The 72089-nt window shown below is 38.1% G+C and overlaps 1 protein-coding gene across 4 annotated transcripts; it reads right to left on the bottom strand.

Annotated features, from left to right (window-relative positions):
* Nucleotides 1-18251: 18251 nt before the first annotated feature.
* On the bottom strand, nt 18252-49567 carry LOC149005038 (diphthamide synthesis DPH2 family protein). Of its 4 annotated transcripts, none has more exons than XM_089168658.1 (12): nt 49427-49567; nt 48512-49326; nt 46017-46158; nt 45560-45777; nt 36040-36148; nt 32541-32916; nt 30170-30239; nt 29981-30048; nt 26701-26816; nt 26500-26606; nt 21055-21191; nt 18252-18637 (listed from the first exon to the last, which is right to left on the bottom strand). In XM_089168658.1, the coding sequence occupies exons 3-12, from the start codon at nt 46095-46097 to the stop codon at nt 18378-18380; spliced, it is 1542 nt and encodes a 513-aa protein (XP_089024784.1). In that variant the 5' UTR covers nt 46098-46158; nt 48512-49326; nt 49427-49567; the 3' UTR covers nt 18252-18377. The 4 variants fall into 4 exon arrangements, with proteins under 4 accessions (XP_089024784.1, XP_089024785.1, XP_089024783.1 ...); XM_089168659.1 differs by having other exon boundaries at nt 48785-49326; XM_089168657.1 differs by having other exon boundaries at nt 46017-49326.
* Between the last annotated feature and the right edge of the window lie 22522 nt (nt 49568-72089).

Below are 72089 nucleotides of genomic sequence, written 5' to 3'. Positions count from 1 at the left end.
AGCCCATTTCATTCCTATGAAGATCACTTACACCTTGGATAAGCTAGCTAGGCTTTATGTGGACAATGTAGTTCGTCTACACAGAGTGCCGGTGAGTATTGTTTCTGACCGTGATCCTAGGTTCACCTCAAGGTTTTGGAATGGTTTGCAAAAAGCCTTGGGAACCCAATTGAATCTGAGTACAGCTCATCACCCACAGTCTGATGGACAATCTGAGCGGACAATTCATATACTAGAAGACATGCTTAGATCTTGTGTGGTTGACATGGGTGGAAATTGTGATGAACACTTAGCCTTAGTTGAGTTTGCCAATAACAACAGTTATCAAGCAACAATAGGCATGGCTCCATTTAAGGCTTTGTATGGTAACACTTGTAGAACGCCTTTGTATTGGACTGAGACTGGTGAAAGAAAAGTCTTAGGTCCATAGATGATAGAAGCTACAAGTGATATGGTTGATATGATTAGGGAAAGGATCAAGTCTACTCAATCTAGACAGAAATCTTATGCCGACAAGAGAAGAACCGACTTAGAATTTCCAATCGGAGAGAAAGTTTTCCTTAAAGTATCACCTATGAAAGGGGTGACGAGATTCAATGTGAAAGGAAAGCTTAGCCCCCGCTTCATTGGACCTTTTGAGATTTTGGAAAAGGTTGGACCTGTAGCATACCGCTTAGCCTTGCCTCCATCTCTTGCTGGAGTTCACAATGTGTTCCATGTTTCAATGCTTCCAAAGTACATAGAGAACCCGGAGCACATACTACAGCAATCACCCGAAGGACTTAGTGCCGATCTTTCTTACGATGAAGGACCAGCCGAGATCGTAGATAGAAAGGATAAGCAGTTGCGGAATCACACCATCCCTTTGGTGAAGATTCGATGGAAGAACCATACCCCCGAAGAAGCTTCATGGGAGAAAGAAGAAGGCATGAAGGAGAAGTTTCCTCATCTTTTTGGAAGCACAGGTAAGCTTTCAATTTCAAGGACGAAATTTCTTTTAAGGGGGGGAGAATGTAATATCCAGCCCTATTCTAACCCTGACCTTAACCCGCATCCATTGTTGTATTTAGGTCCGAAGACCCGAAGCGGTGGTAGAAGAGACTTATGGACCATTCTGATTGATGATCATGATTCGGTGTAAAACCCAGCCCTAACCTTGACCCGGAAACCTTGTTATTTGTAGGTCCAGTGACCCGAAGTAAAGTAAGAAGTCAGCTTTGGGCCATCCCAGTGGAGGACTTGTTGTCTGGCTTTGAATCCATGAGAGTTGATGATGAAGTTCTATTTATGGAAACTGAATCTTGATGAAGATCGGATTAGTTGATGGACTTGGAGTGCTCTCTATCATGGTTTGAAGGCATTTCTACCTATTAGGTAAGTCACTTGATATGTGTGCAAAACCCCTTTAGGATTGGATTTGATCTGGGCCTTCAATTCCCTGTTTTGGAATTGTTGTCTGCATTGGTCGGTCGATTGGTCGATGGACCTCGACCATCTCGACCAATGGGTGCTGTCTTTGGCAATTAGGTCTTGCTTGCTCTATTTAAATCCAATCTCGAGTCTACTTCGTATTTGCTGCCTCCAAACTCTTTGGAACGAACCAAAGACCTCTGCAAGTCATCTCCCTTGCATCCTTGGTGATTTTCTTGACGGATCTTCGTCAAAACTCTTCCTTTTGCATCAAAGGTATGTCTACACTCTCTTCTTCTCCTCCATCTCTGTTTTTCTTTCCTTTTTGAGTTGAGACAGTAGGGGAGATGCTGCATTCTCTGTTGCAAACATCTTTGGACTTGTCTCTCATGATCTTCCTAAGGATTAATGGCTAAAACAATGATCTTAACCATGATCATTGCAAGCTTTTGAAGGAATCATGATCAAATCATGATCTAGTCTTCGTTTAACTTTTGATTTGAATTCTAATCTCCTTGGATCTTCTATATTGATCATGTTAGTAGTCAATTGCTGTGTTTTCTTTTCATGATCCATGATCTATCAATCTCTAGTTGTTTCTCTTCTACCATACCATGTTTTCTTCATGAATCATGATAGTTACATATATGGTAGGTTTTGTTTCCTTATTTAGATTTATGCTCTTAGGTCTATTTTCTTGAAGATCTAAGTATGCTTTTCATGATACCCTTACCTGAAGCAATGATCCATTCTCCTATTGTTCTTGTCTTTGATTTCTATCTTGAATTCTTCAAGATCCATGATTGATCTAATTATGGTAACTTTTTGTTTCCTAATTTGGATCTTGATGACTTGATTTGATTAGTGTTTTGAGACCCCCTATATGTTAGGATACTACTAATCTAGTTTACCCCTTGATTAGTACCCTTTTGAACCACCAAATTCGGATTTTATATCTTAAAACTCTGTTTTTTTAGGCTTATGTCTGCATTGGTCGACTGATTGGTCAATTGGACCAGTCGACCAATCCACTCGACCAATGAGTACAGCAACTCCAGAATTGGTCTGTGTTGGATGTTTTGGTATCTTTTCTGTTAGGGATCTTTCCTAATATGTTGTATACACTTGTTTAGGACCTTCTTCTCAAGTTTGTCAAGATCTTACTTGATTTCTTAGGATTCCTTTGCAAGTTATAAAAGGTAAGGATGGTTATTTCCTTAATTACATAGATAGCATGAATCTAGTTTCTATATTTGAATATCATTGATTTGTTTCCTTAATCAGATTCTTACAATGATATACTACTGTTGCATAACCTTGATTACAGTAGCATTACTTGTTTATGATTAATTGATTCATGTATGATTTACTTACCAATTATATACAAGTTGATTGTAATTATTGATTCCTTTCCATATATGAAGTTACCATATATGTGATGATATGAATTGATGCATGTGTATGCTTAAGTATGGTTTGGAAAGGAGAGGTGTCCTTTTGACACTTCTGTCCTTGGACTACTACGGGAATATTATGGGATGTTTCCGGAGATGCCCTCTGGACACCTTCCTAAACTGTTGGATGACATATCTAGGATTGTCTAGTAGTGTTTGGCTAGGATGTCCCGTTATGTCAGACCCTAATCGGAGGGGTATTGAGACCGAACGACCCGTGGTAGCAATGGGGATTCATGGGCGCTCAAGACCGGTAACCAACCCGTGAGAGGACAGGAATCACATTGTGGGGGCCATTTATTGGTAGGGTTGCATATGGATAGACTTGGGCTCACGGGCGCTTAAGACCGGTAACCAACCCGTGAGAGGATGTGAGAGCTTCCCGTTTACCATATGTGGATGACCAGTAGGGTTGATGAGTCCGTAGTCAGGGACTATGAGGACTCTAGTGTGAAGGATACCGGAAAGGATCGTCAGGGACGAGGAATGGACGTATCTGGATCTGACTTGATGTAACTAAGTAGAAGACTTGCATTTGGCTAGGCTTTACCCTGACATGCGCCGTTACTTAGACCAATGGTGATGTGAGAGAGTGGTGACCTATACCCCCAGCCATGGAATGTCCCGAGGGATGCCGGACCCATTACCAACTGATGATGAGTGATTGAGACCTTCCTAAAGAAGTACGGTGCTATGACTTAAAGCATGTCTGCCAATAGAGACCAGCATACATAGAGTTAGATTCATTCATTCATTGTTTGTCTCATACCATATTGCATTTATGTTTGTTCTGAAATCCTGCCATTTATGTTATTATGGATTTAATCGCCTTCTTGAGTTTCTTTGAAACTCATTCCTTTATTGTACAATGTTTGTTAGACTATTCTACTGAGTACTTGAATATTATGACGGCCCCTATGAAGAAGCGCAAGGAGAAGAGGCATATCTCCGGGGAAGGTGATTGCGGTTACAACAATTACCTTTGAAGATTCCGCAGTGGTTATGCTCCGTACGATGCTTAGTCCGACCATTGAGTGGAAGCGTCCTTGTGCTGTTTATGAGATTTATACTTATAGGGATGTTGTCTATAAAGTTGAGAACAATTTAGTTACCCATTGTATCTGCTACTGGGATTAGATTATGTCTTGCTTATTCTCTTTTAGAACTACTTTTCCGCTGGTTGTAGAGTGGGATTTTGCCTCACTTTACTTATCTGTCTTAGACACTGATTTTATCTAGTACTCTGATTTATATATGATTCATTCTTTCCTTATTTGGATCTATGGTTTATCTTCCACACTTTTATTATTATTGTTCATGATTGTGTTATTGTTTATGTGGGAGGTTGATTACTCGATACCTGATCTTCGGGCTGTGGATCACACTCTCGGGTATGCCAGATAGGGTACCGGCTGTGAGGATGTGACATTCGGAGACCGAGCCTATGGACATTGATGATGATACCCCTTGTTTAAATGCATTGTCAGTGTTTAAGGAAAGTCTGCGCATCGGAGAAGATTAATCTAGTTGATGTACCTAATTACCTCCTGTGCACAATCCGAAGGTATTCCCCGAAACTAGACTTCTTGATTGAATTGTGGAAGAAAACCTCACTCAAATTGACCTAGTATAGCCTTTCAAATCCCTACTTGAAGTTGCTAAACTAAACCTGTTTTTCTGCTGAGAAATATTTTGGTCGATCCTTTTGGTCGATGCCATCGACCAAAATCATCGACAAAAGTTTCCTAGTATGCCAAGTTAATGATTCCATGGAATATTCTCATTCTATTTATTATAACCTCGAGCCTTGAGCCCTATTGCAATCATTTTCTCACCTGAAATCGTGGGGAGTGCTTCCCAAAGCAACTCCTTGGCTAATGTGAAGGGCACCTCATCAAAAACTCATTGTTTACTATTGATTCTTGTCTACATCTTCCACACCAAGGTATGAATCACCATTCCACTCTCTATCCTACCATTTTCTATTCTTTTATATTCCTATCTTGCTGGTGAGACATTGGAAATGGTGCTGCAACCTTGCAACCACCACTCCAAGTGTCTACCCATGATTAACCTATGATCTTCTTAACCATCCATTGATGCTATGCCTCCATCTCATGCCTAGCATATGTATTCCTTAATTTTTCTATTAACATCATGTCATTTTGTACCAAACTGAGTTATAGGGCATGCTATGTTCATGTTTATCACTACTATGTGATTTCAATCAAAATTCTATTAGTTCCCCTAGCTACTACATGCCATTTCCATGCCAATGCAATCAATCCCAACTCATGCCATGATGTTTATCACTTGAACTTGTTAGCTCAATTTGGGGCTTTTTGTTTGGACCATTGGATTGGGTAAGTTTCTTGACTTATAGTGTCCTACTACTGTTGTTAAGCATTCCTCCAAGTTTCAGATTGATCCGAACACCGGAAAACCAATTTCGGATGAAAACCCCCAAAATCCACTATTCTGTCCCGAAGGAAATTTTGGTCGATCCTTTTGGTCGATACCATCGACCAAAGTTGTTTCTGACAGCAACCTTGGCCAGTTTTGATCCAATTAATATCCAATCTTCCCAATTTCTTCTCTAACTTATTATTGATGTTTGTTTAGGGCCTTAACAATTATTTTGGACTATTTCTTAGTATTCTCAATTCATCATCAATTCAACCCAAGGGAAGGATGGTTATCTCCATAAACATATAGATCACCAACTTATGATTGATGTTCTTGTTTATGAATAGAATATCTTGATTACTTTTAAATCTTTATAAGACTGTTATATATGTTAGAACAGTAGTGTTGAAATCTTTATACTCTTGTCATGTTACATTACTATTCTTGTTTACTTATGTCTATGATGATTCATTTCAATATCATGATTTAACTTTTATGATAAGATGTATTGGATGCATGAAAGATGATGAACTTGAATATGTGATTGTTTAAGTACAACTTGGGATTGAAGAGTGTTCTAGTGACACTTATGTCCTTAGGCATCGGAGGAAATAGTATGGGATGTTCTTCGATGGTGCCTATCGACACTCTCCCGGGTTATTGGATGACATACATAGGACTGTCTAGTTGGTTGGCTAGGTTTATGCTTATTGTGTCAGACCCGAATTGGAAGGGCATTGAGACCGAACAACCCATGGTAGTGTATGGTTGGATGGGCGCTCTAGGCCGATAACCAATTTGGTAGAGGACATAAACCATACTACGGATACCCAAAAGGGGCCATTTATTGGTAGGGTAGCAAATGGCTAGACTTGGGCTCACGGGCGCTCAAGACCGGTAACCAATCCGTGAGAGGACGTGAGAGCTTCCCGTTTACTATTTTTGGATGACCAATAGGGTTGATGAGTCCGAAATCCGGGATTTCGCTGACTCTAGTGTGAAGGATACCGGAAAGGATCGTCGGGGGCGAGGAATGGACGTATCTGGATCTGACTTGACCAACTGAGTAGATGACTTGCATTGGGCTAGGCTTTACTGTGACATGCGCCAGTACTTATACCAAACGGTGATGTGAGAGAGCGGTGACCTATTCCCTTACCATGGTTTTTTAGATGACTTTATCGAACTTCCCTAGCAGACCCAAGATATCTTGTATGATTGAGGGGGAGTGACTGACCACCCAAAGAAGTATGGTGCTATGACTTAAAGCATGTCTACCCTAGAGACTAGCATTCATAGAGTTAGAATCATACTGCATCATATGTTCCATATCACATTGCATTATGTATGTTCTGTATGTGTATGATTTCTAATTATGGAATAACTACCTTGCTGAGTTCTTCGAACTCATTCCTTTTGTACAAATGTTTTTAGATTATCCTACAGGTACCGAAGACTATGATGGCACCCCCTTCTAGACGGACTATGATTCCGCATACTACCCTTCGGGTAGTGGCGTCTGTGAAGATCCGAGTGTTGGTGCCGAGGAGGATTACTATTCACACCAGGGTTAGCCCCACGGTTGTGCGGGAGCGGCAAAGCTGGGTTTACTTAATCCGTACCATTGAGGAGACTATTATTAGAGTAAAGGAAACCCTAGCTTAGTGCCCCATTCCCTGGTGTATTTATGGAGTATTTGGGCCTGTAATTAACTTGTTTTTGGATTATCTTTAAATACTTGGACATGTAATTAACTTTATCACACTTCTTTTCCGCTACTCTGAGAGAGTGGTTATCATACCTTCTCTCACCTTTATGACTATGTTCACATTTTGATATTGTCTGTCTTCCGCACTCTGATTTATTTAATCTTACCTTATTCATGATACTTAGTATTAATTGTGTTTACCTTGATTATCATTGTTCATGATTATGTCATTGTGTATGTGGGAGGCATGGACCTACGAATCTTGATCCTTGGACTGTGGATCACATTCCCGGGTATTCCAATTGGGGTACCGGCTGGGTGGATGTGACACCCCCCCCCCTTTAAATAGCTTAAATAGTCCTAAAATCACCAGGATTTCTAATTTTATCCTTGCTAACCCTGTTGGTCGATTGGTTGGTCGACTGGCCAACCACCCATGACAGCAATTCCAATTTAGGTAAATGATGGTCCAAACCTTAATAACTTTGAATGGGCTTCTCACAATACCTCATACAACTTACCTAGCATTGAGGGATGCCTTCAAACCATGTCCAGATAGGCTTTAGGTCCAACAACCTGGCTCTCCTATAGTTGGCTTCTACTTTCACTTCGGGTCTTAGGTCCTACAAACAACAGGGTTTCCGAGTTAGGGTTAGGGCTGGATTTCACAGAAAGTTTTTGTTCTTAGGTTATCCTCATGGTGTTAAGGGTTATAGGTTGTGGTGTCTTGAAAGCAAGAAAGTGATTATAAGTAAAGATGTTAAATTTAATGAACTAGAGCTTGTTGAACCTAAGACCTCTAGTAGAGAACTTGTCCAAGACCTTGATGGTAGTTTTATTGAGGTGGAGTTTTAGGGTAGGCCTAGTGTTGATCTTGATACCCTTGATCCTATTGATTTGGATTCTCCTAGTGGGTCTTTGGATGTTAAACAAGAAGTTGGTGAAGAAAGACCCCTTGATAGTCATCTCTTGGCTAGGGATAGGGTTAGAAGAGAGATTAGAAAACCTTCTAGGTTTGCTAATATGAGTGAAAGTATGATTTCAGGTTCGAACTTAGTTTCTTTTGCCTTTAGTGTTGCTGATCAGTTGGAAGCCAGTGAACCTAGAACCTTTAAAGAAGCTCGAGATAGTCCTGATAGAGGTAAGTGGTTAGTTGACATGGAAGAAGAGATTGATTTTTTAGTTAAGAATGAGACTTGGAAGCTTGTAGATAGACCCAAGGGTAATAAAGTTGTTGGCTATATGTGGGTTTATAAGCTTAAGTCTGGAATCCCTGGAATTGAAAAACCTAGGTTTAAGGCTAGGTTAGTAGCAAAAGGTTATTCCCAAACTGAAGGTATTGATTATAATGAGGTGTTTCAATCTATAGTTAAGCATGCCTCTATTCCGGGGTTCTCTTGTCTCTTGTTGATATATTTGATGTTAAGTTGGAACAAATGGATGTCAAGACTGCCTTCTTGAATAGTAGGAACAAATTTTATGAGTCAACCTGAGGTTTTTGTAAGAAAAGGAGATGAATGTAAGGTTTGTTTGCTATTGAGATTTTTGCATGAATTGAAATAGTCTCCTAGAAAATGGTACAAAAGATTTGATGCTTTTATGCTTAAGAATAAGTTTAAAAGAAGCTACTATTGTGAATTCATGACCTCATGCTTTTATTTATCTCTTGTTATATGTGATGATATGCTTATTGCTTGCAAAGATAAATTTCAAATTTGTAAGTAGAAGAATATTCTTAAATCTGAGTTTGAAATGAAGGATTTAGGAGCTGTATTTAGAGATTTTTGGTATTGACGTATTTAGAGATAGATCTAATGGTTACTTGCATAAATTGATTACTGACTTTGGAAGTGCAAATTGTAGAGTTGTTGATACTCCTTTGGGTGCACATTTTAAGTTAAAATCTTATCTTGAAGCTACTGTAACTGAAATGCCTTATCAAACTTGTGTTGGTTCACTTATGTATCCTATGGTCTGTTCTAGACCTAATTTAGCCTATGTTGTTGGGCTGGTTTGTAGGTTTATGAATCTTCCTAGTGATGTTCGTTGGACTGTTGTTTTGTGGATTTTAAGATACTTGCAAAGTTCAGTCAATTACAAACTTTTATATGATAATGCTTGTGGTGACAAGCTGAATATTATTGGATTTTGTGACTCTAATTTTGCTACTGATCTTGATAAGAAAATGTCTTTAACTAGTTATGTGTTTACCATTGGCGGTAACTTGATTAGTTGGAAGTCTTCTCTTCAGCATGTGGTTGATTTTTCTACCACTAAGGCTGAGTATAATGCCTTGAGTGAGGCTGTTAAGGAAGCTCTTTGGCTTAAGAGTATCCTTAGAGAACTTGGTTTTAGTGATATATGCTTTTCTATACATTGTGATTCTCAAAGTGCTATTTGTCTCTCTAAGAATAACATGTTTCATGAACCTACTAAACATGTGGATGTGAGTTTGCACTTTATTAGATATATTATCTCCAAAGGTTTTAGTCAAGCTTGTTAAGATTGATACATCTATCAATCTTGCTGATATTTGACTAAAGTAGTACCTATTAACAAGTTCAAAACTGCTTTGAACATGTTGAAGGTGCTTGTTGTTTAAGGTTCTCATTTACTTTCTTATTTTTTTGTTTTTAGATGAATTCTTTGTGATTCAGGTAATTATGTACAGCCAAAATTAGTGTCAAGAAAGAGGATGTTGGAATATCTCTATATAGCAAGGGCATCTTTGTCATTCTCTTATGTAGGAGCTATGCATGTGTTTAACGTTTCTTGAAGGGCATTTTCGTCCTTCCATTTGCTGTAATTATGAACCCCAAATGTAGGTTTAGGGTTTCATTCATAATGTGCTATTGTTGGGTTCGTGTTATGCTCTCTGTGTGGTGTGATTCTGCTCTCCTCTTTGTTGCGTCTAGTTTGAGGTTCTCTGGTTGATTCCCTCTGTTGTTTGAAGGCATCTTGGTCTTTGGTTGGGCCTCTTAGTGCTCGTTGATGCGTCGGTGTATTACGAATCAGGTGAGATCACTTCATGGTTGTTGGTCATTGCTATGCCATGAGTTCTTTCTAGGATCTCTTGAGGTTTCATCTATGAGTTGTTGTATTAGTTATTTGAGAGTTCCTTTTGTACCCAACTTAACATTCATATTAGACATGCATATTATCTTGAATCCTCTGGACTCATCTTTGGATGTAGGTCATCTGACCGAACCAAATAAATCTCTATGTCTTGTGTGTTGTTTTTTGTTTGATCCGCTGCATATTTGGGTTTATTCCCAATAACAACCTTCATTTAAAAATTAAGCCTTCTTCCCTTGTATTAGCAATGATATAAGGGCCTGTTTGGTTACGTGAATCCAGAAGATTTGAAATCTCTGGATTCACAAATGGGAGATTTTTACCTGTTTGGTTGTGTGAATCTCTAGATTCATGAAATCTAGAGATTCACATTTTTACACTAAAAACGTGAATCTGTAGATTTATGGGTATGAGGTGAAATCTCTATCAAAGCGTTAAAGTTTGAACCATAATTCAATAAATATTTTTTTAAGATAAATCTAGAAATTTCATTCCAAAAATTCAAACTAACCAAACAGTTAATTTTACGAACCATAACTCTAGAGATTTGAAGTCTCTAGATTTGAAATCTCTAAATTTTTGAAATCTACAGACTCAAGTAACCAAACAGGCCCTAAGATAATCATCAACGGCTTACCCAAAAATAAACCGAGAATCCTCAAAACTATCATTAGCTACTTCCGAAATTTATTATAATAAAAATGTTCCCTATATATAATACTGTTAGTGTTGAAATGTAAAGGGATATATTTTTCATTGCAGAATCTTCATATAAGTAAGAAAAAATTGAAAATCAGTCATGGTTGTTATTTACCCTTGCCTTTCTTCTTCTTTTTTTTTTTTTTTTATTTTTTTATTATTTCTTTTATTTCTTTTTTCTTTTTCTTTTTTTCTTTCTTTTGCCGTTATTTTCCTTGCAAGTGGAATCAGATTTGATGATAAACGAGGGCCCTATTATTCTAACAACAGAGATGTGTTTGATGTATAATTTGAGACATAAGAGATGTAGACATAATAGATAAATTCTAGAGGATCTACATGCAATTGCTATAACAATCATAAATAATCATCCCACTTCAAGCGAATTAATTTAAAATGGACTTTTAATATTAAAAAATAATAATAATAATAAAATAAAAGAAGAAGGAGAAAGATTGTAACCAGTATAGTTAACAGGCAAGCAGAGGAGTAAGGGTAGAGAGCCTAGGTTGGTGATCGATGGGAGAGAGCGACGGTAAGAGGTTTTGTTGTTCTGTTCTATAAGAAAGAAAAAAGATTAGTGATGGGAGCATTTATGGTTAAAAGAAGAATAAATTTGTCTCTTGGGAGAACTAAATTGGAATAACTGTTTGGGTGGGTATTGTAACGGTTTCAGAGAGGGGTGAGAAATGTCGTCTTCTAGATAAAAATGGGGTTTTTGCTTTAACCGAGCTGCGAGTGAAATTTCCATTATCTCTGTCTCTCCTTCCAATTATCCCACCAAAATAAATCCCAACTAGGCAACAACTAAGGACTCTTCTTTCTCTCCTTAAAAACTTATAATTGACATTTCGAATAAAATAGAAATCTTTATGAAGGAATTCCCATACAGCATTCTCGTCATCTTACCACATATTCAATCAAACAATTACCACATATTCAATCAAACAATGTCTATAAAGCAAAGTATCCAAAGAGAAGACCAGTAATCTTGTCATCTTTCCATATTCAACCAACTGTTGTTATACATGCCAAGAATACAAAGATGAAGATACTGCTTTAAGGCTCTTTTTGGTATCAATTATCATTCTCAATTATGATAATTTTGTTATAAAATAAAGAGAAAGTATATTAAATACAAAGAAGAAAGACAAGATGAGTTCAATCAGAACTAATTCATTCAGTTGAGTGCATTACATATTTATAGTAGAAGGAGCATCTACTCTGATATGGAAATACAATATATGATTCTTGCACACAATAAGATATTCTTGATATGGAAAGATAGATTGCCGCCCAAGATAGAAGATGCATAGAATGGAAATATTGACTACCAATATTGTGTAATGAGATGGTTGTGATCTTCACCAATATTGCATCCTGAGGTAATTGAGATCTTCAATTGGAGTACAATCTTTTTGGGGTAATGGACATCCATAATAAATATTATTTATAACACTCCCCCTTGGATGTCCATCAATGATAATGTACCTCGTTAAAACCTTACTAAGAAAAACCCTGTGGGAAAAAATCTTAGTGAGGAGAGTATACATATTTAAATAATCGTATTGGTAGTGCCTCATTAAAAACCTTACCGGGAAAACCCGGTGGGACAAAACCTTGGTTAAGGGAAAAGGTGCGCACGTTTTTCTCCCCGATGATAACATCATTGAGTATCTTTGAATACGTACATTCCATTATCATATACAAACTTCTCAACATTTGAAGTAGGCAACGCCTCAATAAATAAACCTGTCAAGTTATCACTTGAATGAATTCAATGAACATATATTTCACCATTTCATTGAAGATCAGAGTGAGAGATTTCGGTGATATATGCTTCGTTCTATCTTCTTTGATGTATCATCCCTTCAATTGAGCTTTGCATGCGGATAATCTTCATATAATATTATTGAAATTCCTTCTTCTAGTAGAAGAGTGCATGCTTCATGAATGTATTGTATCATTGATCTTAACCAAATATAAAATAGCTAACATTCACTTGAAAATAAATAGCATGTTTGAGATCTAGTTTTATGTAGATCAGATAAATATCCTGCATCTGCAAAACTAGTAAGTTGATATCCACATTCATAAAATAATATCATGTCAATAATTTCTCAAATATCTGAAATATATGTTTTATAACATTTCGGTGTCTTCGTATTGGATAAATAAATCTTGTTAATACACTTATAGAAATGCTACATCCGATTGTGTATTATCGGCAAGATACATTAATGCCCCAATTGCACTAAGATATGGTACTTCGGGACCAAGAATTCTCCACTTTTTTTTCTTGATGTTGAAATGAATCTTTCTTTATATTGAGCGATCTCACAACCATTGGGGTACTCAATGGATGTATTTTATCTAGATAAAATCTCTTCAAAATATTCTCTATATAAGTTGATTGATGAACGAATATTTCATTCGTCAAATGCTCAATTTACAAATCAAGACAAAACATTGTCTTTTCAAGATTTTCATTTCAACTTTCTTAAAATAATCTCTGATTTTGGAAACTCTTCGGAGTTTCGGTGATATTTAAATCATCATCATATATACTTACTAAAATTAGATCCATATCCTTTAATAAAGGCACGGTGATAAATTGGATCATTTTATGCTTTTCATTTAGTAAATATCCACTAAGGAGATTACCATATTGCCTTGATAATCTTTGAAGCCTTATTGAACAAACTTCCTAGGAATTTTTATATGCTTCGGTCATTTTGAATCCTTCGGGATTTTCATATATATTTCACACTCGAGTGAGCCATATAAATAGGCTGTAATAATATCCATTAGACGATGCCAAAATTTTCATATCTTGCCAGTTTATAAGATATCTGAAGGTGATTGCATCCACCACAAGAGAACATGCTTCCATGTAATCAATGCCGGCATCTCGAAAATTCTTGTGCCATAATTCATGATTTATCTATCACGATTTCATTCTTTTTCTCATTTCATTTTTTGCAGAAACTCAATTGTACCCCACTGGCTTTATACCTTCGGATGTTGGACTACGGGTCCAAAACTTTATTTTTCAAGCAAATTCAATTGCTTGAATTGCGTCTCTACATTTTGGCTCGTTTCTTGATTTATATTCATCAACAAATTTATGTTCAAGATCCTCGTCTTGATGTATTATTTCAACAATAAAAAATGTTGTCGACAACTTTATCTTTTCGGTTCCATCTTTTTCCTGCATGACATAACTAATCGAGATCTCTTCATTATTTTCGTGTACTGAACCTCTTCGGGGTTTTTAGGTTATGTCTTCGGGATCTTCATAATCAATTGTCTCCATATTATGACCATCTTGATCATTTGCTCCTTTCTTTTTCTAGGATTTTATCCTTGGACCGATTGATCTTCCACGTTTTAACGTGGTTTAATTTCATTTGCCTGATAGATTGTCCTCTGGGACATCAATTCTAATTGAGCATTTCAGTGGAATATGAGTTTAGTAACTCTTAGCGGTCGGCTCGGCGGTTGATTTATATATTTATTGCATTATCCTTTGAACTTCAAGTTCACAGTGCTCAGTGCGAGGATCTAATGAGATAATGATAATGCATACAATCAATCTCTTTTTCCAACTGTTTATTCTCTCCCCCTCATGTTGGAAAAACTAATTTATCAAAATAATACTCAGCAAGTATTGTATTAAATAAATCTCCTATCCTTAGCAATATATTGAATTATATAAGGAGATTTATATCCAACATATATTCCCAACTTTATTTTGGGACTCATCTTTGTGCTTATTTGTGGTAGAGCAATTGGACGTAGCCGCACATCCAAAATTTTAAGATGATAAATATTTGGCTTCTGACCATAAGCCAATTGTAATAGGAGAATTTATGACAACCTTTTGGCCTGATGCGTACAAATGATGCTTTGTTCTCATAACCAATGGTTTAGCTATTAATTGGAGACATTTAATAAATGATTTTGCTAAACCATTTTGGATATAAACATAAACAACAGGCTATTCAACTGTGATCTCAGTTGTCATACAATAATCATAAGCCTGAGATGTAAATTCACCGGCATTATCAAGATAAACTGTCTTTATCTTATAATTCATAAATTATGCTCTTAATCTCATTATTTGAGCAAACAATCTCGCAAACATCAAATTGCGAGTTCATAATGAACATACATGTGACCACTTTATAGATGCATCTATTAAAATCATATATTATTTGAATGATCCACATGATGGGTGAATAGGCCCATACATTTCACCCTCTATCGTTTAAAAACGTAGAATGTTCAATCTCAACTTTAGCTGGTGAATATTTAATAATAAATATTTCTTGAGAACAAACAATACAAGAAAATTCACTTAATTGAAGAATCTTCTGGTTCTTCAATGGATGACAATTGAATTTTCAAGAATTTTTTGCATCATACTTGATCCAGTATGGTCCAACCGGTCATACCAAATAATAAAATTATTGGAATCAATGTTCATTTGATTTACCCAAGCATGTGTTTCAACCATGCGATATTCATGTAGTACAAATTGGGAGAAATATCTAATAACTTTGTATAGATATTTACTTATACCATTATTTGTAGTCTCAATCTGATAATAATTTTGGCAAATAGCTTTGAAACTTAATAAGTTTCTTTGAGACTTACTACAAAATAATGAATTATTTATAACCAATTTTATCTCCCAGATAATAATAGATTAGCTCTTCCGGAGCTTCCAATCAATGTTGTACTACCGATTTTATATGAACATTGGCTTCCGTATCATCAAATAAGAGAAATATGTATATTTTTCTCTCAGTATAATATGCGTCACAACATATAAGAGAATATTCACATTCTTCATCAAAATGAAACAAAATATATTAAAAGATATATAGAAAGTCAATAAAAAAATTTATAGAAGAAAAAGATTAAATTTAAGATAAACTAACATATGAGATGAGATTTGAAGAGAAAAGAATTACATAATCAAATCTTCAACTATTATCTTCAAAGAAGTTTGCAGCATCTAGATATGTAGTACATGTGAGGCCATCAAAATCATTCCTTTTATAGGCAAAAATTGCTCAAGTATCATGATTTTGGAAAATCTAATTTATCTCCACATTATTTTTATTTCTTTAATTAAGGCTCGACAAGCTTAATTAAATATTGTGGAGTATGATAGATACGTGTCTAATAGCTTTCATACCACATCGGTAAAAATATTATCTTCACTTCTTGAATTGTTATATTGAGAATCCTTATTATTCTCTTATTTACTTCCATAATAATGACGGTAATTATTCCGTCTTTTGCCTCATCCTCTTCTACAGTCATGATCATAATTTTAATTTTGCCTTCTTTCAGGCATATTATGAATTGCTGCATTCACTTCGGGGAATGGAGTAAAACTAATAAGATGAGCTTCATGACTTTTCATTAATAGTCCATTATTTTACTCGGCCACAAATAGGCATGATATCATTCGAGTATTTCTTAAAACTCCTTTTACAATATTACTATTGTAACAACAAATCTGAAACTTGAAAATTTGTCGGGATATTTTCATGAATAATATTTTCTCCTTATAATTTCAAAAGAGAATTAATTTCAAATACTACGTTCGTGTTTATTTACGTTTTCAAATCTTGCGACTTCATGTGCATCTCGGATCGTATTTATTCTGGTTTCAAATCTTGCAACTTCATGTGCATCTGTGAGTCTGTATTCATTTGCTGTTTCAATTCTTGCAACTTCATGTGCATCTGTGATCTGTATTCATTTACAGTTTCAAATCTTGCAACTTCATGTGCATCGTAAAAACTGTATTCATTTACAATTTCAAATCTTGCAACTTCAGGTGCATTTAACAATATTTGTGGTGCAAAACTAGCAACCATTATATACAATAAATAAAACCACAATCGTTAAAGCAACATAATATCTTATTATTTGATTGATTCTTATATTCAATAAAACACATACCTTTTTATCATGATGCACTTACATTTCAAGATGGACAAGGTAAACTCCATTGTTTACAAAAACGTACGAGGAGGTCGATCATTCTTTTACTTTGGAATAGAAAACATAATAATACATAGTCTCCTTGTCTTTCTTCTCAAACGCAATACTTGAGCGGATTCGTTCTTCGAGCGGAATCGTGCGATACGTGTTATAAAATAAAGAGAAAGTATATTAAATACAAAGAAGAAAGACAAGATGAGTTCAATCAGAACTAATTCATTCAGTTGAGTGCATTACATATTTATAGTAGAAGGAGCATCTACTCTGATATGGAAATACAATATATGATTCTTGCACACAATAAGATATTCTTGATATGGAAAGATAGATTGCCGCCCAAGATAGAAGATGCATAGAATGGAAATATTGACTACCAATATTGTGTAATGAGATGGTTGTGATCTTCACCAATATTGCATCCTGAGGTAATTGAGATCTTCAATTGGAAGTACAATCTTTTTGGGGTAATGGACATCCATAATAAATATTATTTATAACAAATTTTTTATTATTTTAAATTGTTTGACATCTATTATCAATTTTGTTTTAATTTAAAATAATAAAAAAACCTCTAAAATTCATAATAGACTTTTTATCTATTATGGATTACGGTGAGAATTTCATTCCCTTCATTTATGCAAAGGTTTACTTAAAATTTTATAGTTAAGATGATGGTAAAATAATCAATACACATTCTTTTATAAAAAAACTACTCTTTTTCTCTTTCCTCTTTTCTCACTTAGTCACTATCATTTTCTAATAATTTTTTATTTTAACGTACCAAACTTATCTTTCATTCTATAATTTATTTTTGATAAAATTCACTAAAATCATTTTTCATTCTTGACCAATAATGAATTATTGTACTTATTTATTTTAAATAGACATAATAGAGAATGAAAATTGATACCAAAAGGAGCCTAAAACTAAGTATACAAAGATGACATATTATTATAAACTCAGTTGTCAATTTGGGACACTTTTGTGTTATGGATATACAAGGGCAGGCCCTGACATAATGGCTAGTGGATCACAATTATGGCCTAAGGTCAAGTAATGAAACAGCTATAACAGCAAAACTTACCAGGCTAAGACTGCAGAGGAGAAATTCTCCCCAGCACTCTGCATGGCAAAACCTTCCACACTGGATTCACTATTTTTATATTTATGTTTCGGACATACATTATTAGTTAGTCCTAACCCAAGGCATTATTTTTAACAGCTAGAAAATTATCCAAGATGGTAGAGAAAATAAACTGAAGTGAAACTACTCAATCTTCATAATGACATCGAGGATGCACAGAAAAATTTAAGGCAGAATGTATATCACTTCATCGAGCACATCAACTTAAGAACCTTATCATAAAAACCCACGTTTACAAGAAAAAAGTGAACTTTCTTCATGTATATCATGCTCTCCACCTTGATGAGGAAACCTGCCATCACCCTACGAGCTACAACCCCCCCCCCCCCTCCTTCCTTTTTCTCCCCTTTTCCTCTCAAAAGAAAGAGAGGAGGGGGAAGAAGGGCCTAGACAGATTATGTTAAAGAATTAAACATTGGTAAGTAAAGTATTTCTTCGTTTCTACTTGGTCGACAAATCACTTAGTTTCCTCATTAGATTTTTCATGTGTGTATCCTGAAGCCTTTCCAGATCTACCGACAACAAAAGAACGGGGGGCTGAATCCTCACTCTGGATGTCAAGACCATGATACGATCGTGCAGCAAAAAATTCTGCACCAGTTCTTGCTTTTCCTTTGACAATAGAATGGGTATACTCGTCATGCACTCGTAGAGATTTCTCTGTAGCCTCAGCCAAAGTAAGTGATATTTCACTCTCTTCCGCATCTTTCATTGCTTCTGCAGTCACAGGTTAATCAAGTTACTCTGATTATTAACCTTAGAAAGATATTAATCACGAGAAATGGCCTTCAGTGAAAAGTAACCAAAATGAAGATAGTAACGAGAGAATAAGTTCAATACTCATATTGTAACCACCTGCAAACATGTTGTCTATCAAGAGCATGTCCATAGAAGAATATAGCCCATTTAAACAAGAATGGTAAGGAGGAAAATAAAATAATACAGATCAGTTGCAAGAGTTCTTTTAACCCAACCTTAAACCATAAGGATGTTGAACATAAACCTTCTGTAAGAACATGAGGCATAATGTTGGTGGCTGAAAGAGTCAAGCTTCTATTCAAACCTAGGAATTAAATCAGTTTCCCTCAAGTTTATTTATCAGCTGGTCTCAGCAGAAATTTCCCCTTAGACCAAAAGAGGTGTTTAGCTGTGGCTATTTTTTTTATAACTAGTGATATACAAACCTTGTACAACATAATGTTCACTCAATTGACCAGACTTGGGTTTGTTGTTTCATTTCCCATACAAAAAGGATTTGGTAGATCCTGCTAAAACAAGCCATGAAAGGAAATGAAATAGTAGATGTAAGCAACCTTTCCCTGAGAGTAAATTACAAGTCTGGGTTCTGCCTCAATATACAGAAGATATTAGCAACTTTCCTGATTATGTACATGGAAACTAAGTTTTACCCTAAGAAGCTTCAGTAGATATTGAAACACCCCAAATTGAACCCAGCGAATCCACTATTAACCTCAGCTTGTTAAATAGAGAATAAATTTCTGGCAGACCGCATCTGTAACCTCCATTATGTCATGATGATCTACAAATTTCATGGATGAATTGGCACCAGGGAGCGAACAGAGGAATTGTGAAGTATATTAATATAAAAAAGAAAAAAATATATATATATATATAGATATATAGATATATAAATAAAAGAAGAAGAAGAAGAAGGAGAAAAGCAGCTTTCTCCCAGTATCATTTGCAATTAATCCATCCTCAAAAATAGAAAAAAGATTTAAATGTAAGACTGATGAAGCCAGCCAGCCAAACTTTCATCACATAAGAGCAAAACTTCCTCAATAAATCTGAATAATGAACTTTAATTGCAGAAAGCACAGACCATACATTATATATGATCAAGGCATTACCACGTCTACCTTATACTTCATAGGGGTTCATACAAAAATCTTGGAAAAGCCTCCATTACATTATGCATTAGCACATCAATAACAAAAGAGCTCAAAATTAATCTATCTTACAACACTAATTCTTAGATTGGCATGATAACCAATCCAAAGTGTTTGATAAGGCAGTGAAGCATTGTTATTGGTTCCTTATAAATCATATGGGTTTATTCAACAATCTTGAAAAAGCCTCCATTACATTATGCATTTGCATATCAATAACAAAAGCGCTCAAAATCTAATCTACCTTAAAACATCAATTCTTAGAGTGCATGACAATCAATCCGAAGGGCTTAACAACACAGTGAAGCATCACTAGTGGTTCCACACTTTCTTCTTCAGTTCTGAAAGATGGCCGACTTGGCTATTTAAGTCTGGTACAAACCCACACATACCTAGTAAATACTAAATGTATAAGCAGGTATGCTTAGCCCAATCAATTTATACAAGGGTAGGCTTCGATGGCCTTAAAAAATCAAATTTTAAATATGAAAAAATTTTCCAGCACTGAAAACACTTGTGACAATCAATTGAAGCCATGTCCAACGACATTTTGAATTGTGCATATTGGATAGACAAAATACCCATGGATTGGCCACATGACGAATTTGATGTTAAACTTTAAGGCCCACCACTACCCAGTATTCAAGGCTCCAGCATTTAGCAGGGTCTGGGGAAGTCACTTCCAGAAAGGTTCTTTCCATATCCTCATGCCCCAGCATGTGAAGAAAGTTCCTCCTTGTTTATTCCTCAATGGCCACAAAGAGAATAGACATTTTCATACAATCTTCATTGCATTAAACTGACTAAAAGTCTAAAATATATGTATATGTCCACAATATTTGATGGCTAACTGAACTGTCACCTTGAAGCCACTATGCCAGATATCCAGAACCATAAATATACAACATACTCTAGCTTGATTATAGTAATATATAATCAGCTTAGTTCAAGCAGGTTTTCCCAAATGGGGTAAAGCAGCCCAAGCATCTAGAGCATGCCAGAGCCCTCCCATTTAAAGTTGTATTAACAAGCAAATTGGAAACCACCAATTTTTGACACACAAGGGTCAGAAACACAAGACCCAGGTGGCCTACACACATTTCCTATGCAAAGGCTAAATAAATAAATAAGAATTAAATAGAGAAAGCTTCATTTTATTGGAATGAGTTAGGACATAAATAAATCTGATGTCATTGCACATGCATCAGAAGTAAATTGAATTACCTTGTAGTTCAAGATCTTCAACGTAGCCACCTTGAAGAAAGGAAAACCTAGCTTCCAATTTGTCACTGACTTGAGGAGCAGGATAAGCAATCAAATCCCCAAATTCCATTACATATGCTCCAGTCCACTGGCTCCCCCTAGAGAAGGCAAATATATCATGAAGAAAGGATAGTCAGTGAGCCGAACATAGAAAACTTCTTTCTTCAGACCATCCCCCACCCACAAAAAAAAAAACAGAGAGAGAGAGAGAGAGAGAGAGAACCCAAGAGGGAAAATATTCTCTTGTTTATTTGGATATTAACTGCAAAATAGTTGTGATGAAATCAGAGGTAGAACACCAGCAGAGGAACTGAGTTCAAGACAGCCAGAGAGCACAAGAACCGATTACTGGCTTCTCCTATCAAATGTAATTTATAGTTATAAATATCAGTACAGGGATCTTTCCCATTCAGACTAGGAAAAGAAAAATGGCAAGAAGAAATAGAATCCTAAACTCTAGAGATGAATTACAAGTCAAACTACAGAAATAATGAGGGAGAGACAGAAGAAAATAATAGAAGAAAGAAACGAGAGAGACAAACATGTTGAAACCTTCCTGTCATGTTTACATAATCACAACTCAAACAATCCCCCTTAAGCTGGAGTATAAGATCACCCAAGCCCAGCTAGGAACAACCCTTCTGAAATGCTGGACCAAACAAGGATTTAGTTAACAAATCAACAGGCTGACCACTAGAGGAAACAAATAGATGACCAGTAATTTCTTAGTAGCAACATCCCAGACAAAATGACAATCAACTTCAATATGTTTAGAGTGACCGTGGAACAGTCTTACTGGTAATGTAGAAAGAAGCCCTAATTATCAAAGAATATCTTCCTAGTTTCTCTTTCATCTTTTAAGCATTTCATTTTTAGTTTAGTTTAGTTTTAAATATTTTGAAAGGTTTGACAGCCCCCGCAATTTTGACGATGGAATAGTGATTTTCCTGCAGTGGCTTGTATATAAATGGTTGTGATCCCCCAACCCCACCCCCCCTCCCTTCCCCATGTTTCTCTTTCTTTCTCTTTTCTCATTATCTTGCTTCCCTCTCCTCTCATATGTGGTCTGAAATCTTTGCACTTATTTCTATTTCACCTTCTCTTTCATTACACTTTGTTCTAAAATCTCACTACAACGAATCTATTGATTTGATTTGCATCATTGGGCACCTGAATAAAATGGAGAATGGTTGGCTAGATTAACAGGATGGTCTTCACACCTAGGCATCCCACAGTGACAGGCCCAGGGTTAGGAAACAGGAGTTGAAATTAATCAATGCTAACATGAAGTGACATTCTAGAAAGGAACAAGGAAAACCAATTGGAATAGACACTTGGGCAGAAGGGATCTGATGAGAGAAAACATGTAACTTTTTGATCTACTGGTCAGAAAGGAATAAACCAGCACTAAATGAACGTCAAGGATCTAGCTATGGCTAAAGTATAAAGGAAAGAATCCAAGGATTACAAGGTGTGATGAGGTCTCCCTAGGTTGTCGCCAGAACAGGGAACACAAGTCTGTTGGGTATGATACTATGATCAAGGCTCTAGACTTTGGGTACTAAGGATTTATTTCAGGGAGAAGTGTAAAGTTTGAGAGGATACTGCCTACTGGATTGATTAAGATATGGTGAGTTGCAAATGGATAGGAAATAACACAATGAAAGCGTCACGCAGGGGGTGAGATATAAGTATAGATGTGACCTGATATAAAGGTAGAAAAGAGCAGAAATAGGAAGAATAAGGATTCAAACCTGTATTGCCCCAGAAAATCTAACTTTAGAACTTCAGGAATCCACACTAAAAATAAGCTAAGTGATACAAAGTCCATTATGCCATCAAAGAAACTTTTTATCCCCATCATTACTTCGAAACAGTTTCCTCTTATCAGTTACATAATACCAATAATGACATTTAACTATTTTTTTCTTGGAACAAAAAGTATCCTTCTGTGCTGCCACATAATACTGAAAAAACCTCTATATGTTATTCACATGGTTCGACAACTTGATCTCGATGGCCATCTCGGTATGCCAAGATACCGAGATCTCATTGAGTTGGAGAAAAAAAATTCTCCCATCTCAACCCAACTCAGTGGCCCATCTTGGTGAGTTTTAACTTTTAAGTGCCTCTGGACATTGCTGTCCAGCCTAAATTAAGCATAAACACATTGGGGCTCGGATTGATGAAAAATTGAAAATGTAAATCCCATTTTCACCTCATGTTTGAAACCGCTGCTCTGAAGAAGTGAAAATGCAGACTTGTAGAACATAAAGTACTACTTAATTTATAAAGGTTGAAACTCGAACAACAATGATATATTTTACATCACACATGTTCTATCATCAAAATTTAACTTGGTAAGTTCACAATTGCATGACAAGATTGCCTAGTTATAAGTTACACCACAAGATTACAAGACTAGAAATACTAGTGTAGAACAAAGATTTTGAAAAGAAAAAAAAAGAAAAAGAAAAAAGAATTGGGATTCAAAAGAAAAAGAAAAAAGAATTGGGCTGAAATCTCACGTTTCTTGAAGTTTTGGTTGAAAACCTCTTCAATCTTTGGTATAGATGTCGTAGGAGTGTCATTGATTAAGTCTAGTAAGTGTTCTAGCCAAATACACAAGCAAAACCAGGTTTTCCAGCAAGTAACAGAAAAGAGGACAAGAGGACCAAGATTTTGCCCAGATTGAGTCGAGATATCTCGACTTGATCAAGTTGGGGGATATTTATAACAGTGGTTGGATTGAGATTGAATTGAGATCTTGACTCGACCAAGATATCTCAACTCGCACCTAATCACATCTCAGTTTTTAAGAAAACCGAGATATCTCACTAGTCACAAGATCTTGACATATAATATTGAGATCAGAGACCACCCTTATTCATTATCAAATACCCCAAGCAACCTAATCTGTTATCTGCCTAATTATTCAAATGAAATGACTCCAACAGTCAAACCATGTTTCTGATTTTCTTTTCAAATTGGCCCAACAAGAGCACATAGACCACCCAAGCTACACTAAGACAACACCTAGATTGCTTTTATCTTGTCATACCACAAGTGACCTTCATATTTATCACAGGATACTCAGACTACCATTGCCAGTAGTCGCTTGTACCTATAACCTTATAATATGATTGTTACACCTCCTAAACCCAACTTGTTGATAGCCCTGTTCCTGTTCACATGCCTTTAGTTACTGTACTTCCTCCCTCCATTTTCTGTCCCTGTGGTTTCAAGTCCATCCCCACATTTGAACCTCAGTTCAGTTTGTCCAATCAACAAATCTTTTTGTCAAAATTCCTAAATCAAATATTCCAGCTCACTCAACCCAAATGCAGCAACCTTTTTAAGAGTTAGGACATCTCCGTCTGAACATCAGTAATCATTGATCCATACCTCCAGATTCCCTCCCCTTCCCATCTATTCCTGATGACAAATTTGTAATGTCTCGGCACAAGGCGTAGGACATCAAACCAAATCAGGCAGTTCTGAATTTCTGTCTGAATGTAGAGTAACCTTTTGTTTTTCACCTCCTGAACCTTAAAGATGCACACATAGTAGAATCCAATTCTGATATTGTAATAAGAAGCTAACTCAACGCAACCAAATGTGAGAACCATTGCATGGGAATGTATTACACAGAAGACATGGAAAATTGGCAGTAAATTGCACATCCCATTAATTTGATTTAAGACTTGAATACATGAACCTAACACAATATTTATCAGGGGTGGAGCTCCCTTGGGGCCAAGTGGCCCTCCCCCCAAATTTTTTTTCCTTTAACCTCTTTCCTTTGTCTTTTTTATTTCCCCTTTCCATGTGTGAAATATCGTACTTGCCCCCCCCCCCAAAAATATATATATATATATATATATTGGAAAAAATTTCAAGGGTAAAGACAATGGATAGATACGTCATTGTCAATAATTATGCTTTTTTAAGGGACAAACATCTAAAATTAGAAACTGAATATCATAGATCCCAAAAATTTCTCCCAATTTTTCTCTCCTCTTTCCTCACATGCAGTTTAGGGTCATGAATCTCCTAAAATTTTTCCCAAATTTTTTCTTCTCTCCTCTTTCCTCACATGCAGGCTAGGCACATGAATACCTAAAACTTCTCCAATTTCATCACTTCTTCTTACGCGGGTTAGGCTCATCAATCCCTAAAATTTCTCCCAAATTTTTCTTCTCTCCACTTTCCTCACACACAGGTTAGGCTCATGAATCCCTTAGATTTCTCCCAATCTTTTCTTCTTTCTCTTTCTTCACACACAGGTTAGGGAAGATATTTTTGCTAATCTGCATCTACTCCTTTGTAGTAACCGCTCAATCAAACATGTACTTTCTTTCTCTCAACTTTTATTTGTATTCTTTTTATTTTGATTTTATATTGCAAATGAAACTTGTTTGTAGGGTAATGAACTGACTACCATCATTCATTCATTCATTTGATTTATATCTAATAGCCTGTTATTGTTCAAATTGTCTACTTTTTTTTAATTGTAATGTTCATTTAATATATTAGCCTTTTATGTCCTTTAATATACCAATGGGGCCTTGGTTACCAAAGTCAATAGAAATAACGTGAAAAGCATCCAAATTGTTGATTCATGTTGCTACCCTCAACATAATGATCTCATTCACTAATTAACCTGCGCTCCACATTCTAGAGATGCTATTGTAGATAATCAAGATATGGCAACTAGAGCTCTAGTGGCTAACTAGAAATCTGTCTTTTACTTGATCACCTTTTGAACTTTTCGAAGCTTGCTGTACTGTATAGGAAATGTTTGTATGTAATGTTGATTTTGGGTTAAACTTGCATTGTCGATTGCAAATTTAGGAGAGGTTTTTTTTTAATTCAACTTTCCATATTTAACAATCAATCAAAATTAAATGGATATAGGATTGGGACTTTGGGAGAATGAGCTGCTCTTGTGGTTTCTTTGGGAGTGAACTGAGTGGCGTGGTCCTCAAAAGTAGAAGGGTCTGCTTGACCATGGGAAAGAAGTCTATCAATTGATTCTTTCCTCAAGAAAAAAAAATGTTGGCAATGACATAGAAAAACAAGAACAAGTGAAAACCACAAAAGTTATTTCTAAGTATCTAATATAGATTTAGAATTATTATCAAGTAGTTTTTCCTTTTAATGTTAGTGGTCGAATTTAGTAATCATTATTTGCCCCCCCCCCCCCCCAAAAAAAAAAAAGGTTGAATCTTGGCTCTTCCTTCACCTCACCACGAGGATGGTTGGGTGGGATATAATCTGGAATTCGTCTTTCACTAGGGATCTCCATCTTTTATCAAATGCAAATTCCACCAATAAAATATTCACCATAGGCAAGACTAGTCATATTTGAGAATGCCTTTTATGGCAAGGATGTCATCACATTACCTGCTGAAAGCCAGAAAGGCTTCGAAAGGCGTGATAACCGGAGCTAAGAATTCTTTGCTATCCAAAAGAGCAGTTTGGGCACAGGAGACATAAACAAAGACATCACACTGTCAAAATGCAACAAAAAGAAACTTCATAAAAACCCATCTAATCTTGTCAATTCTGGCAGAAGAGAGAGAAAAAAAATTAAATGAGGTTTACCTCAGGGAAATTAGCAAGCTTTGCAGGGTTTGGTCTTCCCATAACAAGAATATAGGCCTTTTTCCCTGCTCCCGTGATAAGTTCTTTCATTTGACGAATCATATGGAGATAGCCAGCTGCAAAGGTAGTTTTGAAATGGAAAACTAAATTCAGTCCACTAAATTTAAAGGAGATGGCCATTGTCTTTTATGGCCTCAGCCCACTAAGGTGCATAGACAAAAAAATAAACAAATAAATAAAATAGACCATGTGATACAAATCTGACACAACCTAATTATTCAAAGCTGACACCACTTTAACAGGTTAAGCAATTTAGATTAACCCAAAGGTAACCAATTATCAACCAACTGCATTGAATGTTCTGACATGATTAGTTGATGAGTCATGGTCACGATGATGCAAAATGTGACGAAGTATTTATCAAATTAAACATAACCAGCTTGACCCTCAGCTACTAATAGAAATATATAGCTACTTTAATAGAAATATTCTTGAAAACTAGTAACTGTCACATGATCGGGCAGAATGAAGCATCAATATCAGTGTAACAATATCTTGAATGTTTGAAAATAGAGTGTTTTTACATGCATCCCCGAACTTTGCACCAAAACTGGTGAACCCCCCCCCCTGCAAACCTTACAAGAAGGTCCCCCACGGTTGACACCATAATTTGGCTGTTAACGGTTGATGGAAGATTACCATTTTACCCTCAACTGAAAAATAAAATACAATAGGTAATATGAAATTACTATTCTACCCTTTACCCAAATTATTTTCAAATTTGAACCATATAGGTGGGTGAAGAGATTTCCCCTTCACCCATCTTCTTCCTTGCTTTCTTCCACCACCGAAGCTCTGAACTCCCTATCCCTGCTCCTCTTCTTCTTCCTGAGATAACGCATCAGAGCAGAAACAAGTGGGTTTTCAATCTCCTGGTTTTCCAATCTCTCACACCCCAATAAATGGTGTTTTTTCAATTAGAATTCTTTTGCATCAAAGACCTATCATATGGTTTTACGTTTCATGATTTGAGGTTTCAATGGTCGGTGTTGAAGAGCAAGTGCCATGTTCCCCTACATAATCTTACACTTGATGGCACTCCTTACAGGGTCAACAGTTATCAGCAAATCTTTTCTTCTATAATTGTACAAGTTCGATTTCCTCGGCTTATTCCTTCCCAATCATGTGTATGAGTGAGAGCACTAGGAATCACTCGCTCGCCATGTTCGAGTGCCATTTGGATTTGGTGTAAATAATTATTCTCTCCATAAGACATGCAAGTCGGCAATGAGAGCACCAGTGGACATGATTGGCACGAGTTTTTTGGATTTTTTTACGAGGGAAGAACTATTTGCAGTTGTTAAGAAGGGGATTTCTGCTGAAATGGTCTGAGACGGATGATTGCAATGGATGCAAAGCAAGCAGTGGAAACTGCGGACACCACGGCGAACAGCTTCTCATGCTTTTTCCCAAATGGAACCAGTCGCCAAACCTGCTCTGTTTTTGTTCCTGCTGCTGTTGCAGGTGACTCCACCATCTCATGGATTGTCATCAGCGATTTTCAATTACTCTTTCACTCAACTCAACCGATGAAAATGGTTGAAGGGATACCCCCTCACCCACCCCTGAGTCCCAAATTAACCAATGAAGAAGATGGATTCACCCACCTCTGAGTGTGGTTCAAACTTGAAAATAGGATGACCAATTTTTTTTCCTTTCTTTTTTGGAATTCCAATCATTAGCTGTGAACAGTCCTTAATGGTGCCCAACATGGGAGAACTTTTCGTAAGGTTAGCATAGGTAGGGGCCTTCATGAGTTTTGACGCAAAGTCGGGGGGATGAGGGGCACATGTAAAAAATTCTAGAAAATAACAAGGAAATTTTTCAGCCCCACCCCTTGAGTTACCTTTTAAAATTAATGTCATCCCCTAAGTTATCCAATTTATCAATCAGACCCCCTATAGGATGAAATATATCAATCACACAACCCGTTGATAGGAAATCATAGTTAAATGTTGATTTACACAAATTAAACTTTTCAAAAAGACAAGAATAACTTTGAACAAAATACCTTACACTTGACTCATTTTTTCATCTTCCTTTACCGTCTTTTTTTTTTTTATCATAAAGAAAAATGCATTACTTAAAATAGTTTGAAAGGTTACAACTTGGTGTCCGGATAGGCCCAATGGCCGGATTAGTGGGGATAGAAACTATACTCTTACTATATATGTCCTTAGTTAGAGTTTATAGGAGGGTGGGGGATTTAAAGTTACAAAACGAGAGACTGTTTGCTTCAAGCGGAATTTTAACCAATAGTGGTGTATAAATGAGAGACCATATGGACTGATCTGGTTTGGATAGTAGGCTTACTACTGCAGGTTGATTGCACCATATCTTCCTTTACCGTCAGTGGCTTCTTCTTCTCCCAATCGTAAGTCCTCACAAACTTTGGGAGATATGGTTCGTGGATAGTGTTTTTAAACTTGGATGTAGGGGTAATATTGAAAACAGATAAATAAAAACTAAGACTAAAGGTGTTAATAGTAAGGGGTCTGACCGGTAGATTGGGTAAAAGTGTTAGCCTTAAGCGTTTATCACAGGATTAGAAAAGACATTAGAGAATGGATATTGATCAAATAAGAATTTAACCCAAAAAAAACAAAAAAAACAAAAACAAAAACAAAAACAAAAACAAAAAAACAAAAAAAAAAAAACAAACAAACACAAGAAGTGCTAAAGGGCTAATAAAAATCATTGAGGCTGCGTTTGTTTGCAAAGGTGGGGTGGGAAAAAAAAACATGTGGGCCCCATGTGTAGTGGGGTGAGAGAGAAGGAAAGGAAAGGAAAGTGTGGAAAAGTGTTAATTGTGGGTCACACATTTTACTTTTCCACACTTTTCCACAAAATCCCACATATTTTGTAGGGTTTTAAAAAGGCTTGGGGTGGGAAAATTGGGTTGCCACCTCAAGCAACCAAACAATGTACACTTTTAGGATTTAAATGAAAAGTAGCAAAAGTTTGCTTTTTCCAAGAATTTTCCCACCCCACCTTTATTCCAGCAAACAAACGCAGCCTGAAACACTTACGATTCATAAAACATACAAGCTTCTAAATGATCAGTTCTACATATTCAGGCAGGCTCACAGGTACAACTACTAAATTAAGTTAGCAGAATCACAGCTATGACCACAGAGAGAACCTAGGAGACTTCCAGTTCAAGGATTAATTGGCCACTGATAAACAGAACACCGAGTACAACGGGTACAATAGAACATACCTACAGCTAGTGTACCCACCAAAATCCCAACAATGTTTGCATCCTTTGCTTTCTCCACAAGGTAATACCTGTAAATATAAATAGTCTCATAGTAAACATGCAAGATAGAGATACAGTCATACAGTGATACAGATAGATGATAAGATATAGCCTTCAATAAAGAGGGTGCCAAAGAGATCAGATTTTTACCTGCGCTTAATAATTCTTGTAATATGAGACACATCCTTCACCAAGCAATTCTCCCTGGGGTCATACCTAACTGAAACAACCGTCAAACTTCCAATCCAAAAAATAAAACATGTACATGAAACAGTAATAAATTATACAATTCATTTCACAACGTTCCATAAATTATACAATTCATTTCACAATGTTCCATAAATTATATAATTCATTTCACAATGTTCCATTGACTGACTACATGTAACAAGTGATGTATTAGTATTAGTAAAAGGACACAAGTATCCCATCTAGGGTAGTAACGACAAGGATAGTAATGGCAACCATGATTGAGCAAGCTTGCTAACTAGTTAGGTACAGGGGAGGAAGAAAAGTATCCAGGGGTATTTACACCAGCACATCAGATGGCTGGGGATTATCAGAAAATTCCACTCCTAGTTAATATGATTGGGTGAATCACCCACACAGACAATTGTTTCATTGTAATGTCATTATGATGAAGTCCCATTATCCTGAATGGAGTATAGAACAATTATTTACATAATAGTAGTACGGCAGGCCCTACTGTCATTATGTAAAAATGTTCTTCCTTTACTTACACATGCACATGATCATCCACCATACCTCAAGTTTTCAACTGAAGTACTACTGATCCAACATCATTACAAACAGATTTATCAAGTATCTAACCAATTGGACTGAAATATTAAATATATGTCTGGATCACTGGAGGAATTGAAGAATAAAACTAAAACTCAGTCAGTTGAACAAACCAATCCATTAGGAATAGTGCCCACAGTATCTGTATTCTGTACTGTACAAACATGGGTATTTCAATATAGAATAACAAGGAGACAACATTATTGTTCTTCAAACATTAAGAGAAAAGTAAAATCATGTTTAAAATCATACATCTTCATTACCCAGCTCAATGGGGAAGTGTTGAGAATGGAAATTTTAGGAAGGAAAATGCTCTTTCATAAATGACACTAGCAAGGATTCTTTGGGACATAGTCCCCCTTCTCTGATCCTATCAGACTCCTTCTTTGAATCTACTTCTCTCTGTCTCTTTTTCTAATCCGTGTTCTGTTTTCCTTTCCTAATCTGATTGGGTTTTCTTCAAAGGTGGGGAAACTGTTGACAAGGGGTGTCATCAAAGAATTGTGGGGAAATTGATTTATCTATCTCACATTTGACCAGATAATTGCTACTGTAGTTAGCATGCATGATCCACGCTGTACTCACATGGCAGTTGTTCTTCGTATTCTTCATTACTTGAAGTCAGCCCTAGGTAAAGGCATACTTTTATCCCCACATGATTATCTCCGTATTGAGGCTTACACTGATGTTGGGTGGGGAGGATCACGAGATCAAAAGTCTACTTCAAGGTATTGTACTCTTATTGGTGGAAATTTAGTCACTTAGGCAATAAAAAAATAAACGTTGTTGCAAGATCCAGCGCCGAAGCAGTGTTTTGGGCAATGGCTCAAGGAACTTCAGAGTTGTTATGGTATGAGGTCTACTTGAAGACCTTCTCTTCTTATGATGCTCTATTGTGACAAAAAAGCAATTATAAGCATCGCTTCCAGCTTAGTACAGCATGATAGAACAAAACATGCATAGATTGACACACAGTTCATTAAGAAAAAGAGAGAAAGTGGGTAATCTGTATAACCTTTGTGATGTCTCGAGACCACTAGCTGATGTATTCACTAAAAGATTTCCTGGATGTATGTTTCATCCTATTCTAACCAAGTTGAGCATGTGTGACATCTGTGCACCAACTTAAGAGGGAGTGCTGATAAGTGAAATTTGGGAAGGAAAAGACCTTCTCGAGATTGATGCCAGCTAAGGATTCCTCAGGACTTAGCAGTCCTCTTCTTCTATTACACTCCTACTTCTGTCTCTTTCCTTTTCTAATCTGTGATTTGTTTTCCTTACCTAATCTGATTTGGTTTTCTTCAATGGTAAAGTTATAAATACCTCATTGGAGCTGTGGATAAAGTATTCAGTTCAATTCTGTGAGAAACTACAGGAAGAATATCCCTCCTCTTTTCCTACAAAATTATTTACTCAGACAAAGGTCCGTGCTTGGAGTATCAGTCAAGTACTTAATTGCTGAAAGCTCGGTAACAGGTTCAGGTCCTGGAAACATGTTCAAGTCCTGGAAACAGACTCTCCAGAAACAGGGGTAAGGCTGCAAAAAAATTTGACCATCCTGGACCCTGCTAAGCAGCAAGAGCACAGGATACAGCCTTTTTTTAAGAATTTTACTCAACCAAAGGCAATAGTGAGGGTTCAACTAAATATCAAACTAACAAAGACTTTCAGGGATAAAATGAGTTTTCTTATACAAGATAAGTAAATTCTTTTTTTTAACCTGTGTCACAGCAGTTATATGTGAGTACCGCAGTTGAAAATGCTGTATTGTAAGGACCAATCCAAAAAAGTATGCAATCTTCCATCTTGTGTCCTGGCAAATTCCATGTTAAGCCTCCTATGGTATAACTAGTGCCAACATCTCCTGGGTCTGCTTGATCACAGTGAGAACAATCTCTACCAATGTTCAAGCAATCAGAGGACCGTAGTTGTGTGACAGAATTTTCATGACCATCTGTTGGATACATTGCTGAACACAGGACATCAGCAAAATGGATAGCATTTTTGCATCCTGAGCCACACAATCTTGCTGATTCAACCATCAATGCTTCTTTAATACCATGTATTGCATGTGCATATTCCAGTCCAAAGAGAACCTGCATGTCAAAAGTGAATCATTAAACCAACAAAGAATATGTTAAACTGATAAAATCAATTAAATGTATTGTACATAAGAAACCATTTGACTTTGGAAAAGAAAGAAATCTCTCCTGTTGTCTAGAATTATCTAATTAAATTTTTATCACCAGGCTCCTATGAGAACATATATTCCCCCCCCCCCCCCAAAAAAAAAAAAAGAGGAAAAAAGATTTCCATCCTCTATTTTTCAATATGAACTATGGCTTTAACTGCAGATACCATCAGCTAGTGCCACTGGCTCATTATTTGACAACTAGCCTCTATTTGGTATTCAAAGAAACTAGTAGCCATTGCTCTGGTCATTAGTTTGGTGAAAATTTTCAGGCGTCTCATATTGTACCTGAGACCTGTTATTGGTATTATTTTCGGGTATTCTGTCCTAGGGTTTGATAATTATATGTATTTATTAAACTTGACAAAAAGCTCTCATAATGATGTAACCTAGGGTCTGGGCTAGTCTTCAGGATCCTCTTTCAAAGAACCAGTAGTAGTTAAGGTTTTAACCCTTGCTGTTTTAGGTCTGATCTCAATCTAATTTTAATGGAAAGCAGCCGTATATGATAAATTATTACCCGCAGTCAGGGGGTTTTGGCTTCCAACTCCTACGGCTAGGGATGGGGGGGGTATAGGGTTGATTTAGGTAATGATGGGCAGTAGGATTCAGGTAAGCCATATAGGGTAGGAAATTGAAGAAAATTATTCCATTTGAACAAAATTTCATTTATAGAATTATTACTCAAACTAGGGTTTAGGATATTTAGGATTTTAAAATTTCTGGGGTTTTCAATGTAGGGTTAGGGTTAAGGTGGAGTGCAGGGTAGGGCCTAGGGAGGATGATCCTAAAAGGAATTAGGTTTTGGATGAAAGGTCTGAAAGTTGTGGTTGAAAGTTTGGTTAGTGTTTATAGGGTCTTTGGGAATTTAGGGCAGCAAAGGAATTCAGTGTTTAGACAAGGGTTTGGTTGGTCCGATTGGGCTGAAACTAAGAGGGAAGATAACTAGGGCTGGGGGGATGGGAATCCTAAAGTTTGAGACAGATCTAACGGTTAGATTGCCGTAGATCTGACCTAGAATTTTAGCTCTTAGAGAAAGTCCCAAAATTCCAGAATATTTAAAATAGAATGAAAAAAAAATGAGGACATGAAGCTTAGGGTTTAGGAGTAGAACGGATTAGGATAGGGTGGGGGTAGGGAATGGACTGACTTGATAGGGGAAGGGATTGTCACTTGAAGGCTTCTGGAAATTTGAATGTCTCCAGGCTGCCACAAGCTTGATTTAGAAGAGAGAAATCTGAAAATTGCAGAAAACTAGAAGCAATAACAGTCATGGGCCTCCCTCCTTGGGAAACCACAACTCCACTCAAGTCTTCCTTCCATTTTATTCTTTATTCGTTAAAATCTATTTTTTCAACTGATACTAAGAGAACAAAATCTGGATACATACCAATATCTATTACAGGTAGAAAGATAGAGATCACAACAAAGAGTTCTTGTAGACATGGTGGGAGATCTCGCGAGATATCTCGTTTTTTCACCTTGGCGAGACGAGATGGAGGTCGAGATCTGCAAGTTGGGATATCTCGCTCGAGATCTCGCCATATCTCGCCATATCTCGCCATATCTCGCTATATCTCGCCATATCTCGCCATATCTCGCCCTGGATTTCGCTGGAACTCTCAATTTTCCCTTTTTTTTTTGTAGATTTTGGTTGAATTTTCACTTACAACTACTCTTAGCACATCTACAACAAGGAAGATCAATCATTCTTTACTTGTCTTATAAATTTATGATTTAATGACTTATATAGAACTTCTAATGGTTGTATAATTATTTTATTCTTGAAAATTGAGATTGTGATACTCATATGGATGGAATTTTGATAACATTTAAGTTAGTTGATGCATTTGATATACTTGCCTTTCATTTATATGCTTTAAAGGTTCTATATTACATGTTGTATAACATTGCATTCCCTAATCCTACTACATTTTGGTTTCACACTATGGGTAGACTTGGAAATCATACATAGGGTTGTTTCTGACAAATCCAAGGCCACCAATGTGTTCAAAAGGCCTTAAATAAGCTAAATACCAAGTTTCAACCCAATTGGGACCCTAAAACCCACCGAGATGGGCCACCGAGTTGACGCCAAAAAATTGTATATCTCGACCGAGATCTCACCGAGATAGTCGAGATCTCTCTTTTTCAAGGTGGTGAGATCTCTCTCGAGAGTGAGGTCTTCTACCATGCTTGTAGCCCATAATCAAAAAAATAAGAGTTTAGAGCATTGAATAGCTTGTATCCATATAACATCTGGCGTGACATAGATAATGTAAAAGGGGTGGGCTCAATTTATGGGCTTACAACTGAAGAAAATCATAATTGGACTCAATAAAAGAAGACTACTTGGACTAGAAATCAACAAATAATTCTATTTGGATTGGAATCCCTTGTCACGCTTGATGTGAATCCACATCTAGGGTTAGGGTTTCTTGGAAAGATTCCCTAGAATTTAGAATTTGCCCACAATCTTCCAGCAAATAGGTCAAAAAATCTTATTGGATCCTCCGAGTAGATGGAAAACGAAACAAGAATTGAGATCTTGAGGGTTGTACTGGGGCTCCAAAAGAGGGGGTAAATGGCCAAAATACCCCGGGTCGAGCCCTTGGTGCACCTCTTGGGGTTTTAGGGCTCAAAATCTGAGGTGCCTAACGGTTCCCAATCCTGGTTAAATCATATACACTTAAAACCTGCTGTGATTGTCAGTCCAAACACAGGTTGTGATCTTTTTTGGGGATATTGAACAGACTTGCTGAGTCCATATTTTTACCTAATTTAGCTCTTACGTAAATGCTGCTCCTGTGATTATTAAGCCCATTAGACTGCAGTATAGAAGTTTTTGGCAGTCATACCTGTGTTGGAATTTGGAAACCTCTTAAAGGTTACCTTGATTCCACCATGCTCTACTAGGTGGTGCTTTTTCAATTGTGACCAATTTTCATTACAACATGGAGAAAACAGAGTGGGAAGAAAAAGAAGGCATCATCATGCATTGAAGTGCTACTGGGAATTCAGCCATTACCAGGATAGGTTTCTCACTGTTCAATAAGCAATCTGACAATGACTTGACACAATTTTGTACACAGATAGAAGCTTTTCCAAAAACAAATAATGCTGGCAAGGTGGATGTTCTGTCAACAAAAATAAACAATATAAATAATTAAAAGTTCAAAATTCACAAAAATTTTAAATAAGACAATAAATCAATGAATGAGACCAGAAGAGTACAACCACTAGGAAGAAAAATTAAAGGCAGTAGCTATATGAGAAAAATTAAGTCACAACTCACAAGTATTTAATAAAATAAAAAATAAAAAGAGCACCCAGTGCACAAAATCTGCTACTGTAGGGTCTGACCGTCTGAGAGGGTCAGAGGGGCAAAAATACACAGCCTAACCCATGTGCTTTGCAAGAGACTATGTTTCCACATTTCAAACCTCCAACCAGCAGGTTGCAGTAATACTCCTGTCACTAGTAATACATAAAATAATAATAGCTCTAGGATACATCTTGTAAGCTGGATAGTTTACATAAGCACAGAACCACTGTGAGTGAGCCAGACCCAATACCTGATCGCAGATACCAGACTTGCTATCAATTGGACGCCCCAATCTAGGATGAGTTTTTGCACTTTTCTACAGATGGATGTTTACAATTGACGGTAGAGTTGCCTATATTTGAGTTGGCGTGTCCCAGATACCAGACTTGCTATCAATTGGATGCCCCAATCTAGGATGAGCTTATTCCAATTCAGGTTAATTATCCAACAGTGTATACCAAATGGATACAGCATAAAGTTACCATTGCTATCCCAACCTTCACCAGAAGCACTAGCTTCCGAAATCCATCCAGGTCAAGCTATCTCCAAAACAGATGGCACACAAAGAAGAGCTAAGTTGCTCAGGAAGGGCCATCTCAATGAGCTTTTCATCACAGCGCAAGTTTCAGCCACGTGGCAGATCAGATGGTGCCAAAATTTTGGGCTGCGACAAGATAACTAGCCTATTGAGGGGTTTTAGTGCCAAAATAGAGCTCTGAAAACCTAGGCACTACAAGAGGCTGTGTGGGCATGCATCAACAACTGAAAAATACAGAGGATGCAAGCCATATATCAAAGGGTATTTGAATGTATTAGGTCCTGAAGCTTAATATCTAGCTGATCCAATATAGACCCATCAAACCCATGGGCATACTTGCCACTTCATCCTATCATGTGGCTAAATTTTGATGCACCACCCAGATAAGCTTCTTGGGTTGGCGATAAGTTTATTTCAGGCATATTATTTTGAGTAATTAATAGGATACATTTTCATGTGTACGCATTCATTTTGTATTATTTTACCCTATATCACATATAAATGAGCATAAGATGCACTCTCCCCAAATTTAAGTAATTTTGGAAATTTATATTTATCCTGGTAAATACTGATTCAAATTTATCTATGATCGTAGTGAGTACTTGGACTCCTTCAATAACAATGATTTGTTTGAAGCAATTAGTGGAGTTTGAAGGTTGATCAAAGAAGGGGAAAAGAGGAAAAAGAATCATATTTAGAGAAGGAAAAAAGAAGAGTTCCGTTTTTGAGTGTGTTCTATCCAATTTCAATCAAATCCTTCATCGAATGGTCAGCCGACATTTGATTGAGCTGACTTTTGGACAGGAGCTTCAAGACTTCTTGGTCTTTACATCCAACAGTAGGATTGACCACTTGAGCTCTCAAAATCGATGCGATCTACACGCCACCTAAACAAACAAATTTCTTGGTTAAGTCGGATTAGGAACTCATAATTTGTTTCAAACTATGTCAGGAAGCACATCCCTAATCTAGGAAATCACTCTATAAAAAGGAAGCATACTCCAGCAAATAGAAAATGTTCTTTTGGGCCTTGGAGAACTACAAAGGACGAATTTGGAGAGTTGGAGCTGCTTTGGGACGAATTTTGAAGTTGCTCGAGTCTCTTCTGCAACCCTAGAGTGATGTTTCCCTTAACTACTTCTTCTTCTTTTGTAATGTTCTAAGTTTCTTTTGCTAGGGTTAGATGGATCCTCACATAAGATACATATTGATTTCATTCCCCTTTCATATAATCCAATTCTCCCTCTTGTTTTCTTCAATTTTGTTCTTGATGTCTAAAAGCTTGATCAATATTCATGAGTCTCGCGGTGTGTTTTCGATCATGTAAAAATGAGGAATGCATGCTAGACCTAAGATTGAAGAATGACAAATTACATCTAAAGCGTGACAGGTTAGGTGGTTTGTTAAACTTGTTTATGAGTTTATTGTGTCTAATGCGACATATTAAATTGATCCTCTAAGCGTAACTGGTAGGGGGTTTTAATATGTTAGGGATCCTCAGGCATAACAGATGAGGTAATCTAACTTAAAGAATCTCGTCAACAAGAGTGGAGATTAAATTGGTTATATGAGAAGTGGGGGAATAGATCAATAATCTATATCATGTTTGGTGAAATTGAATCCCTAGTATTTCATTCATTGAGTTTTTGTTAACAATTTAGTTTTATCGTTCTTGTTTTGTTAATTTAATCAATAGTTTAGTTAATCCTTCATAATTTGTCTAGCTCAATAATTATAGGTATTCTTAAGGCTAGTACGTAACTTTTACTCCTTTTGATCCTCGTGAAAATGATATCCCTCTTACCTCTTATTACTTGGGCAACCTCGTGCACTTGCAAGTACGAACGTAACAAGTTTTTGGCGTCATTGTCGGGAATCGACGAGTGTTAAAATTGCACTTCGTTAATCTAGTTTTTAATTAAAAAAAAAATGTTTTTCATTAAGTTAGTGTGTTTATTGCTGCTCTTAGTTTAGTCGTTTAAATTTGTTTTTACGTCTTGTTTTTTCCTTTGTTTCTATTGTGTTCGTGTGGTTTTTCGGCAAATTTTACTGCAAATCTTAAAACAGGCATAACTTTTGAACTGGGAAGAGTTACAGGACCATCAAGATATCAAAAAAAAAAAAAGATGGCGCAAGCTGATTTATAGCATCCCTACCTAGGGGGAACCTGGTAGACCTGCTTTTGACCCCCCAAATTCCATCATTTAATGGGTTTTCAGGGCACTTTTAGTTTTCAGTTAATTTTGGATTAAAATTTTAGACATTTTATGCACTTTTTTTTTGTTTTTGTCTAATCCTGATTTAATTTCCCTTAGTTTACTCATATTGTGCTTTTGATTTTCAGGTTTTAATAAGTGCATGACCCGAAGTTTTAGTAAACCAATAGAAATTTTTGATTCAGAGATTGAGAGGACTTTTCGAAGAGCAAAGAGAGATCAACAACCTGAAATCTTTATTAAAGTTGTTCTTGGAAATGAAAAAGAGATGGAAGATCCAGATCATCAGAATCCAACAGCAGCACCTAGAAGGACTTTGAGAGACTACACAGACCCTCCTGTTAGAGCCCCAATGTCAAGCACTAGAAGGCCTGCAGTAGAAGCAAACAATTTTAAACTAAAACCCGCTTTTATTCAAATGCTTCAAAATTCAGCACAATTTTATGGATTAGCTAGTGAAGACCCTAATGCACACAGAGGCATTTCTAAAATTTTCTGATGCTGTCAAATACAATGGAGTCAGTGAAGATGCCATCCGCTTGCAACTTTTCCCCTTCTCTTTACGTGACAAAGCGAAGACATGGTTGTAATCATTACGTCCAGATTCAATCAGGACTTAAGTCTTTAGTTCAAAAAAATTTAAATAAGTTCTTTCCTCCTGTTAAATCTACTAAATTGCGTAATGACATTATTACTTTTGTGCAGGGAGAAGGAGAGTCTTTACATGAGGTATGGAAACATTTTAAAGAGTATTTGCAAAGATGCCCACACGATAGTCTTCCCCAATGCATGATCATTCAGACCTTCTACAATGGGTTGAATGCACAATTCAAATCCATCCTAGATGCGGCTGCAAGTGGATCAATCCATAACAAGGGACTTGATGAAGTCTATGAGTTGATGGATGAGATGGCAACTAATTCCTACCAATGGCCATCAGATAGGCAACAAAGGAGAAAAGTTGCAGGGATGTATGAAGTAGAGGCCATGGCTGCAATGGAAGCTAAGCTGGATGCAAAACTGGAAACTCTTGGAAGAAGAGTTGAAAATATAATTATTTCTAAGATTTAGGGGGTTTCTTGTGATATGAGTAGTGGTAGCCATGATTGTGATACATATTCTGATAAACCAAAAAATGCTAATTTTGTTTCCAATAATTTTGGCAGGAACCCTCAAGGCAACCCGTAAAGCAATACATACAACCCAGTGTGGAGGAACCATCCAAATTTTGCATGCAAAGAGTAAGGATAGCAAAGACAAGAATCCAAAGCCCCATCCCCTACTAATCGTTTGAAAGAGATGATGGTACAGATGGCAAAGACTTCTACTAATTTCCTGAAGAGTATAAATGCGTGTATCCAAAATCAAGAGATGTCGATACATAATTTAGAGAAACAGATAGGCCAACACTCCAAACAAATTTCTGAACAATCATATGGAGGTCTGCCAAGCGACATTGAACCAAATCCAGTGGAGAGAGCACAAGCCATTAAATTGAGAAGTGGCAAAGAAATAAACACTACATTGGAGGAGGAGAAAAAGAAACAGCCAGAGAAACAGAATAACTTTAAACCTATTCATTTAGATGCTTTCACCCCCAACCCAACCCCCCATTTACTATTGCTTCCATTCCTTTTCCCAATAGGTTGGTTGAAAAGAAAGAGGACCAACAATTCCTCAAATTTTTAGATGTCTTTAAGAAACTGAAAATTAACATTCATTTGCAGATGCAATCTCCCAAAGGCCAAACTACGCAAAATTCTTGAAGGAGATCATTGCAAAGAAGAGAAGGCTTGAGGATTATGAGACGATCAATTGAACAAGGAATGCTCAGTAATTATTCAACACAAGCTTCCACAAAAAATGAAGAATTCAGGGAGTTTTACTATACCTTGCCAAATTGGTGATCTTTCATTCAATAAGAAATTATGAGATATAGGAGCTTCAATTAATTTAATGCCAGATTCTGTGTATGAAAAGTAGGGGATTAGGAAAGTTAAACCAACTAGAGTATCCCTATTATTGGCAGACCGATCCACCAAGTACCCATGGGGAATTTTAGAGGATGTGCTAGTAAAAGTTGACAATTATTTTTCCAGCAGATTGTGGTACTTAAGATGGAAGAGGATATTAAGGTCCCCATTATTTTGGGAGGACCATTTTTAGCCATGGGGAGAGCTTTGATAGATGTGCAACAAGGAAAGTTGACTTAAGGAAGGAAAAGAGAATACCACATTCAATGTTTTTGAGGTTATACATCACCCTAATGCATACATGGACTATTTTAGAATAGAATGTAATTGATGAAATAATTCATCCCCTACCCCAAGCAATGATGGACCATGACCCTCTAGAGTTAGCCCTTACTGCATCTTGTGATGAGCACGGGTTGAAGGAGGTTCAAGCAATGTTGCATGAACTTAATTCAGGTGATTTGGAGGATTGACTGTTACAAATAATTAAAGAGCATAAAAAGGCAATAGGATGGGGCATTACTCATATAAAGGGAATAAGCCCTTCCATTTGTACCCATAAAATCCTTTTGGAAGAAGAGCACAAATCCATTTTACAGCCCCAAAGGAGATTGAACCCTGCAATGCAAGAAGTCATCAAGAAGAAAGTATTAAACTCTTGGATGCAAGTATTATTTACCCAATTTATGATAGTTCACAGGTTAGTCCAGTACAGGTAGTAGCTAAGGAAGGAGGAATGATTGTTGTAAAGAATGATAGTAATGAATTGATTCCTACTAGGATGGTCAAAGGTTGGAGGGTGTACATAGACTATAGGAAGTTGAATGACACCACCCATAAAGATCATTTTCCCCTCCCTTCTATTGATCAGATGCTTGAACAATTAGCCTATCATGCATATTATTGCTTCCTATATGGTTATTCAGGGTATTTTCAGATTCCCATAGCTCCTAAGGATCAGGAAAAGACCACATTTACATGCCCATACAGCACTTTTGCCTGTAGGAGGATGCCATTCGGCCTCCATAATCTATTTCTTTTGGATTTTGTATCACAAGGTCACAATAGCCATGCACCATCTATGATAGCATTCCAAAGGCACTCCTCTTTCAAGAGGGATCCATGACAAGACAAGCCATACACCTGGCATCATATTAATCACATGCTTCAACCGCTTATGCAAACGACCATGAATCCTACTTTTTATCTGTGTTACTACCAATCATCTTGTTTTAAGATTCAACACATGTCAAGAATTAGACATGTAAATGGATAGCCAAAATTCGCGTCCGAATTTGCATTCGTATTCATCTAAGTGTGTCTGAATCCGGAATTTTTCCTACCGAAAAGTATTCGTATCCGTCTGGTAGGCAACTGGACTTGGATTTGGATAATTGCTTATCAGATCGGATAATATCTGAATAAAAATTTATCCAGCTAGAGTAAAGTACTAAACTTTTTTTCTCTGGAAGGGGCTGAAAATTAGATTTGGAAGCGAGTAATTGGTAATCGAAAAGTCAGAAATCAGTTTTTTTTTCTCTAAAAAGGGCTGATAATTGGATTCAAAAATCAATAATCGGTAACTGGAAAATCGGATATTATAAATAAAAAAAATGACAATTAGCAATCAATAATCGGGTAGTTTATCGGATATCCAATTAAGTTCCAGAATCGAATTCAGATACCTTTTATAAATTTCTGCCAGATATTGGATTTGGATTTGGATAGCAATTTTCCTTGTCGGATTCGGATTTAGATAGTGGTGTATCTAAGCCGAATCCGAACCGTTTACAGGTCTATCAAGAATGCAACTATGTGGACTCGAAAATTTCTTACAGATCCAAACTCGAAGCAAGGTGAGTGTTTTTCCCAAACTTCATTGTTTTTCAAAAACTATGTTCTACACTGAAGGGGGTGGCGTTGGTGGAGTAGAAGTTGGAGGAGCTTCTTAGTCATTGATTTTGTTCTCCTACTATCTTGGTGTAACTTATAAGTACATGATGTTGTAATGTGAAATTGTGAACAACGGAACATGTTTGATGAATTATTTGACTTTAAACATTTATGTTTTTATTTATATCAAGTAGTGATTGGGTAGATCATGCTTTATAAGTCTACATGTTCACTCCTTCAGGGTATGCGTTTAAAGTTAGGGTCCAATTGGAACTCAATATACACTTGTTTTCTCACAAATCTAAGGTCACAACTATATTTACTTGGTTTAAAATAGGCTACATACCAAATTCCAACCCAAACTAAACCCTAATACCCACTAATATGGCGCTTTGAGTTGGTCGAGTTGATCGGAGATTTTTGCCATATCTCGGCCAAAATCTTGGTTTTTTCGAGGGACCGAGATCCCTATCAAGTCCAAGATCTCAAACCATGCCAAAAATAGCAACTACCTAGAAACTCCCATGTGCAAAAGCATAGTTGGGAAGGAAGCGCCAAGGCAATGTCAAGACACAGCAATGGTTCTAAGTGACTAAGCGTTCTAGTGTTGCCTATGTGCCTTGTTTGGAGTCACCTAGATTTTCTTCTCCCCTCGAAGGCCTTGTCGCCTAGACGCCGTGACAACTATATGTGGAAAACAACTGACAATAAAAAATGGACGTAACAAAATAGAGGGCAAGAGAACTAACTAGTAGTGGAGCCCTACACCAATAAGGTAGCCAATGGAAGTGCAAGCAAAGGCATTCGAGGATGTTTAGATGTCTCAAGAGGCTGAATGGTTTTTTGGAGCACAAAGGCATTGCTTTCGTGTTTAGGCATAGAAACCCACTAACTAAATTGAGCTGAGCTGTTTCTTAGAATAAGGTCAAACACATGATCCCTGTCTGGCCTGATTACAAGATTACAAATCTCTCTTCTTTTTTCTTCTTTTTTTTTTTTTTTTTTTTTTTTTTTTGGGGGGGGGGGGGCAGGGGGAACTAGCTCCAAAAAGAACCCAACCTTAGTGATATAATTTTTAAGATTGACGAATCTTTAATCCTCACAATCAAATTCTTCATTGGTCAATAGCTCATCTCTAGACAAAAGGGACAACTTGAACAGAGGATAAATTTCAAGATTTTATAGGAGAAAGTATCTGCAAGCACCTAATTTCCTCCACAGAGCCATCCATACCATGCCTCTCACATCAGACTAAAGAACCAGAAAGTTTACCTCCAAAAAAATTTAGGAGGTACACCCAATTGTATGGCCTTTGAACCCCATGACTGGACCCCCCCCCCCCATTGGTTTAGTTCCTGAACCAGAAATTGAACCCTTAAAATATTGAAAAAAGAAAAGGAGAAAGAAAAATAAAAAAGAAGGCAGACCTGCAGGTTTTCAAACAGAGTCACAAGCTTGCTTTCTCCTCATGATCTGGAATATTTTCCTTTTTTGCTAATTTTATTTGTCCCTCATTCTTCTCCCATTGATCTCCTTTATTTTTAATTTTTTTTCCCCATTACAGATCAGCTCGCCAATTACATTTCAGTTCTTTTCTTTATCATCTGTTTCTGCTCAACCATTCACTGTTTTCTGCTCTGTTGGGTCTTAAATTCGTAGATTTCTTCCGAAATTCTAATCAATAACATATTCTGGAATTCAAAGAAGTCAGTTTTCTGTTTTTCGGAGCCCATTAGCCATCGGTTCCATTTCTTGCCTGCATCATGCTGTTACTCCCAGCTTGTCTCAAAATTGTAAAGTGAATATGAATTATCTATTGTAAGAGAAACCCATGTTGCTTCTTTGACTAATAACATAGAAAAACTTATCAAACAAAATTATCTTGACTCTTGACTGAGTAGAAAAACATTACCAAAATCAAATTTAAATAATTGATCATTGTCATACTTAGACAGAAAGAACATCAGTTACAAATCATACTATGTCACCAATGAGTAGTGATGTTATTCTGTTAGGCACAAGGTTTGAAGTCTCGATCTTGAGTATCCTACCAGACAGCAAGGCCAATATATGCAAATACAGTTTTGAGTCATAAAACGCAACAAATAAGTAATAGGTAAAATGGAGAAGAACTGTGTCTGGGAGGATGGCCTACACGAGTACTCCCATGAGTTTCTTTCTCCTAATAATATGAAATGACATCCTTGACCTTTGTTTTAAGAAGAGGTAGAAACATGGGAACACTGGCATAGGCCACACTGCCAGAAAGAATACTACTTCCTATGTTAAACAAAATTCAAATATTAAAGGAGAACAAAGTACAATGAAACAACTTCATTAGGGGAATAAATAAATGAACAATGAGAGAAAGTGCTTTCAATTTGATTTTATATGAAGTAAGTTTATACATGCATTAATACCAATTTGTTCACTACCGTACATCACTGGATAAAAAATAACACATATCTTAACCTTTCAAATGCATGCGTTTGTGTTCTACTCATTTTTCACACGATCATGTTCAATATACTTAACAAGCATGAAAAATAGAAATTAAACTCCATAACATTCAATATCTAGATAAGCAAGACAAAAACACTTACGGACTCAAGCAAGTATGTCCATAATGCACAACACACTCGGCATCAACATGTGAAGCTCCAACCTCATCAACACAACAACTCCCGTAAGTAGTGTCTGCCATCACAAAGAACCCAACTTCTTGGTACTCTCTCTTCCCATCAACATCTGACTCTCTAAGTAATTCATCCCTCAGGGCACTGACGACTTTCGTTGAATCCTTCAAAAGCTCATCTGGGAACTGAAATGGACCCAAATACATTTAAGTATAATCAGTTTATCAAATGAACAAAACCTGAAAATGGTACTTCACTTATAATGGACTAGTCTTCATAAATGTATTGCATGCTGCAATATGGGGTTCTCCCATTCATTTATTCTAAACCTCTAACAATTCTTTTCCCGAAACAAAAATAGAAAATCAGCTGCAAGAATATTATCCTACAAGGAAAAAAGTGAGAATGAGAAAAAAGAAAAAACCTGCAATGCAACTCTACTGGAGTTTCTGCGGCGTATGAAATCAGCTGTGCGAGCAATGTCATAATTTGATGCAAAATCCATGGGAGAATGAGCCTTCTTTCCCAATGAAAAATCAAACAATAGGACCTAACTGCAGCAGAGCCTTTGCTTGGCCAAGAACCAAAGAAATGAGTTAAGAAAATAGGCATTAGCGCTGAATTGATGATGATGAAGAAAACTAGTAAAGTACTTTCACCAATTTAAAAGACAAATAACAACAACAATAAGCCTTGTCCCAACTAAATGGGATCGGCTACATGGATTATTGCCTTCCAATCAATTATGTTTGAGATCATGCTAGATATAAGGCCTAAGCTATACATATCATTTCTCACCACTTCTTTTAAGGTTATCTTAGGTCTACCCCTAGCTCTTCTAGTCCCTTCAATCTGGATTATATCACTTCTCCGTACATGAGCATATATAGGTCTCTGTTAAATGTGGCCATGCCACCTCAAACGACTTTCTCGAAGCTTATCACTTATGGCAGCAACTCCCAAACCAACTCCAATATGATCATTCCTTATCCTATCCTTCCTAGTTTTGCCACTCATCCATCTTAGCATCCTCATTTCTACTACACTGAGTTTATCTATATAATTCATTTTAACAGCCCAACACTCTGCTGTACAGCATAGCTAGTCAAACAACGATCTTATAAAATTTTCATTTAAGCTTTAATGGAATACGCCGATCACACAAGACCTCGCACACACTTCTCCACTTCATCCACCCTATTTTAATTCTTCACAGCACCCTCTATATCACCTCTTTTATTTATGATTGAACCTAGGTAACTAAAACAATCACTCTGGGGAATCTCCTTATCGTCAAGTATCATCACCTCATCGTCTGCCCGATCATGACTAAAGTTACAAATTAGATATTTTGTCTTCGTTCTACTTAATTTAAAGCCTCTTGATTCCAAAGCTGCTCTCTATGATTCTAATTTGGTATTAATCCCCACTTGAGTCTCATCAATCAACACAATATCATCAGCAAAAAGAATACACTAGGGGACCTTATCTTGAAAGTCTTTGGTTAATTTAAAAGACAGAAAACAAAAGTTAGAAAATATAACCATCAGGAGAAAGTAAAGTAATGTAAGGAAAACCCATATCGGCAATTTTGATACTTGAGAAAGACAACTCACTCAACTTGAAAGGGTTTCATTGAACGTAAAAAAATAAAGAACAGAACCTAATTGTGATGAAGTTGCAAAGTCTAGGGAGTATCTGATTCTATGATAATAGAGAGAGAACTAGAGAACTTTTCCATGGGCATAGGAAGAAAATTTTATAGAAATAAAGAGAAGGGTTGTCAAGTTCAAGTATTCATAGATCGATCTTCTGTGAGACCCAGTGTCATCTGTTCCACTGTTCAAGACTTCCGTAAGTTTGGGAACAGCAATCATATGGAAGTATGGCAATTAAATGACCAGATGGCAATAATAGAATTCAGAGGGGAAAAAAAACCTAGCGCACTAAAGTACATGCAGCAACAAGACAACAAGTTTACCACGGCTGCTCCTCTATAAGCAATCATGCGGACCTACATAACAGACACTGACAACCTAAATACAAATTTTTTTTATCTGAAATAAAATTGCACAACATCCATCATATAATCCAGTTTGCAGGGCCATGCAAGTTTTGCTAGTGGGAGTGTCTGATGGGGAAGTTGATGTACCTGGCCAGCCCCTAACATTATTTTGTTGTAATTTTGGTTTTCCCCATTGGTGAAAGCCTCCCCCTAATGTGGCTGACTCATAGTTTTGTCTGTGTTGATTGTTTCAGTCAAGCAATGCATACAGTTTTCCTAGATTTGGGTTGCTGATTTCTGGTACAATCTGTGTACATGATGAGATGCTTTTGGTATCCGGTAAGTAAACAAAAAGACTGCTGTAAATGTGAGTGACTGCTAATGTCTGGACTGTAAAATTTCTCTTTTAGTTTTTGTAAGTGTACCTGTCAAAGCCAAGATTATAAGAGTGGTGCAAGGTACAGTCCCATTGAGTAGGATTATATGTAGAATATTGAGAACATCTGGATTTTCTCCATTGGCAGGATGACAGAAAATTTTTGAGAAATGCCTTATCTTTCTTCTATTTACTAATATCAGAAAGACACTAGCACATATTGCTGGAAATGTAATATGTACTACAACTAATGAAATTCCACTTGAAAATCCAAGAACCTCAAGGTTGTTATTCCAGCTATCCTAAATCATTCGCCCCCAACAAAATAAAAACGATTCATCAATCAGAAACTTTGCAAATTCCGGCAGAGTAGTTACTCGCGGATCAAATAAAAAAGTGAGCTGAGAAAAAGAAAGAAACTCTACAAATGTTCTAGTTTCACTACATACCTTGACTTCCACATTTGCTTCATTATGAAGCCGTGAACACTGACAGACTTAAATTTAATTCTCAGAGTCTCAGATTTTATTTAACTGACCTTCAGCGGACTCCTCTGCTTCTCATAATCCACCAACAAAAGCCGCCGAGACCGAAAAGATGGAGAAGAGATGAACCGCTCCAACAGAGACGGAGATGATGGACTGGGGGTAACCGGAGACCGTGAAGAGGAAGAGAATCGCCTTTGCGAGGACAATGACTAGGTTTTTTTTTTTTTTTTGGGTAGTCGAGTTTTTAGCTTTTTATACAAGAGCGGAAGAGCCCCTTTATTTTTATTACTATTTTTTTTAATAACTAGAGAAGAGAGACTTACAAGAGATTACGCGTTTCCTACGATCGAAAGGTACAGGTTCATGGGATTGAATCTGCTTCTTCTTCAGAATGATTTCAGGTAAATTGAAAACGAATCACTCGAGCAACAAATCCTTCTTCAACCTTTTAGATCCAGTAATGGAAGAACCTCTCGGTCCTTGGGATTGAATCTGCTTCTTCTTCAGAATGATTTCAGGGAAATTGAAAACGAGTCACTCGAGCAAGAAATCCTTTTTCAACCTTTCGGATCCAGTAATGGAAGATCCGCTCGATCCTTTCCTTGCCTTCGTTATTGAATTTCTAGGTTTTCCCGTGCCTAGCTATACATAGACAAGTAAACCTAACCGACTCGTCAGGATTCCAAGTTAGAGTCTGATTCTGCAGCTGCTAGTTTCACGAGTGCGGATCATCCCAGCAGTAACTCCAAGTGCTTCTAAAATTCCAGTGGCCATGAAACGGCTCTTGGGGACTGCTAGCATTTCATCAGTCACATTCCCAGCACGATATCTTGCTAAGAGGATAGAGAAATAAATTGCCACATACCTGTGAATTTACATTACAAAACCCACCAATAAAGCAAGCAATATTGAACGAAACATAAATAATAATCCATCCAAAAAAGAGTAAGAATCAATTGAATTACCCAAAAGTCGTGACCTGAGCGAAGAACGAAGAAAGAATACAGCTTCAAGGGAACCAGGGCAAGCTTCTAAAGAACACGGTTCGCAATAGCTAAAACCACCGTACCTCAGAGGCATGAATAATTCTTCGGTTATCGGGAGACCAATGGATAGACATTATAAGCTGCGAGCCGTCCGATTAGATGGAAATAAGCTGCGAGCCGTCCTCTCCGTGGAGCGCAATACGTCCCCCAGAGGTTTTTTTTTTTCGTCTTCTCCCTTTTTTTTTTTTTTTTGTTCCCCCGCTCGGCTGGTAGAAGAATGCTCTAATCATCAAATATTCCTGGAGGATAAAGGCCCAACTTTCTTAGGAGGTCTTGAGTTCGCACTTATTCGGCGGCATTAATTATATATATATAAAATCTTCCTTGAGGATGTAATCATAATACGTAAGCTGGCCCGGATGAATCTTATCCAAAAAAATATATATTTCAAGAGAGGACTCAAAATGATACGTTGATTGATGAAAGGTATGTTATTTTGGCTGGGTGGGCATTTTGTTAAAACGTTATGACTTTTTTGAGAGGTACCATACAGGGATGTATTGGTTGAAAAAAAGAAGGGATGTATCCGTTTCCTTTCTATTTTCTCCTAATGTGATTTTGGAAATAAAATAATGAGTTAATTTTTGTGGTGGAACTGAATGGAAAGGGTTTTTTTTTTGTTTTTTGAAATAAAATAATGAGCCAATTTTTGTGGTGGAACTGAATGGAAAGGGTACGTTTTTTTTAATGGAAATGGTATGTTTGTGGTCATATTCTAGAAGGGTATTTATGGTTTTACTTTTAGGGTTTTGTGAAAAGGTATATGTCTATTCAAGAGGGGTATTTTGGTCAATTAAAATACAATGCCACAATTATTTTAAGTTTTCCTTTTATATAGTAGTATGATAGTATGATATTATATATATATATATATAGTATGATTTTGTCTAGTGGAAGAGAATACCGAAATCTGAGTTTTAAGGGGTGTAATATTTTTAAAGGGTGAGTTCCATGAGAAGTTACATCGGTTGCACGAAAGGGTTTTTTGAGAAGGTTCATGTCTATTTAGGAGGGGTATTTTGGTCTAAGAAAATACGTACCACAAGTATTTAAGGTTTTCCTTTTATATAGTAGTATGATATGATAGTATGATTAGAACAAGCGCCCGCTTTTCAATGGAGACAAGGTGCACCTCTCCAGAAAGAATGAAACACCCCCGCCCTCACTTTTAACACCTTTAGCTACTGATTAGCCTTAATTATTTTTATTACATTTTTACCCCACTTGGGAAAACCAATTTAAAAATCTTACATGCAATGACCAATATACCCTAATGTTATTCCCTTCTCTCTTGTTAATCCCCACACATCCATCACTATTGGTCTTGATTTTTCCTCCATCACTAGCTAGACAAACTTGACCATCCACCTCCAACTTGAAGACAACGGAGTCCATCAAGCTTCCTTTCACCAATTCTTTCTGAACTCTTACCATGAGAATTCGTAGGACTTGACAAGCAGAGAGCTCGAATGGACTCCTTAATTGTTGACTTTGGGTCTCTCAATAGCATATGACATTGTGCTCTACTATTATTGATATGGATTTCTATTCGTCCTTTCATGTCACGTTCCTGCAAAACACGTGCTCGACCTTGGGGGGTCGAGGTACGTCTCCAACAAGCAAGTCAGTACCAATCATATGATCTCAACTACTGATGCGTCCAAAATCTGCTCAGCCCTTAGATCTCCTCGTGATGACCTGCAAAACGAAAGCGTCAGATGTGGCCCGACCGCTGGGGTCGGGAGTCCACCTCCGAAGGCTAAGTCAGTTGATGTACTTAATCACAAACGGCTCTGCTAGAAGCACAGAGCTAAGGAATGAAGAACTGGGAAAGGTGATATAGATCGTAAGCCGCTGATAGTTTAAGTCTATCAGTATGTATCTGAACCTGAGTCTCAGATTGTGTGTTTTCAATCCCCCTCACCTCGTATGGTAGTGAGGTTTATATAGAGTGTACATTCGAATCTCCTTCGTTGGATGCACTTGAGCCTTCTTCGGGTAGTCATTGGATCTTAGCAGATAGATCCGTTGAGCAACAGACTTCTACTAGTTTGGACTAGTAGAGGACTCCTGAGATAACTCTTTAGGTTATGCGATGATTATCCCTTCGATAATGATTAGCCGCAGCCGTCAATTCGAGTCTGCCATCATTAGGGTAATTACCCTAATCCATAAGTAGGATTAGGGCGTGCTTGTAGCTGAATCAGTTTTCTTCTTCAGCAAGCCATCTTCTGGATCCGGTTCGCTCGGGAGCGAGTCGGTTCCCTCTATCTCGACCGGGGTCGAGGGTCGAACCAAGTACGAACCCGGTTTGATCATAATTTCTCCGTATCACGAGCCCCCCAGACCAAGCGTTCGGTCGATCCCGAGGGCTTGGTTTTTAACTGGGTTCTTCGGCAGGCGATAATCTCTGCGTGCTTCATTAAATGTCATATCACATTTAATGCGGTGGTCACTTTTCCTCGAGCGTTGTGAGGGTAAGGCCACGTGTCTCCTTGCAATCGATCTGTCGTGGCTCATGTCATCCAAGCGACGGTTTCCGAACGCCTATTTCGGATTCGTGAGTTCAAACTTTCAAAACGTCTTTCAATCTCGATCATTGATTTTGAATCAATCTCGATCGTCCAAATTCCCGAACACTCGTGCGGGAGTTTTAAAAGCGGTTCGTTGTCTTCGTAGGTTTCATTCTTCCTATCTGGAATTTGAACCTTTGTTGTCTACTTCGTGCCTTCTTCCTCTCAAGCTTCTGCCTCACTGAATCAGTAAGTTTACTGGTCTTTTTCTTTTTGTAGTTTACTGAAACAAGTAATGGCGGACGACGGGGCTTCTCTGGTACCCAGTGTTGGTAATAGCAATGAGGCTTTTGCTTCTCCTGCTTCCGAACAGTCGGATAGTGATAACAAAACCCTAACTGTCCTCTGGCGCGAGTTTGCTGAAGTTTCTCAAAAAGGTTTAGAGAGAAAAACCGAAACTCCTCCTGCCCTCCTCGAGTCTGGATCTTCCAAGATTGTCGAGTCTTCTAGGCAGCCTCAAACTTCCAGGTCCGATGGTGGACCTGGCTCTGTTCCCTCCATTTATTATGAGGAAACCCTTCTTTCAGCCATCCAAGATTTTGATTTTCCTTCCTCTTATCAGGATAGGGCTCCCCTTTCTGATGAGAGGGTTGATTCAACCCTTTCGGGTGAATTTTCTCTGTACATAGATGCACTGGAAAGCGGGGTTCGCTTTCCCTTTTTTAATCCTTTGTTCTCCGCAGTTCTGAATCATTGGGACATTTGTCCCAGAATGCTCCTTCCCAATAGCTGGCGTCTCATCGTCAGCTTCTTGGGTTTGTGTTTTGAACTTGGCATTACGCCATCTCTTTCTCTCTTTGTACATTTTCATGTTCTTTCTATCTCTCATCCTCCCGGATGGGTTTTTCTGTCCAAATGCAATAAGGCTGAACTTGATTGGAGGGGCAGCATCCTTGCCAAAGGAACTTGCCCTTCTAACCACAAAAGATGGCGCGAACGATACTTTTTCTGTCGAGCGCCTCCATCGGATCTTAACTTCCCAACCGCCTGGAGGCGGTGTACTTCTTCTTCCGAGAATAACCGAGGCCTCCCCTTATCCAGAGAAGACGAGGCGGCCGCCAGGAAGATCAAATCCATTCCATGGTATCAAGAAATACATGGATTTGAGGTGGAGTATAACTCCATTCTTCAGTACTGGGGCTTGGCTCATTGTGAGCTTCTAACCATCATCCTTTAATTTTACTGAAGTGATATGTCTTTAATTCTGACTCTCGTCATTCTTCTTTGCAGTGCCTCCAAGGATGAACCCCGAGAACCTGCGAGTGAAGGCTACTAGGGCCGTTGCGACAGCCGAGCAACGATCACCCAGAGCCTTGACCGTAGATCAAGAGGCTTCTGTCCCCTCTCCCGACCCCTCTTACAGGGGTATCAGGAATATCAGGCCTGTAGCTGATGCTTCGGGTAAAGGGAAGAAGCCAATGGTGGAGAGGTCTAATGTCTCCTCCTCCGCCCAAACCAAAAGGAGGCATGACACAATTGATGCTTCCTCCCATAAAAAATCCAAAGCTTCAACCGATTGTGAGAAGGTCTTCACCCCCCAGTGGACCCTGAAGTTGACCATCAGGGTGACTCGGGATCCTGAGAAAGCTGCAGAGTGGAGCTCCCTCAGTCTTGCTCCTTCTGACCGCCAGGAATTTGAAGCCCTGGATGACATTTCCCTTGTTAGTCAATCCACAAGGTACCGGTCTTCTCGCTTACTTATTTTTTCATAATTTGTTATGACTTCTCATAATATTTTCCTCCTTCCCAGGAATGCTGTGTTGAGCTTCTATCAACACATGGAAGCATTGAGCCGGGTTGGTCGCACCAGCTCCTTGCTGCAAACCTGTGAAGAGAATTTGGCCAAGGCCAATTCTAAAATAGACCGGCTGACTGCAGCTGCTGAGGAGCTGCAGAAAAAGCATGAGGAAGAAATGATCTCCCTCAAGGAAGCCCTCGATGGTTCGAAGATTCGTGCCGCTGCTGCCGAGCGCGAGGCCAGGAAGCAAAAAGCAACTGCCACGTTGTATGGTGACAGGCTTGAATTCCGATGTAGGGAGAACGAAGAATATCTGAAGTTGGCGATCCCTAGCAAGCCCGAGCATATAAAGTCAGAGCTTCGGAAGGAGTGTGTTCGGAAGTACCTGAACAGCATACCTTTCTCCGAGCTGCTACGTGCCTACAACATTCAAGCTTATCGCTTGGGGCAGAATGACGTTTGGGAGCGAATTCTCGCATCAATCCCTTCCTTCGATACTGCTCCCTTTCGTGAGGTGTGCCATAAAGAGGTCTTCGGGAAAGTTGGCATGGATCTCCCAGACTGGGCTCGGGAAGAAGATGATCCTTTTCCGGCTGACCCTCAATATGAGGCATACCTGGCTGACGAGCCGACGCTTCCAGAGGAGAAATCACAAGCCGAGTCTCAAGTTGCTGCTGTAGAGGACTTAGCCGATGCCATTCTTGAGGAAGGCTCTTCTCAAGATCCTGAGAAAAGTCCTCCCGACCAGGGTCCCTCGGGCAACAATGAAGAAGAGGCTTAGGGAGTTATCTTTTGTTTGTAAAGATTGACCTCCTTGTTAATGAATAGACATTTCTTTTTCATGTTGGCCTTTCCATTTCCCTGTCTCCTGCCGAAATCTTGCCTTGAATATCAAAGTATAAATGATAAAACTTATCACTTAACTTTACATTCCTCGCCGAATAATAATCTTGTAGAAATATTGTGAAGATGCGTTTCGGAAAGATGCATTAATCTTCCCCACTACTTCATTTATTGCAAAGCCCACACGTTTCCCTTCTGCGAAGTCCAAACGTTTTCTTGCTTTTGTATACCATTCACTGTTTCCAATGAATCGAAAATACATCCATTATTATAATGGCGGTGCGACGATTGGAGGTATCTTTGCATCGGGTGCTCGCCTCCATATGTTTCCATGTGGCATCCCTCCGGCCGTTGATCTTGTTTTCTTTCGAAGTGTCATTTTGATCTGGGCCATTGGTTGTCCTTAGCTTTCAACCGTCGTCTTAATACCTGAGGCTATTTAAAGCCTTCGTGGGTACTCTCCATCTATCCTGCTATCTGCAAGTTAGATTTGCTAAAGTGCTAAAGCGACATTCCGTCCTTCCGCCTGCTTCCGTATTCCTCGTACTCCAACAATAGCTCTATCAACTTCTGAACAAGTGAGTTTTTTGATTACTCATCTCTTTCCCCACTTCCCCCCTGAGTAAACTGCACAGTAGTAATACTTGGGGTTTAGTTAATCGGGTTTGTCAGAAGTGATAGAGAACTAGGGTTTTCCCTTTTTCTTTGTGTCGTCGTTGGATTTCTGTACTGATACGGCTTTTCTGTTTGCATAGTGGCTCCCAAGATCAACCCGAACTTTATCAGAGCGAAATCTAGCAAGAAAATCGTTCCGTCGGCGGTGGTTGGGGCCAGTGAGGTGGTTTCAACTAGTGAATCCTCCAAGCGTAAGGCGACTGCTGTTGGTGAATCTTCAAGTCAGATTCCCACAGTTTCTATTGATGCCGCCCCTACGCCTCTTTTGCCCGAAGTGATTGCTCGTCTTTCCCAGGAAAATCTTGATCACTCCGTTGTTGATGGCACTGCTGACGCCCCTGTGGCAGAGACCGTTGGTGCACCCCCGAAGGAGACTCTCCGGGCATCTGAGGCAACTATGTTGGCGTTTGATGAAGGTGTGGTCCCAGCAGGTGCTGCTCCTATTTCCAACTCCAGTGCTTGTTTGCATCCTCCTCCTCTCCTTCCGAGTTGGAGGATTTTGCCACCAGGAAGCGCCGTCGGGTGACAAGTGATGCAGCTCATCCTTCTTTTGATGTAGCTCATCCTTCTCTTGATGTAGCTCATCCTTCTCATCCTTCGCCTGAATTAGTGTCAAACGAGTTTGACAAAGCGTTGGAATGGTGTACTGCTGCTCGAATGACTTCTGAGAGCGCAGTTCTTTCCAAACTTCCAGATGAAGTCCTTACGAAGTCACTGGTGATGTAAGTCTTTCTTCATTATCTTTCGATTTTGAAAAATTACTCTTCTGCTCCTTTTTAACTCGGAAGTTGTTTGCAGGAGTCTTACTGGTAACTTCCACAACCAAGTGGAAATAGTTTCTAGGCTCAGTAGGTTGAGCAACGAAGTTTCCAGGCTTCGGGAAATCTCTGAAGCTAAAGATGCTGAGATTGCTCGCCTTCGGAAACTAGCTTGGGAGGTGGCAGGAGAAAAGAATTCAATGATCGGTCGTCTTTAGTCGGACTTGGATGATGCCAGGGAGAAGATCCAGCGACTAGAGCGAGCAGTTGGAAAGTCAGGAGCCAAAGGATCTGAAACGTTACCTCAAAGGCAAGCTCATCGTTCCTCCTGCCCGAATCCCTTCCAACCGATGTTTGCAGAGCCTGCGTCTTCAAGTATTTACACAGTAAGCCCTTTGTTGATATGCTGAATGCTTATAACTTGCAGGCGTACCGGGATGGTGAGAACGAAGTATGGGAATCAATATTAAGGAAGGATCCTCATTTTGATACGACTCCCTACAGTGCTGTTTGCCATCCTGAAGTATTTACCGACCTAGGTATTCCTCCTCCTGACTGGATCAAAGATAAGATTGATCCTCCACCTTCCGATTAAGATATTATGCATTATCTGGAAGATTCTCCTGTTTATTCTCCCCTGGAAGAAGTCAATTATGACGAGCTCATCTTGAATGCAAGTTTGGTCGAGGACCATACTTCTCCTGGACAAGCTGGACAAAGAGTATGAAATTGCGGAGGATTTTATGCATACCGAAACATTTTTTGTAATCCTCATTTCTCCTCTTCTTTTCCTTGAATCCACACCAATGGTTGACTCATATGTTTATTCTAGCAAAGTCGTGTCGATCTTGTATAACTTCTTAACAGTCACTGATGATGACTTTCTTTTTTGACCGAAGATTGTATCCAACTCTTGTAATTGTTTTGATACTAGCCTCTTTCGATCTTTTGAAGAAATAAGAAATTAACTTCATCTTGAACTTTGCTAGCCACTTGAATCGCTGTTGAATTAGGTCTTAGTTGTTTGAAACAATGCCTATACTTAAAGATTTCCGGAGAAATACAATAAGTCTGAGAAGGAACTCACTCGGGTTTTAAACCGATGCCTTTACTTAAGGATTTTCGGAGAAATACAATAAGTCTTAGAAGGAACTCACTCGGGTTTTAAACCGATGCCTTTACTTAAGGATTTCAAGAGAAATACAATAAGTCTTAGAAGGAACTCACTCGGGTTTTAAACCGATGCCTTTACTTAAGGATAATTCAAAAATTCAATAAGTCTTGAAGGAACTTACTCGGGTTTTAAATCGACGCCTTGCAAAAGGAACTCACTCGGATTTTCATCCGATGCCTCGACTTAAGAAAGTCCGAAAAAATTCCATAAGTGTTGAAGGACCCACACGAATTTTCATCCGATGCCTTATAGTTGGATCTTGTTCTTGAATGTGGTGTATGATGCCCCCCAATCAAAAGATAGTTTGTTGAAAGCGAAAAATTGCATTGATTGAGTTGAAAATGATTACATCGCGAGCAAAATTGAAATCATCATCAAAGATAAAACTTTTTGAGATGCCTAGCATTCCACGAACGATCCAACTCTTTCAGAGTGTTGATGTTCTTCAGCCTGTAAGCTCCTGAACCGACTGGTTTTACAACCATATAAGGTCCTTCCCAGGAAGGGTCCAATTTTCTTTGGTGATGCGGGTCGGAAGCTAGGGTGTTTCTCAACACCAAATCTCCGGCTAAGTACCGACGATTCTTCACTCGAGTATTATAATGAGACGCTATCCTTCTTTGATAATGTTGAGTTCGTGATATTGCCTTTGCCCGAACTTCGTCCAACAGATCAAGACTATCAAGCAGTCCTTGTTCATTTTCTTTTTCCTCGAACTCACGATCCCGTAATGTCCCCGCCATTATCTCCACTGGTGCCAATGCTTCGGATCCATATGCCAACCTAAATGGAGTTTCTCCTGTTGGTGTTCAAACCGTAGTTCTATAGGCCCACAGTACATTATGAAGTTCTTTGACCCAAGAAGCTTTGTCAGCTTCGAGTCTTCTCTTTATTCCTTCCAGTAGCGTTCGGTTAGTAACCTCTACCTGTCCATTGCTCTGGGGGTATGCCACTGAGGACATACGATGCTCGATCATATATGTTCTGCAAAATTGCTCGAATTGTGGACAGTCGAACTGAGTACCATGGTCAGTGACGATAATCTTTGGAATCCCAAAGCGATATATGATTGATTCAAGCACGAATTTCTCCACTTTTTTCTCAGTAATTGCTGCCAGTGCACTGGCTTCAACCCATTTCGTGAAGTAATCAATTGCTACTATCAGATATTCCCGTCCACCTGACGCCTTGGTGAATTTGCCCATGATATCAATTCCCCACATCGCAAAGGGAATGGGATCTAGAATTGAAGTCATGGTTTCCGCCGAGCGCTTCGATACTGTAGCGTGAATTTGATAGTTACCACACCGACAAACATATTCCATAGCAGCCTCTTGGACCTTAGGCCAATATAACCCAAGTCTCAGAATTTTGTGAGCCAGGGCTCGTCCACCCATGTGAGCTCCACAAATTCCTTCATGCACCTCAGCCAAAGCTGATTTTGCTCCTTCGGGGCCTATACATCTCATAAGGGGTCCAGAATAAGATCTTTTGTATAGTCTCCCATTCTGAATGACAAATCTAGCTGATCGAATCTTGATCAACTTTGCCTCTTTCGGATCCTCAGGTAATTTATCATCTCTCAGATACTCGATTATCGGATCCATCCAAAGAACGTTCGCTTCAATATAAGAAATTTCTTTCTCATGATAACTTGGAAAAGTTATTTCTTCAATATAGACCGAAGGGTCTAGATTCTTTTCTTTGGCATTGGCTAGTCGGGATAGCTCATCTGCCACTGAATTTTCATTCCTCGAAATCTGAGATATCTTCAAATTCCGAAATTGGTTTTGAAATGCCTGCACTATCTCTTGATATTTCTGCAAGCGTGGTTCTTTAATACCATACTCCCCCTGGACTTGGTTGACTATAAGTTGAGAGTCACTATAAATAGTAACATCTGCAATAGACAATGCTTTTGACAACCGAAGTCCAGCTATCGAGCCTCAATATCTTGCTTCGTTATTACTTGCTTCAAATGCAAATCTCAAAGCATATCGAATAATAAATCCTGATGGACTTTTTAATAGAATTCCAGCTCCTCGGGGCCCCCCCCCCCCCCCCCTTAGTGCAACCTAGAGGGGGGGTGATTAGGTTGTACCTAGTGATTTATACCAATTTTCTGGTTTAGTTGCAATTTCAAAATGAGTTGACAGTTTAAGATGAAATCTAAAGACAAACAGCAATCACAAACACAGAATTTATAGTGGTTCGACTCTACGAGTCTACGTCCACTCCTCTCTTGGTCTCAAGAGAGTATTTCCACTAACGGATCTCTTTCAATACAGTGGGTAGAGAAACAAACCCTTACAATCTTCGTTTCGGGACAAGAGTACCCTTTACAATCTTCGTTCACGGACAAGAGTATCCAATACAATCTTCGTTTATGGACAAGAGTATCCAATACAATGAATTCTAATCAACCTAGACTAGAATTAAAATAACCAATTCACAATACGAAAAGTATTAGATATTACCTATCAAAGGAGAGTAACCCTTTACCCTTTGAGTGCAAATGATGTAATGAATGAACCAAGAGTCAATATACTTCAGCGGTTTCAATAACTCCAGACTTTGCTTTAGTGAAAGCTTTAACTTTGGAATATCCTTCAAAGTTAACCGGAGTTGGGAGGACAGCAAAAATGCTAAAAACACCAAAACTTTGCTTTTTCACTTTGTGAGTGAATATGTGCTAGATGGGGGAGAAGGATGATTCTCAAATGGGGATGGTTGGGCTTTTATAGACCCCAAGTTACTGCTTTCCCCATTTCCCCAACGGATATAAAATCTTTGCGAGATTTTGTTCCAGACGGACGTCCGTCTGCCCAGGCATCATCATCCGTCTCAAAGGTATCCGTTAAAAACAGTTGTAGAAGATATTCTTTTTAAAATAGCCGTTATAGTCAAATCTGGGTCAGACGGACGTCCGTCTGCCCAGACGGTCATCCGTCTGGCCTAGGTGGCTCAGGCGGGCATCCGTCGCCGTTGGCGGTTGCGCGGCGTCCGCCCGGGGTCATCCGTCGCCTGGCGTTGGCGGGCATCCGTCGGCGATCCTCGACCTTCGTTGTTTCGAGAAAACGAGTTACGAAACAGACGGACGTCCGTCCGTGCGTCGACGGACATCCGTCTGGGCTTTGTTTTTCTAAACAACTTTGGGCTGGGATATGGCTTGGATTTTTAGATCGTTTTGACAATCTTAAGCGCTGTACACCTTACTAACACGTCCTAGGTCACTCTAGTAACATGAATTACATATTATGGATGTATTTACATGTGTGTGTATGCAAAGGTGTCCTAAGCCCTGATTTAGCCTAAGTCTTGATCTTTGACTTGGTCTTTGACTTGATGTTGATCAGTGATCTTGATGCTCTCCTCTTGACTTTGGTTCTTTGTCTAAGATGGTTTGATCTTGAGCTTGACTCTCCGGAATTTTCTTTGAACCGGATATTTACATCGAGATTTTCTGCAGTGATGAGCTGGACAAAAAAACATATCTTTATGGAAACATCAGTAGAGTGTTTGTCATTATCAAAACTGATTTGAGACTGATGTGGCAAATGCTGACTTGGCATTTTCCAACAATCTCCCCCTTTTTGATGATGACAAACGTGCAAGGAATAAAATGATATAAATCGTGAGACATTTCCATTTATGTATTTGGATGATTATATAAGCATGAAGTGTGCTCATTACTCTTAATAAGAGTCATATAACCCATCATATTTATTTTATATAAACCAAAACTTTTAACTAAAAAGGTTTATGGGCTGTATATTTCTCCCCCTTTGTCAGAAACAAAAAGGAGGAAAAACAAGAGCAGGGCATGCTCCCCCTACATATGAAGCTCCCCCTAAACAGGAGGATCCCACTGTTATCACTGGCAAGAAAACAGGAAATAATAAGAGAGAAGAGACATACAGATGCAGAGAATATTATAATTAAGGTAAACAACAGTAAACATAATGTGTTAGCAACCGAGAAAGGTTATAACAGCAACAAATGTTCATCTAAACAGCAGAAAAAGAAAAAAAAAAAACAGAAACAGTAACCCAAAAAGTAAAGTAAACATGGCAGCTAGTCAGTAGCGTCACGGCCGTCGGCATCATCGGCACTCCCATCATCATTCCCACTACCACTGCCGCTTCCACTGCCTTCAATGTCGGCAGCGTCCGCATCGCTGTCCTCGGCACCGTCCTCATCGTCATCGGCGCCTTCAGAGTCGGCGACCCTGGTGACGGGAGAGGGGGAATCTGAAGGTGAGTCATCATATGGTGTATCATGATTGTTTGATGAGCAATCATGCTGTCACTAGTATCCAAGCCATGGCTGATGGAGTCAAAGCGGGTGTCGAAGTGCTGTTGCATATTAGTGAGGCGTGAATCAAGAGCTTGAAACCGGGAGGCAGTGGAGGAAGAGTAGGAAGATGGCTGTTGTGGGCCAGCTGAGGTGCCTTCGACATCCATGGGTTGAGGGGTGCTCTTTCGGCGGGCTTGGGCAGCAGTGCGCTTGCGGGAGGGAACAATGCCTTTGTTGTCTATCCGGGAGGCAGGTGGAGTAGGGTCCTCATTTTTAAAGCTAACGTGGAAATGTCTGAAGATTTTGGTGAGTAGACTGCCATAAGGAAGACATTTGTTCCCAGTCACAGCTGACTGGATCATGTAAGAAAGAATGGCATATGGGAGGCAGAGAGGAATATGATGAATTATGCAATAGGTAACATAGGTTTGAAAGGAAGTAATGTCAGAACGATGACCCTTTTTAGGGATGACGTTGCGTTGAGTGATCTTACTTACAACCTTAGCTTGTTCAGTGAACATGGTTTCTTGAATGTCCACGTGGTATCGAGGAGGGGTCTCAGGGGGGAGAAGGCTTTGGTAGACAGTGATCTATCTGGACATCCTCAGGAGGTGTATCTTTGTAGGTCCAAAAACGAAGAGCACCCTCCGTGGAGAGCTGACAAATTTGGTAAAAGGAGGGGATAGTGAGAGTGATGTCCACTCCTTTGACATAGGAGGTGACTGTGAGGTTCTCATTTGTTCCCGCATGCCGAAGATTTGCATAGAAGTGATTGACCAAGCGGGCATAGGTGATTTCCTCAGCATGAAGCATAGACTCCCAACCTAGGGCTTCAAACATGTCCTTGATGGGGAACTTGGAGAAGGCATCAAGGTCAACAGTGGAGCCTTGTTCTATGGTACGGGCAGCAACTCTAGGGTACAGGCGTTGAGCCTGTGCATCACGAAACCATTTGTCGAGCCTAGGTGGGCTCGCAGGAGGTGGGTGTCGGGAAGAGCGAGGAGGATGGGTGCTAGAGGTGCAGGCACCACCGCGGACGGACGGATGCTTACGGCGAGGCATGGGATATCTGTTGAAAAACAAAATGGCAACAAGTATAAGAAAAACACACTACACAGAGAATGGGTGAAGTGGGATAAAATAAAAGATGGAGCCCTAAGGGCATGTAATCTTCATAGGGGTGAAGATTGTAGGTTGTTTGTACTCATTTGGAGACTTGTTTTAACCAATAGGGATTCCATAGAATATGGTTTCAACAAGGAGCTCAGAGTAACGAAGTGAAGACAAAGAGAGACCGAGAGATAAAGGATGAGAACCAAAAAGAAACAGGGGAATTTTAAGGCTGGAAAATACCAAAGCTGGAAACGAAAAAAACACTGTTATAATAAGAAAGGGAAGAAGTAAGAATGCATAAGAAGGGTTAATAAGAGAGTGCAAGCATACTATGGAGTTGCAGTAGGACAGCATGTTAATGACCCAACAATAAACGAAAAAAAATTGAACTCATGTGACAACCATAAAAATAAGAGACAAACAAGCCAGAAATCGAATAAACACCTCATACGTACAGGGGATGTGAGAGATCAATCGTGAGAAAAATAGAAAGAGAAAGAAATTTGAAAACTTACCAACAGAGATGCACACAAGGGGGAAAACGTGAGTTGCGCAAGAGAGAGAGATGGTGCTGCTGGAAGGTGTGTCGTTTGCAGGGTGTTTGAGGGTTTAAGAAGAAAGGTGAAGGAGAGATATGGGGAGAAAAAGAGAGAAATTAGGGATTTGAAACCGTTTGAAACCGTGAGGAGTGAGTAGAGGAAGGAGAGAAGTGAGGGATTTGAAAAAAAAAATCGCGGAGAGGGTTTTGAGGTTTGTTTAAAAAAGCAGACGGATGTCCGGCTGAATCAGACGGGCGTCCGTCTGTTTTACGAGTCTGTGTATGTGTGAACACAGTGAGCCAGACGGAATTTCCGTCTGGCAGACGGGAATCCGTCTGGACTCTGTAGTCAGACGGACGTCCGTCTGAAGGGCTGAACTACCCATTTGAGAAGATGGAGTTTGAGAGCGAATAGAGTGGATTATGCTACTCTGAGAGATCAAGTAACCCCAATTCTCGGCGTAGGTCAACAAAACGGTCTTCACTGAGGGGTTTTGTGAAAATATCGGCTAATTGATGGTTTGTATCAATGAATTCAAGAATGACTTCATTCTTTTGGATACAATCTCTAAGGGCCTGTTTGGTTACATGAGTCTGGAGATTTCAAATATCTAAAGATTTGAAATCTATCGATTTCAAATCTATAGAGTTATAATTTATAAAATTAGGTGTTTGGTTGTGGAATGAAATCTGTGAATTCATCCTAAAAAATTATTTGATCGACGTGATTTTTGTAAATGTGTAAATGTAAAGCTTTTTTGAAATCTCTGGATTTCACCCCTTACCCATAAATCTCTGCCGTTTTTGTGTAAAAGGGGTGAATCTAGATTGATGAGGATTTCCCGGGTATCAATCCCGGGTTAATTCAAGAATCCGGGACTTCAATCTCTTGGATTCATGTAACCAAACAGGCCCTAAGAAAATGATGTCGGATGTCAATATGCTTGGCTCGGGAGTGAAGCACAGGATTTTTGCTTAGATTGATGGCACTAGTGCTATCACACTTTATGGGACATTTGGGGAGTTGAATCTTGTAATCAAGCAAGGTTTGTTTCATCCAAATGACTTGTGCACAACATTTTCCAGCTGCAATGTACTCTGCCTCTGTTGTTGATAGAGCAACACAGTTTTGTTTCTTGTTGAACCATGACACTAGGCAGGGTCCAAGTAGATGACATGTACCGCTTGTGCTTTTCCGATCAACATGACAACCAGCAAAATCAGCATCCGAAAAACTTAATAGGTCAAAACCTTGATTTTTGGGATACCGGAGGTCCTAAGTTTGATGTGCCTTTCAAATATTTGAATATTCTTTTAACGGCACAGGCATGGGATTGTTTAGGATTAGCCTGATAGCGTGCACAAGCACAGACACTGAACATGATATCTGGTCTACTAGCTGTTAAGTATAGAAGACTCCCAATCATACCTCTATATTTGGTGGCATCAAAAGGTGTCCCATCCTCATCTTTTGATAATTTCAAAGATGTGCTCATGGGAGTTCCATTTGCCTTTTGAGAGGTAGCATCAAATTTCTTGAGGAGTTCTTTAATATACTTTGTTTGACTGATAAAAATGCCATTTTCATTTTGTTTGATTTGTAGACCAAGAAAGAAAGATAATTCACCCATCATGCTCATTTCAAACTCATTTCGCATGCAAGTACTAAACTCATGACATAAGGATTCATTGGCAGCACCAAATATGATATCATCTACATATATTTGAACAATTATAATATCATTTTTCTTATGTTTTACAAATAATGTGGTGTCTACTTTACCCATTGAGAATTCTTTTTGGACTAGAAATTTACTTAGTCGTTCATACCAAGCACGTGGGGCTTGTTTGAGTCCATAAAGAGCTCTTTTTAGTTTGAAGACATGATTAGGAAATTTTGAGTCTTCAAAACCCGGAGGTTGGGCAACGTAGACTTCCTCCATAATGAAACCATTTAAGAATGCACTTTTCACATCCATTTGATACAGCTTGAAGTTTTTATAGCAAGCAAATGCTAATAACATCCGTATGGATTCTAGTCGGGCTACGGGTGCATAAGTTTCATCAAAATCAATGCCTTCTTGTTGATTATATCCTTGGGCAACTAGGCGTGCCTTATTTCTAATGACTTGACCATTTTCATCAAGTTTATTTCTAAATACCCATTTGGTACCTATGATGGTATGGTCTCGAGGTCTTGGAATGAGTTCCCAAACATCATTTCTTTCGAATTGATTTAGTTCTTCTTGCATGGGCATAATCCAATAATTGTCAGTTAAGGCCTCTTTTGCATTCTTGGGTTCTATAGTGGACATGAATGCAGCATAGTTGCAGAAATTTTGGGTTCTAGATCTAGTTTGGATTCCTTGACCTAAGTTTCCTATGACTTGGTCAAGAGGATGATCTTTCCAAGGAACTACCTCTTTAGGTAATTCTTGAGAGTGAGTTCTATTTTCTTCTGGAATGGTTCGAGATTCCTCTAATGATTGGTCATCCACTTTTTCCCTAATGACCTGTTCAGTCCTTCCATCATCTTCCTCGTCAATTAAAGGTTTATATTTATCTTTAGGTGGAGAGACATCACATGTGACATTCATGGATTCTTCCACAACGAGGGTTCTTCGATTTAGTACTCTATATGCTCTACTATTCTGAGAATATCCTAGGAAAATTCCTTCATCGACTTTTTCTTCAAATTTTCCTTTAGGATCTCTAGTGTTTAATATAGTGCACTTACAACCAAATATTTGAAAGTGATCAACCCTAGGTACTTTATTATGATAGAGTTCATATGGTGTCTTGTTTAGAAATTTTCTAATTATCACATGGTTTAAGACATAGCAAGCAGTACTTGTGGCTTCTGCCCAAAGGTATTTGGGCATTGAGAATTCACTAAGCATGGTTCTGGCCATTTCTTGAAGGGATCTATTCTTTCTCTCTACTACTCCATTTGATTGGGGAGTTCTAGGAGCAGAAAAATTATGAGTTATGCCTTCTTTGTCACAGAATTGTCCAAAGTAGTTGTTGTTATCAAATTCTCTTCCATGGTCACTTTGGATGGTAGTTATAAGGTATCCTTTATGATTTTGAATTTTCTTAATAAGAATACTGAATTCTTCAAAAGCATCATCTTTATGTTTTAGAAACAGAGTCCAAGTATACCTTGAGTAGTCATCAACAATGACAAAAGTATAGTATTTTCCACCAAGGCTAGCTATGGAAATAGGTCCAAATAAGTCCATATGTAGTAGTTCTAGTGGTCTACTAGTAGAGACTATGTTTTTGGACTTATGGGATACTCTAGTTTGTTTTCCTTTTTGGCTTGCATCACAAAAGTAGTTTTTGTCAAATTTCATTTTTGGAAGATTTCTAACTAAATTTTTTGATGCAATGATTTCAATTTGTTTTTTATTTATGTGACCTAGTTTTCTATGCCAAATTAGAGTTTCTTCAAGAGACATGAGACAAGTCATACTAAGAGATGATTCATTGAATACACAAGTGTAGATGTTGTCTCTCCTAATTCCTTTAATGATTAATTTTTCATTCATATCTTTCACATAGCAAGAAGAAACATCAAAGGTGACTTTATAACCTATACTACATAATTGACTTACACTAAGCAAGTTATATGATAGTTTATCAACTAGATATACATTTGAGATAGATGTACCTCCAATATTAACTTGACCAATGCCAACAATCTTTCCTTTACTATTGTCTCCATAGGTAACGCATCCTCCATCATATGATCTAAGCTTTGTGAAGATCTTTGAATTTGATGTCATATGTTTGGAACAGCCACTATCAATGTACCATTCACTTCTTTGAGTATTCATTAAGCAAACCTACAGAGGAAAGGATAGATGTGCATTGGTCCCCACGTCTACATGGGTCCAAATTGGTTAGTTCTTATTGGTTCCATGTTGAACCAACTAGGTTGATATCCTTTTGGTCTTTGAAACCTTGGATCACAAATATCAAATGGTTCTTGGACTTGAGGTTTTTGTCTTCTTGGTCCATTGAAGTTTTGACTTCTTTGTCCATTTATCTTGTTTGTATTGTTGAAAATATTTTCATTTCTTCTAGGCATATGTGACATATATGAAGGTTGAGGGATATGCTCATAGGGTGCAAAATAGGGATATGGCCAATTATAATTAAACATCATTTGGTTTTGGTTTGGCCAAAATTGATGATGTTGGTTTTGGACATTTTGATAGTTTTTGAATTTTTGCTGCCTATGTTCATAGTTGTTTTGATTTCTATCATTTCTTCTTAAATAATTTTGATTATGATAATTTTGTCCTTGATTATTCCTTTGTCCATTCTTCTGATTTTCATTACTCTTTTACTTTGAATGTAGTAATTTTGCTTTTCATTTTTTCTTCTAATTGTTTGAGGTTGAGTCTTGTTCCCACCTTGAATGTTTCCTTGAGTATTTTTGAATGTGGGTAAAGGGTTCTTACTAGATGTTCCTTTTTCAAAACGAACTTCTTTACCTTTTCTAGGAGTTTCAGTTTTACTATTGAATCCTAATCCTTCTTTGTCTTGGGGATTCTTTTTGGGGTTACCTAGAAGGCTATCTAAGTTCTTTTGACCATTTGTGAATTTCACAAGAGAGTTGTTTAAATCTGTATTTTCTAGTTCTATTTTCTCAATATGTTCCCGTAATTCAGTTACGGTGTTATTGAGATAATGTACTTCTCCTAGAAGACCATCTAGATCTTCTCCTCACTTGTGGATTTCACATTATTTTCTTTTTCTATTTTTCTAATGTACTCTTGTAAGTTGCTTATTGTTTCATTTAGAGATATTACTTCTCCTTCTAGAATTTTGTTTTTCTTTTCAATTTTCTTGCTGAACTTGTATAAAGTTTCAAAGCCACTAGCTAGATCTTCTTCATCAATATTATCTATATCATTTTCATCAAGTGTAGAGTCAAGACTATCATATATGGAACTTACCTCATGATCTTGTTCTTCAAGTGAGCTGGCCATCAAGGCTAAGTTGATCTTTTCTTCATCGGACTCTTCACTTTCTTCTTCATCATCACTTGTAGTGTAGACTACTTCGGCTTTGTAAGCCTTCTTTTTCCCTTTGGTAGGACATTCGTTTTTGAAGTGTCCTGGTTTTCTACACTCAAAACAAATAACATCCTGATTGTTAGTAGATGAAATTTTATCTTTTGATGAGCTTTTACCTTTGAATTCTTTGGATCCTTGTCCTTTGAATGGAAACCGTTCTTTTCTTCCTTTTAGAAATTTCCTGAATTTTCTTGTGATAAGAGCAATATCACTGTCGGAGTCACTGTTGTCTTCATCGCTTTCATCGTCTTTGATGGAACTTTTAAGAGCGATGGACTTCTTCTTTTGTTCTTTTGACTGGCTTTCCTCATACTTCTTATCTTCTTCAAGTTCTGCCTCATGTGCAAGTAGAGATCCCATGAGCTCATCAAGTGTGATATGTTCTAGATTTCCCACTTCTTGAATTGCTGTTTTCTTGGGTCTCCAAGATGGTGGAAGTGCTCGTAGGATTCTTCTTGTCACATCTTCATTTGCAAATTCCTTGCCAAGACTATGCAACTTATTTATAATGTTAGAAAATCTAGTAAACAAAGAAGTTATATCCTCATTATCTAACATCTTGAAATTTTCATATTGAAGCATATAAACATCCAAATTTATCTTTTTTATTTGGTTTGTTCCTTCATATGTAACTATTAATTTTTCATAAACTTCCTTTGCATTCTTGCAAGTACCACACCTATTGTATACTTTTTCACTCAAAGCACATTGTAGGAACATTTTTGCCTTGTGATTTGCTTGGGATTTAATTTTATCAATTCCATCCCATTCAATCCTTGGTTTTGGGACTTTGTTACCATCTTTATCAAGTTTGGTAATCTCATTTGGTCCATACACAATTATATCCCAAACATCTATATCAATAGCACAAACAAAATCTTCAAATCTATTCTTCCAATAAGCAAACCCTTCTCCATCAAAATATGGAGGTCTAGAGGTATTTAAACCTTCGGGTCTTGAGGAGAATTGGTTAGACAATGATGCCATGATCTTTTACTCTTTTTGAGATTGATTTTAATCTCGATTTGAGCTCCCGCTCTGATACCAATTGTTGGTGCAACCTAGAGGGGGGGTGATTAGGTTGTACCTAGTGGTTTATACCAATTTTCTGGTTTAGTTGTAATTTCAAAATGAGTTGACAGTTTAAGATGAAATCTAATGACAAACAGCAATCACAAACACAGAATTTATAGTGGTTCGACTCTACGAGTCTACGTCCACTCCTCTCTTAGTCTCAAGAGAGTATTTCCACTAACGGATCTCTTTCAATACAGTGGGTAGAGAAACAAACCCTTACAATCTTCGTTTCGGGACAAGAGTACCCTTTACAATCTTCGTTCACGGACAAGAGTATCCAATACAATCTTCGTTTACGGACAAGAGTATCCAATACAATGAATTCTAATCAACTTAGACTAGAATTAAAATAGCCAATTCACAATACGAAAAGTATTAGATATTACCTATCAAAAGAGAGTAACCCTTTACCCTTTGAGTGCAAGTGATGTTGTAAAACCCAGCCCTAACCTTGACCCGGAAACCTTGTTATTTGTAGGGCCCCCCCCAACCAAAAAAAAAAAAAAAAAAACACCCCCGCCCCACCCCCCAAAAGAGCCCTCATCCCCTTTCTACAAAAAAAAAATAAAAATTTATATTTTTTATATAAAAAAAAAAATAAAAAAAAATTTTTTAATTTAATTGACTTGGAGTGCTCTCTATCTTGGTTTTATGACTTTTCTACCCATTCATTAACCCTGTCTTTTATGCCACCCCCCCCCAATTCTTTTGTGCTCCCCGCCCCCCTCTCTCTTCTCTTCGCTCCTTTTTGCCAGGACGGTCGACCGGGCGGGCCACGCCGCACCAACCACCCCACCCAAAAAGAAAAAAAAACCACCCAATATTTTTTTTTTTTGTTTTTTTTTTTTTTTCTTTTAAGATCTTTCCTAATATGTTGTATATACTTGTTTAGGACATTCGGGTTCTCAAGTTTGCCAAGATCTTATTTGATTTCTTAGGATTCCTTTGCGAGTTATAAAAGGTAAGGATGGTTATTTCCTTAATTACATAGATAGCATGAATCTAGTTTCTATATTTGAATATCATTGATATGATTCCTAAATTATATTCTTACAATGATATACTACTGTTGCATAACTTTGATTACAGTAGCATTACTTATTCATATTGAATTGATTCATGTATGATTTACTTACCAATGTTATACAAGTGATTGTAATTATTGATTTCTTTCCATATATGAAGTTACCATATATGTGATGATATGAATTGATGCATGTGTATGCTTAAGTATGGTTTGGAAAGGAGAGGTGTCCTTTTGACACTTCTGTCCTTGGACTACTACGGGAATATTATGGGATGTTTCCGGAGATACCCTCTGGACACCTTCCTAAACTGTTGGATGACATATCTAGGATTGTCTAGTAGTGTTTGGCTAGGATGTCCTGTTATGTCAGACCCTAATCGGAGGGGTATTGAGACCGAACGACCCGTGGTAGCGATGGGGATTAATGGGCGCTTAAGACCGGTAACCAACCCGTGAGAGGACAGGAATCACATTGTGGGGGCCATTTATTGGTAGGGTTGCATATGGTTAGACTTGGGCTCACGGGCGCTTAAGACCGGTAACCAACCCGTGAGAGGACGTGAGAGCTTCCCGTTTACCATATGTGGATAACCAATAGGGTTGATGAGTCCGTAGTCGGGGACTATGAGGACTCTAGTGTGAAGGATACCGGAAAGGATCGTCGGGGACGAGGAATGGAAGTATCTGAATCGACTTGATGTAACTAAGTAGAAGACTTGCATTTGGCTAGGTTTTACCCCGACATGCGCCAAGTACTTATACCAAATGGTTGTGAGAGAGTGTGTTGACTTAACCCCCGCCAAGGTTTGTCCCGAGGGATGAAGGACCCATTACCAATCGGCTGCTCAAGACCGGTGAAATGATCCGTGAGAGAATCCAAGATATCTTAAATGGTTGAGGATGTGAGTGGACTTTCCTAAAGAAGTACGGTGCTATGACTTAAAGCATGTCCGCTAATAGAGACCAGCATACATAGAGTTAGATTCATTCATTCATTGCTTGTCTCATGTCATATTGCATTTATGATTGTTCGGAATCCTGCCATTTATGTTATTATGGATTTTAATCGCCTTACCGAGTTTCTTTGAAACTCATTCCTTTATTGTACAATGTTTGTTAGACTATCCCTGCAGTACCGAGTACTATGACGGTCCCTATGAAGAAGCGCAAGTCGAAGAGGCATATCTCCAGGAAGGTGATTGCGGTTACCACAATTACAGTGAAGATCCCGCGAGTGGTTATGCTCCGTACGATGCTTAGTCCGACCATTGAGTGGAAGCGTCCTTGTGCCATTTATGAGATTTACACTTATAAGGATGTTGTCTATAAAGTGGGGAACAATTTAGTTACCCAGTGTACTTGCTACTGGGATTAGATTTTGTCTAGTTTATTCTTTTAAGAGCTACTTTTCCGCTGGTTGTAAAGTGGGATTTTTGCCTCACTTTACTTATCTGTTTAACACTCTGATTATATCTATTATTCTGATTCATTTATGATTCATTCTTTCTTTATTGGATCTATGGTTTATCTTCCGCACTTTTATTATGATTGTTCATGATTATGTTATTGTTTATGTGGGAGGTTGATCACTCGATACCTGATCTTCGGGCTGTGGATCACACTCTCGAGTATGCCAGATAGGGTACCGGCTGGGAGGGCGTGATGATTGGTATCGAGCCCAAG

The sequence above is a fragment of the Hakea prostrata genome, chromosome 9 (assembly GCF_041222555.1).
Source record: "Hakea prostrata isolate BN-2017 chromosome 9, UWA_Hpros_2, whole genome shotgun sequence".
NCBI classification, from domain to species: domain Eukaryota; kingdom Viridiplantae; phylum Streptophyta; class Magnoliopsida; order Proteales; family Proteaceae; genus Hakea; species Hakea prostrata.
The sequence above is the reverse complement of the archived record's forward strand: the minus strand, read 5'-3'. Positions and strand labels throughout refer to the sequence as shown.

Excerpts from the sequence above, each read along its gene's own strand:
- LOC149005038 (XM_089168657.1), bottom strand. The coding sequence starts at position 46,097 with ATGGATTTTGCATCAAATTATGACATTGCTCGCACAGCTGATTTCATA. Across the intron at positions 32,917-36,039 it reads ACAGTGAGAAACCTATCCTG|GTTCTCTTTGGACTGGAATA; the intron begins GTAATGGCTGAA and ends TTTGACATGCAG. Across the intron at positions 26,607-26,700 it reads AGCTTGCTAATTTCCCTGAG|TGTGATGTCTTTGTTTATGT; the intron begins GTAAACCTCATT and ends GCATTTTGACAG.